Raw genomic sequence first — 72,089 nt, 5'->3', positions numbered from 1 at the left:
ATTTACACAGAAGGCCCTCCTTCTTCCCCATCCCGGCTACTACAGCACCACTCCTGCTCAGAGGAACAGGGAAAGAGAAGGCTTCCCACCTCAGGATGGATTTGACAAACTCAGGTGACTAGATCATCTCAGAATGGCTCATGTTTTTATTTAAACAGGGTCCTGCCTGCTGCTGCTGCTGGTCATGTCTAATCTGCTCCTGTGCCAAGGCAAAACATGCCCGATCTGCTGTCCTGACATGTTTGACATCCCCCTGGAATCACTTAGAAACCTGTTTCTCAACGCCACCATGCTGTCCCGTGATATCGCTAACCATTCCAATATAATGTTTAATGAGTTTGTAAGTACTTTGGTGATGGTGGTTTCATTGTTAAATTGTGTCTGATTCTTGCAACCCCATGGACTGTAGCTGGCCAGGCTCCCAAATGGAACCTTCATGTAAGAGACAGGTATACTGTCCTTTCAACAAGAAGGCTGCCATATGCCAAACTTCATATAACACAGACTCTATGTCAAAGAGACCACCAGCTCCTAAGATGTGGAAATCGAAGAAAGGATCAGTTTTGTGAAATCTCAAAGATTCCTAAGAAGTGCAATAACTTGTTCAATTTCCTTCCATTCATTTTCTTTGTAAATTTCCAAAGTAAATGATTTTGTATTTGTCAGCCAAGAATGCTATAAAAGAATACAATAGACTCAGTGGAAATAACAGAAATTTATTTTAACAGTGGAATAAATAACAGAAATAATTCTCACAGTTCTGGGGGCTAGAAGTCCCAGATAAAGGTGCCAGCAAGGTGAAGTTCTGGTGAGAATTATTTCTTCCCAGGCTGGATTCTCCATGCATCCTCACACAGGGTGGTGGGTGGGGAAGAGAGAGAGAATAAAAAACACAGAGACACAGGGAGATTTCTCTGGTGTTTTGCTTCATTAAGACACTAAACCTACTGAGTCAGTGTTCCACCCTAAGAGCTCATTTAACCTTAATGGGCTTTGCTGGTGGCTCAGATGGTAAAGAATCTGCCTGCAATGTGAGAGACTTGGGTTCTCTCCCTGGGTCTGGAAGATTCCCTGGAGAAGGGAATGGCAAGCCACTCCAGAATTCTTGCCTGAGCAATCCCATGGACAGAGGAGTCTGGTGGGCTACAGTCTATGGGATCTCAAAATGTTGGAACCCATTTCAAAACACAGTACTTTGGCAGTTAGGGCTCAAACACATGAATTTGAAGAACATGTATTCAGTCCATAATACTACCTGACATAAAGCACTTTAAGGTGGGACTGGGGAAAGGGAAGCATGTTGATTTTCTGGTGCTTCAGTGTCTCACTGGGCTTTCTTCTCCAGGCTCAGAGTAAATAGCCAATAAATGAGAACTACTCTGCAGTGAACTGAGTGGATGGAACACGTTAAACAAAGCTGAAATCCTTTCACAAAAACAAATGTTGGTAGTTTTTTTAATGCTACAAATTATTGTTTTAAGATTTGCAGTGAATAGTTTTTGAGCTACGATAGAAGGAGTGTTTAATTGAAAACAATTATTCTCATTCTGATGAAGGTATTTGAAAGCTGTATGTTAATTCTTTTAGGTCAATCAAAGAGCACACAGTAGAGAAGACAGCTAATAAAAAGCGGTGCTAAAGGGTTCTATTAACTTCACGTAGTTCTTTTATTCACTATTTTTGCTTCATCCTCCATTTTTGACTGTCCAGTTTTTTTGCAACTCTTCCAAATAATCTCTTTAAATGTTCATAGATTTCACTACAGATTAGTTTTTCTCTATCAATGTGTTAGCTAGATTCTTCTACTTTTATTATTCTCAGTCCATTGCTTAGTATTTCCTATAACTTTTTGCCATGTATTTATGACGTACCATTTTGCCACCATAAACAACATTGTACTCTGCACCTGGGAAGAACACTAAGGTTTCTGGTGTGTGGATTCAGAGATAAGTCAAAGTCATAACTGTATAACTCTTTGTAAGGGAATATATTGGCTCAAACCCAAAGAAAACAAGAGATTAAATGGTTAAAATATAGGTCCAGCATGCATTCTAATTCACTTCAGTTGTGTCCAACTCTTTGCAACCCTACTGACTGTAGCCCAAGAGGCTCCTCTGTCCATAGGATTGGCCAGGCAAGAATACTGGAGTATGCTGCTGTACTCTCTTGCCAGTGATGCTCCTCACCTAGGGATCAACCTGAGTCTTCTTATATATCCTTCATTGGCAGGAATGTTCTTTACCACTACGTCACCTGGGAAGCATCAAGTATTGGTACAAAAATACTATATTTGGGTCAAATACTAAAAAATAAAAAGAAAAGAGAATAATAAAATAGTGAAGGGAAAAGTTAGAAAAGTTAGATGTAAAATCATTTTTATAGAGACAATGTATAGAAAAATAGGAAAAGAACGACTTTCAAATTTTGTGATGCTCACCGTTAAAAAAATTGCACGAATGTCAAACATGTTAATGTTCCTGTAATGGGTTCATCTACTGAATGCCCAACAACCCTAACTAATTGCCTGATCACTTTCAGCATGAAAAATATGTCCAGGGCAAACCGTACTATATAAATATGCTCTACAGCTGCCATACCGATGTCACCCCTACTCCCAAAGAAAGAGAAATCGCCCTCATGATGACCGTGAGTCTTTCACCTGGGTTTTTCACCAGATCAAATGAAACAGTATGTAGGTTACCAGGCTTCAGATTAGTAGAGGTAATGGTAAATGTACATGCAGGAAAAGGTGGAGGAACGGTAAGAAATTGAAAATAAATTATATTGTGCATTTGATTAAGCATGAGCGAAATCAAGGGATGACTAAAGATCTGTGGTAGCAAAATAAATAACAGATCTATAAAATGTCCATGCAGACAAGTTTAGTTCAACCAATGCATCAGACACTATTCTGTACAAAAACAGGAAATGAATGGGAACTTCCATGTGTAAAATATAAGACTGAAAAATTCATGAATATGTAAGAAACACACTCCAGTTTTGAGTACTCCCTGTTACTAGTGACTCCTACGTGGGAGTCCTATACCGCACCAACTGAGCCACCGCATCTGCCTTTCAAGGCTCTCAATTCTGCTTCTACTTCTCTGACACCTGCTTCATTTGTCATTCTCAATGACTCTTCTGTCACCTTTTATTCTTAATTTGTAAGTCTCTCCTACAACAGCCTATAAACATTGGTTTGCTTCTTGTGGCCACAACAATTGCCTCTTTTCTGAGGACAACACTGTTTACATATCAAGCCTCAGTCATTTATGGAAGCTCCAAACTTTCACAGTTATAATCTCTTTTTTTCTAATTTCCTGCATTATCCTTCATCCTAACATTATTTAAAATATTTTCACATGCATCCTCCCTTAAAATACTGTCTTCTCTCTCTATAACTTTCTTAATGATACCAGCATTATTTTCCACTGTTAAGCTCATTAATAATGAGGATAGTCAAGTAAAGGAAAAGGTCAAAGAGGAAGAAGAGGAGGGATTGTTCAATAAGCTTAAATTTAAAGTTTATTGAGAGTTACTACATGGCCATACATTTTACTAAGCACTTTATGTGCATTACTATATTTAATCCTACTCAGTTCTTTGTTCTTAACCACTAAAACAGTTCATGGTTGTAAAGAAATCAAGCATATTAACTAGAGATCTTCAGCCCCTGGGATTTTCATGCTAAATTTTGGTAATAGTAGTGAGCTAGGGGGGAAACCCTCCATTGTGAATCCCACTGATGCTGTCACTAAGGACAACACTGGGCCATTTTCTGCCCGGAAACATGTCAACAAAACAGACACTTCTCATATCAGCAGGGGGCTGGTTTTGGGATCAGCTGAGGAGAGAAGCCTGTTTAGGAATGTCGTGTCTTCTTCCTTGTCTCTTTGTTGTAATATCATAAAACAATTACTGATCAAAAATCAATACGAATGACTCATCTGATTCATTAATATGAATGAATCACTGGGTGACAATGACGTGGGCACAGGTGGAATCCCTCTTTCCTGGGTCAGGCTCTGCAGGCACATACTGACTTGCTATAAATACTTAGATTCTCTCATACAAATATACAAACACAAAAGAACTCACTGAGTGGTCATAGAATTTCAGAGGAAAAAACAAAATTCTTCATGTTATAAATTAGAACGCATCAGAAGAATTAGTTCATAACAAAACCTAGAGTTTTAATAATTCAGCAAAGTGAACTAATAGCTTACATTTTATAGTTTTGCAACTTTTACTACCTTCAAATATCTCTGCATACACATAGAAAAAAACAAAAGTTTTTTAGGTCAGCTGCGCTGAGCAAAGATCACATGTTACCAAAACCACTGAATTATGATTATTTTAATGAGACTATTTCTTCTGGTTGCTTAGAATGAAGACCTTGGTCAGTTTATACTCATATTACTGTACTCCTGGAATAGACCTCTGAATCATCTACTCACAGAGCTGTGGAATATGGAAGAAGTCTCTGATACTATCCTATCAAATGCCAGAGAGAATGTGAAAAAAGTACAAGAACTTCAAGAATTCATAGAGAGGCAATTCAGCAACGTGAGTGTCCTGCAAAGGGCTTTCTTGCTTTGTTCGTGAATGAAAGAGGTGACCTTTGTAATGCGTAAGGTGTTTTGAAATACCTCATTTTGTAAGAAAAAGATTCATGACTTCTATATTCCAGACTGCTACTATATAAACCAGGAGCCTAGTCATTCATAGTGGTAGACTCTACTGTACAGGAATCAGAATTTCACTGCAATTTTTGACATGTGCAGGCTTCCCTGCATTGCACACAATTCCACCAAAAGCTTGCCTCTTCCTGGGCACAGGTGGTTGAAATACTTTCAAGAGTAAGAGAACTAGAGAACAGAATTTCCCAGATGAGCATTTTCTTCAAAGTAACCCAGGACATCTGCTATTGAAATTCCACTTGTCTTCTTTCTCTGTTCTCTTCAAATCAAAGGATGAGAGTGGGAAGGAAGAAAAGAGAAAATTAAAACTAAACTTGAGTTATGTTTCTAAATTTTAGATTTCACTTAGTTTTCTCATGGGCTGTTTCCAAATTCCATATCTAGAGAGTTTATATTCGTATGTCTTTCCAAATCTTATTTTGATAATTAGAAGCAAAAAAAGAAAAACGCAAATAATAATAAAACACACAAGAAGTCATTATCTTTTGGGTATTCAGATTATTTTTCCAGTAAGGCGGCTGACTGGGGATCGCATATTCTGGTCAGAACTTCCATTCCTGGTGTCCAGAGATGAAGAGATTCGTCATTCTGCATTTTATAAACTGTTCAAGTGCCTGCAGAGGGATTCACATAATGTTGACATTTATACCAAGATCCTGTTGTGCCGAACCAACAACTCGTGCTAAACCCACATCCATCCCATCCATCTCTGAGGTGATCATAATGATCTATCCCATGGCAAGCTTCTTTAAAATTTATAGCCTTTTAGTGCATGCTCTGTGAAATTGTTCTCCTCTTAAAAAAATAAACACAGACTCTGTAGAGACGTCAAAATCTAAGAGGGCAATTTCTTAAGATTTTTTTAATCTTCATTTAATAGAAAATCAAAAGAAAATCCACCCTTACATTGAGAGAATGAAGCTCCTATTAAAATTAGTCACAAATAGCAGAAGCTGGCATTACAAAGAAAACCATCAAGATATTACATAAGAATCACAGCAAATTATTCTGGGTCAAGTTATTAGAATCAAAGTATTAGACAATTGTTCATGGTTCTGGTCATGCTACCAAGAAGACTGAATTTTCAGAATTTTTTATGAAACGCAGCCATGACCAGTCAGCCAACTATCACAGTGTTACACTATACAATACAAATGCTTTGCACCTTTGTATAAAGCGTGAGGTTTACTGAACTGTCTAAAGATTGTTAGTATGCTGTCTCAGTCCTTCTGGGTTGCTATAACAAAATACCACAGGCTTAAAAACAACGGAAATGGATTTCTACAGAGTGGTCATGCAGAGTCCTCTCTGGTCACACACTGCTTACTGTATCCTCACACGGGAGAGGGCTCGGGAGCTCTGTGCGTGTCTTATATATAAAAGCACTCATCTCATTGAGGAGTCTCTATCATCATAACTCCATCACCTCACAAAGGCCCCACCTATGGATACCATAAGCATGGGAATCAGATTTCATCATGCGAAATTTCTGGGGGACACAAAGATTGAGACCATAGCAGAAAGAAACGTGATGTGGCTCATCCTCCTCCAGGGGTTGTCGTCACCCACACTCCACTGCATCCTTATTTCCTGCATCACCTTGCAGCCATTCCACACATTCTATCACTCTGGGTTTCACAATTCCAGGTCAGTGTCAGCTGCACCTTATATTCAGCCTGTTCAGTGTTTCCCTCTCCCCTGCTGAGGCCCAGGGGACCTATCAGGAAATGCAGATGTGTCCATTTCTGCAAATTTCCTTCTGTCTCCCTCCCTCGATCTTCATTCCTTGGGCCATGTAGGAACAGGGTAGATGGTAATGAGATGGGAAAGTTCTGACAACACTGACTTACATGGTGCTGTTTTAGCCTTCTCTTGGTCCAGATGGACTGATCTGAAATTCCCCCTGACTGACAAGTGTTTCCCTTGAGGGGTATCCTGGTGATTTTCCAGGACATTCACAAGTTGGGGATCCCCAAATTCATAGTTTCCTTTTTACAGCTCCCCACCTGCAGCAGTCACCACAGCCTCTCTGTTACCCTCACTCCGCAAGCACCATCTGGAGAAAATTAAGCAGCCCATAGTCAGCTGCCTACTAGCTGATGCACAGGAAACCCATGTATCATAAACACTCTGAACAACTGATTGGCAGGAATACTGGTGTGCATCTGTCCACCACTGTGGATTCTGGACAATTGACAAACTGGTCACATAGACACCGAGGAGATCAGAAAGCTGGATTTAAAAACACATTTATCTGAGAAGTGAGACGTCATTCTCTCTTCCTTTTAGAGTAGCTATCCTAGTCATTAATTATTTTGCCTTACAAACATGCCCTAGTCATTCCCGAATTATAAAATCCTACAAATCGACTGAGTCTCTACTGAGACTGAAGCAATGTGACTGGATTAGGGATGCTCAGCTTGTTCAACAGCCTCCAAACAACCTGAGATGAGGGCCAATCTCTTGACTGGCTCTCCTAAGAAGTCAGTGATGTTACTGGGCTGGTGTTGTAGCATCTTTAGGGCTTTAGCAGTAATTCCTCTTAAACAGAAAATGAGAAATCAAAGGTAGAAGGGAAAGGGGGATGAATAAGAGAAAAGGAAGAGAAAGGAAGAAGGAAGAGAAAGACAAAAGGAAGGAAAGGCAGCAAAGGAAAAGTGAGTCAAGGACTTGGGTAGTGAAGGATGAAATGCTGTCAGAACACTTTATTTTTAAGAACCCAAATATATATGCGTTTTTAATATCCTAAGAGCAAATATCTCATATTCCCTTTTATTTCCATTTTCCCTTCTCCCCTTTTTTTTTTCTGAAATTGTCCTTTATATTAGAAGTATTCTTTTGTTGTTACTAAAGGCCATAGTTCTAGAGATGAACAAAGCTTGACAACTCTTCAGGGCAGAATCCAGCCAAATTATCTTCCTTTAGACAAAGAAAAGTTTCACCCACATACAGGAACACTGTCCGCAAAACAAACCTCTTCCCTCATAGGCAGGGTTATTTTTGCCTGAGTCCTGCCCCTGCCTCTACCTGGGATGACCCAAACCTTTAGAATATTACGGAATACTCTCTCCCAAAGCAAACTATCAATCCCTCCTTTGGCTCCTCCATGCATGTAAACTGTCAGCTTTCTTGTACTTTCACTTTCTTCTTCCAAAGGTAAAAGACCATGAAAAAACACTGCAAGCACTTTCTTTGTCATTTACTGCCTAAAACACCTAATTCTATTTTGTTACTTGCTTAACTTTTTTTCCTTCAATGTCTCAATATTTCCAGTAGAGAGGATGGTATTTATTAGAGGGAAAATTTTGCAATAAAGGGGACAATGCAATTGGAGGAAACATACACTCACCAATAGACCACATACATCTTCATGTATTTGTCTCTTATAAAATTTATTTCAAGCATAAATTTAGGACTTTACATCAAGCACAGAGGTGGTGACATTGAGAGTCCTCTACTTGCTTGACTGTGACATATAAAGTGAATACTGTAGATTTCAGACAATATTGAACAGAGCCACAGAAACATTATAGAGTCAGTCAGGAATAGCCAAAGAGGGGATATTTGGACAGGATTTAACAATCACTCCCTTGCCATCCAGAAAGCATCGATTTCCCCCTCTTTTACAGATTTCCATGTAACATTACATTTGAAGAAATGGCCCTACTATATCAAGAATAGTAGCAGTGGTTACCGAATGGAAACAAATAAATAAAGAACCTTTTAAGTTCACTGACCTTATAGATTAGTAAGTCACATGTCACGGATACAGTGAGACTTAAACTGAGGTTTAAGAAAGTCTCTATTTTCCAGAAGCAGGCCCGCAACTTGTGGAGATGGAGAGGGTGATACAAACACACAAATTGCTGTATTGCATGGTAGAGTGAAGAATGAGATGTGATGCCAGCACGGTGCTACAGTAGACTGAACTAAAGCGAGGAGCCACCTGAGTGGGTCATAGGAATGACACAAATGGGATGGCTTTATGATGGGGTTTTGAAAGGTTGATGGGATATTGATATGGAAAAAGGGAAACAGTACATCTGTCAATTCATTTAGTATCATCTTATGAATTAAGGAACTCTGACATCCTAGATCAAGGCACCTGATATACTAATACATAAACTTATAAGGTATCAGTGAATAATCAAGTCTGACAAAAACACAAGAAATGTTCATTTTTTACTGTACATGTTGTATCTCTCATGATTATGCTCCCATGATATACTGTATATATTATTGTAGGGTTAGAATGGAGAAATACTTGTATGAATTTTTATGCATTAAGGAGAATCATATATGCCAGTTTGGACAGTTTGTCTTTATTCTACAAAGCAACAGGAAACCAAGAACATTTAATCCAAGAGACCACAATGTCCAGAATTAGAAAAGAGAAACTTTAATGTGGATTGTGGAGTTGTGGCTGTTGGGGCTGGTAGAGGAAAAGAAAGAGATCAGAAAGAGCTGGGAACATTATGACACTAAAAATCAAAGAGGGCCCTGCCAATTAAAAAGACGCAAAGGTTGTGAGAGATACAGGAAATGAAATAGACCTTGACCACATGCAAGGAATGAGGCAGACAGAAGAGTCAAAAAAGACATCCAGCAATATGTGACTAGTTGAGTCAATGAAAAGTCAGAGAGAAGAGAGGAGATAAAGATTTTAAAATTAAAAAAATAAATAAATAAAAAATAAAATTAAAAATAAATAAATAAATAAATAAATTCACATAATAAAAAAAAAATTTAAAAAAAAGGTTTTATCCAAAAGCACCTGAGCTCTCTTTTCCTGTATTTCATCATCTTAGTACCAGAAATCACAAAAAAATGTTAAGATTCTGCAGCAAATGATAGAAATTAGCATACCTGGAATGCTGGAATACCAGATCCAAAGTAGAACTACCCAGTAATAACAAGCAGTAAGTCACTAGTCGCTTTCAAGACTTAAGTAAGTCATACATTGTAAAGCATAGAGGATGAATGGAAATCAAATGGAAACAACCAATACCTTTACAGAGCCAGCCTAGACAAAACCTAAATCATAAACCAAATAGAGGTCATGGTCTCCTTAATCATGTGTCCACTTTCTCCAAGAGGTTCTCATTCTTTTGCCTGAATCCTCCCTTGTTTGCTAACCCTTCATTACCTTACTCTCAGCAGATGGTCAGCTAATCTTGAATCACATAAATAATTAAACAGTGTTCATTCCTGAGATATATTTCTATTGATGGACTCTTCAAACTGAAAAGCTTTCTAATCCCCTGAAAGTAAAACTCTAAAACTGGAAGGACTCCTTCACAGCCTCTTTCCAAAATGCCCAGTGGGCAGCAATTGCGAGTCTAGCTACTTAGATGTCTTCTGCCATAATGATAACCTGTTTGAATAGTGAAGACAGGAGACGGATGAAGCACTGAATGATGTCGAGAAAGAAATGCATGGACACGTGGAAAAGATACCATAAGCCTTAAACACCAATATCTGCCTGTACACCATACCATGTGTGATGGGAGCCTGGCAGGCCTAATCAGGGATGGATTTTTCAAGAAAGCTCTATATGAGCTGGCACTGAGAAGTTTGATTCAACTCAATTGTTTCAACATGATTCTTTGATTCTAAGACTCTAGCCAATTTCTCATTTAACTGCACCAAGTCAAAAAGGGACTATACTTATTGGCTATTTGAACACTGTTAAGAGATTTTAAAGTTCTCATTGCAAGAAGAATATTGTAACTATTTCTAGTGATGGATATTCACCAGACTTACTGCGGTGATCCTTTTACAATACATATCAAACAATAATGTTGTACACTTAAACCAAAAATAACATTATATGTCAATATTATCTATGTATAATGATACCTGAAACTAAAATAACATTATTTGTCAATGTGACCTATGTATAATGATCATATAATCATTATGTTATATACATAACACATACGCATACCTTCAGTTAAGTTCAGTAACTCAGTCATACCCAAGTCTTTGAGACCCCATGGACTGCAGTACATCAAGTTCTCCTGTCTTCCACCATCTTCTGGAGCTTGCTCAAACTCATGTCCATTGATTTATGATGCCATCCAACCATCTCATCCTCTGCCATCTTCTTCTCCTCCCGCCATCAATCTTTCCTACCATCAGGGTCTTTTCCAATGAACAGTTCTTTGTATCAGATGGCCAAAGTATTGGAACTTCAGCTTCAGTATCAGTCCTTTCAATGAATACTCAGGGCTGATTTCCTTTAGTATTGACCAGTTTGATCTCCTGCAGTCCAAGGGACTCTCAAGAGTCTTCTCCAACATCGCAGATCAAAAGCATCAATTCCTCAGTGCTTCGTTTCCTTATGGTCTAGCTCTCACATCCATACTGACTACTGGAAAAACCATAGCTTTGAAGAGGTGGAATTTGATTTATATATATAAACATATATGTAGACACACCTAGGTAAGGAAACATTTTTGAAAAGAAATAAAATTATGTTTTGGATAAAGTAAACAAAATCAACTAGTATATATATTTTTTTCAAATGTGCATTTTAGTTATCATGTTGAGTCTAAAAGCTTATCTTCAAATGTAGTTTATGTTTCTGCTGATAAAAGAAACAGAAATGTGTCTTAACCTGTAATATTAACTGCAGAATAGCTTATTTACAATAGCTAATTAAAACCACAAAATTTTGAAACTTGTAGGCCTGCCCAGTACTCTGCTATTGGTCTTTTAACCAGTTGATCAATGACTTAATTTCTTCTTGACTCAGAAACTCTTATAGGTGCTTAGTTTACATCTATTTAAAAAAGCAGGCAGACACTTGTCCTCATGGAACTGATATTGCAGCTAGTGGAAAACAGATAATCTGCAATAAACATGAATTCAAGTACATTATATGGTATGTTAACAGTGATCTGTACTATGGGAAAAGAAATAGTAAATTAGGGGATGGATTTAGGGAATAAAGGTGAAGAAAGGGGGGTGATTTAAAGAAAAACAACTTAGACCACGTTGAGGGGAGCAAACATGCCTTATTGCATTCAAGTTTTCCCCTGTCCAGACAGGTCTCTTAGTCTTCTACCCAACTCAAAAAATGTTTCCATCTCTGAGGCTCTATGCAAACTCATGCAGACATGGATGTTCTGAATATTCTGCCTCTCTTTAGTTGAGCTGGTTTCATAAAAATTTGTTGGTAAACACCCCCAAATTAAGTAACATTTTATGCAGCAAATTTCGATAATTTTCTGTTTCCTAAAGAACTAATCTCCAAACTATTTTCCATTTTACAACACACTGTCAGTGACCTAATTATATTATGTAAAAATATTTTATATGTGTTGCTATTCTAATATATTATGACACATTTTAAAAATATACACAAATATAAGTTAAATGACAGTGAGATAAAAATAAATGGAAATAGAATGCTAACATTTTCTTCCCCAGGGGATGAGGACACTCATCTTTATGGCCACTGGACTAATGGATTCTGAATGTACACACATAATCATACCAGTAGTTTAACTATCATAATAAAGTAATTTCTTTTATATATAGCTACAATCAAATTTCTCAGAATACCACAAGGGGACAAGAATAAAATTATATGTGAATAACTCTCTTCATATGCATACATAAAATTTTGTGAGCTCAATTAAGGAATCATCTTTAATTGTTTTGTTATTCCATCAATTCATCTACTGGGAAATAATCCAAACTCTACAATAGATTTCTTTTTTTCAAGGTTTAAATTGCAAATCATAATAAAAGCGGAGCAATGGCCTTGAAAAAAATGAAGCCTAGTGGAAAAGTTGGCTTAAGCTCAACATTCAGAAAACAAATCATGGCATCTGGTCCCATCACTTCATGGCAAATAGATGGGAAACAGTGGAAAGAGTGGCTGACTTTATTTTCTGGGGCTCCAAAATCACTGCAGATGGTGATTGCAGCCATGAAATTAAAAGATGCTTACTCCTTGGAAGGAAAGTTATGACCAACCTAGAAAGCATATTAAAAAGCAGAGACATTACTTTGTCGAAAAGATCCATCTAGTCAAGGCTTTTTCCAATGGTCATGTATGGGTGTGAGAGTTGGACTATAAAGAAAGCTGAGCACCGAAGAATTGATGCTCTTGAACTGTGGTTTTGGAGAAGACTCTTGAGTCCCTTGGACTGCAAGGAGATCCAACCAGTCCATCCTAAAGTAGATCAGTCCTGAGTGTTCATTGGAAGGACTGATATTGAAGCTGAAACTTCAATACTTCGGCCACCTGATGCGAAGTGCTGACTCATTTGAAAAGACTCTGATGCTGGGAAAGATCGAGGGCAGGAGGAGAAGGGGAGGACAAAGGATGCAATGGTTGGATGGCATCACCAGCTCAATGGACATGGGTTTGAGTGAAATCCAAGAGTTGGTGATAGATAGGACGGCCTGGTGTGCTGTGGTTCACGGGGTTGCAAAGAGTCAGACTAGAGTGAGCGACTGATCTGAACTGAACTGAAGTGGTCTAGAAGAATAAATTAAATGTCTTGTGGATATCATTATGTGTGTATATATATATATATATGTATTTGTAAAGAAAATTAATTAAAAAATACAGAAGTCTTGCAGTTTGCAGAAACAGAAAGTGTACTCACTCAGAGCTGAATATATATATATATATATGTATATATATATATATATATAAAACCCAGAAAAAATACTTTTTCAGCTTCTGATGACTTCTAAAGAAGGGGACTGCATGACTTTCATCTCAAGCCTGCTGTGGACTCCTTTCCACTTTCTTCCTCCACTTCCCTCCATGAAATTTCTTCCCTAAGTTATACAACACATCTTAGGTTTCTGGTTCATACAAGATGACCTTGACCTCTTTGTGCCCACTCCTCTGCTTACTCTGGAAAAAAGGAGACCACTAAAGGAGACCTTTTATAGTTGGCAAAAAGAAGATGAACTAGTTTAGGGCCTGAAGAATGGAAGAGCAACACAGCAGCACCTAAGAGAAGACAAGCCAGGCCCAGCATTCCTGGAGTTGGTGATGGACAGGGAGGTCTGGCATGCTGCAACTCATGGGGTCTCAAAATGTCGGACACGACCGAGCGACTGAACTGAACTGAACTGGGGAAACCTGTTGATGATTTTCTATTATGTTATGAACCTTTGGAGGCTGAGAAGACCAGACTTTATCCCTCTAGCTCTCCTCGCCTCTAACTTCTACTTGAATTTGGCCAGGGGTGGACAAAAGAGTTTGGTGAGTCAGTAGAGGAAGATTAGTAGATTGATTATTTCCTCTGACTCCTTTCTTGCTGGGAAGTGGCCAAGTTTCTCCACTGAAGCCCAGAATCTGGTCAGAGAACCTTGCTTTTAGCTGCAGCTATGTACAAGACTCTTTAGAGACTGCAATATCTATTCTCTTCCTTTGCCCTGTTGGCCTAAAATTGTTCATGCATCCATGTTTTGCCTGACTCAAAGAGTTTTCCTTTTCCTTTTTTTTATTTTTATTTTTTATTATTTTTTTATTGGAGGCTAATTACTTTACAATATTGTATTGGTTTTGCCATAAGCTAGCCTTAGCTCTGATACAGCTTCCAAATCCTTAAAGTTCATTGTGTGTTAGTCGCTCAGGCATGTCTGACTTTTTGTGATCCCCAGGGACTGTAGCCTATAAGGCTTCTCTGTCCAAAGGCTTCTTCAGACAAGAATCCTGGAGTGGGTAACCATTCCCTCCTGCATGGATCTTCCCTGCCTCAGGGTTGCAACCCAGGTCTCCCACATTGCAGGCCAATTCTTTACCATCTGAGCCACCAGGGAAGCCACTTTTCTTTATTTTCCTTTTCTGTGTAAATCATCTTGATTTCTTACAAGGATAGGGGTGGCTATGGAGCTGCTAGATAAAGATGGTCCCTCAAAGATCTAATGCTAAACTGCTTACAACAGGAGAGGGACATTTTTCTCTGACTCCAAAATCATAAACACAAGAACATTTCACAGGTCATGTAGAAATAAGTGTTGAGAAATTAATCATTTAAGAATGGATTTGGTCAAAGTGCACAAATTTTAAGCTGTAAGATGATGAATAATTTGTGAGGCTCTAATGTGTAACTTGGTGACTACGGTTTGTAAAGTGTTATTGACATTTGTGGGGCTTCCCAGGTGGTATTAATGATAAAGACCCCTCCTGCCAGTGCAGGATGTATAAGAGACATGGGTTGAATCCCTGGGTCAGGAAGATCTCCTAGAGGAAGGCATGGCATCCCACTCTAGTGTTCTTTCCTGGAGAATCCTCATGGACAGAGGAGCCTGGCAGGCTATATAGTCCATGGGGTCACAGAGTTGGACATGACTGAAGTCAGTTAGCACATATAAGAGATTTAAACTTAAAAATTCTCACCAAAAAAAAATCTTTAAAGGTAAATATGTGAGGTGATATTAATAGATATGTCAGTTAAATCTAGGAGGGAATCCATTAATCATGTATACCTATTTAAATTGTAATGTTTACTTTAAATATCTTCCCATTTTGTCTGGACATCATATTTTAAAAACCTTAACAAATAAAAAAAAAGAATTTCAATACTTTTTATATCATATTAAAGATATTTTGCCAGGAGTCACCACGGGAGATCCCACCCACGACAGGATCATGTGGAAGAGAACTGTTAGGCAAGGCTTCAGGACTCAAACGGTTCCCTCAGCTTTCGCGAGCATCTACCCCCAAACCAGAATCTGTCTGATTTACTATTTCATGACTTTCACCAACTCCTCTGACATTAACAGGAGGCTATCCCTGACCACCTTTCTCTGGAGAAAATCAACTTAGGGCTATAGCTAATAAGTCTCCTAGACATGAGAGAAATATTTCAAATCAAACCCCCTCTGTTAGAATTCTAGCATGCTTGGCAGGTATATCCAGACTCTTGCAGCTACACATATGATTATTTACAGCCTCCCAACTGTGAGAGGCACAAAAAGCCTAAAACATAGAGCTTTTTAAAGAGTTAAAAGTTATTAGAGTAGTGCTGGTGTAGGATTTCATTATTGGGCCAATGCTTGTTGCTAAGTTCGCATATCTCTTATCCACTGTGCACCTGGGAGTGCATTAGTTAACATGGCTGGAATGTAAGAAAACAAAATAGTAGCCTTGAAATTAACCACATCAGACTTTTGAGCTAATTGGTTCTTTCTTGTAACTCACTGCACCTTTGCTCTATGAGAAATGGAACTTGTTTAATACTTTCTGAGGCTGACATAGATTAAATATATAAAGAAAAAACATTTTAAGGGAAAATAAGTTTGCTGGTTGAGCAGCCTTTATCAAAAGAGGGTCATAACATGTCCACAGGCCTCCAAGGCCAGAAGGTAATGTACACAACATTGTCTATGGGAAAGGTTTGCAGAAAAAATCCTGGTTTTGATAAAGACAAAACAGATGTAATGTTTGGGCCGACTCTGTATGACTTGCATCTTTCATTTCCCTCTATGTACAAGTAAAGGTATAAAACACCCTTTTGAAAATAAAAATATTGGGCCTCGCTCACCGAAGCAGCTTGGTCTCCCCGTGTTGATCATTTTCTCTCTCTCCCTCTTACTCTTTTTCAGGCTGATCCCTTGGAGCATAGAGGCTCCCTGCAATGTAAACCAAGGAATATCAGCCTCTTTCTCTCCTCTGTTTTCTTTTTTTCTTTTTTCTTTTTTTAATTTTAAAATCTCCTCTGTTTTCTTATCTACAATATTCTTCCTTTATCTCTCTAAATAATCTGCCAATGCCCTTTTTCCTTCAGGTTCCCTTGGATCCTGTGGGGGCTGGACCCCAGCAATATTTCAACCATTACTCTTGGTATGTAAAAGGGTTTTTTTTTTTATTGCAGATAATAACCAGTGGGGTTCACTGGATATTCAGAAAAGGAAGAAACCTTGGAAATTATCTAGAAAATCCTCTCATATTAAGGATAGATAAGGAAATCCAAGAATGATCAATCACTTATCTAAACTTATAAAACTCAATCCAAAAGTAGCAGTAGAAACCTGTTTTCCTAGGTTTAAGTGAATCTTTACCGAATTACCAGGCAAATGAATTATCTCCTATGCTCTGCAAAACTTGATTCTTGTCTCTTTCACAGACTGATCATATTCTGCCTTGTATTCATTGTCCAGTTAGCCTAAGTTTTACCAAGTAATTTAAATTACTTGAAGATTCAATCCTGACATGTGTGTTCTTCTCACTCTATATTCTCACATATAGCTAAAGCTCTTTATCAGTGCCATTTCTTCTCCCTGGAAGACCCTCGCTGTTTTACCAAATGAATTCCCTGACATCTTTCAGATCTCAGTAAAAACCACTTCCACAAAGCAGCCTTTTTTGATTCTGACAGAGCTCAGGTCTCCTTGTTATGTGGACATATGGCATTCTGTGCTTTTCCCTCTCGACACGTGCCCCAATTGTGGTGCAACATTTAACTTTGAAATTTACCTCTTTCTGTTTTTCTATTAAAATTTAAGTCCTAATTCATAAAGTCCACATGTGTGCTCTTCACTGCTGTCCATTCTTTGCATCCAACAGGCCTTCCTTAGGTGTTTGTTCAATGAAACACTTTCATTCGGGCAGAGTAAAATTCCAATGAATTTTTGATGTCACTCTCACATACAGTGAATTAAAATGAATGAATGAATGAATGTATGAATTCAACATATAGTGAATTAAAACCATTTAGGACTTCTCTCCCCACCCAAACCCTGATACCCTGGTTATTTGGACATAATTATAGAACTAAAACTGTGGGGGCTTACCTTGTGGCTCAGCTGGTAAAAAATCCGCCTGCTATTTGGGAGGTCTGGGTTTGATCTCTGGGTTGGGAAGATTCCCTAGAGAAGGGAAAGGCTACCCACTCCAATTTTCTGGCCTGGGGAATTCCATGAACTGTATAGTCCATGGGATCACAAAGAGTCAGACACCACTGGGAAACTTTCATTTTCACAGAACTGTGGGTGCATTTGCTTTTAATTTTTACCCTATTAGATGGAAAGCACTGGATGTTTGGTCTTTTATTCCAGATACAATAGCCCTCACAGTTTCATGTCCTAAGATAATGTGATAATTGAGTCACTGACTAAATGGCTGAATAGGACAGGACTAGAGAGAGTGCTCTGAACCTGCCGCTTGAGTCTAATTTTACACAGGATTCTCAACTTCACTAGAGGAGTTCAGTTTCTTAGCTGTACTCTCTGATCATGACAGATAAAAATACTTTAAGGTGAGCCTACAAATCAAATATTCTTACATTGTACAAAAATACCTAATTTCTCTTCAAAGTTACAAAAGAAACTCACCTCCTTGATGAATGTTACCTAGTTTTCTTAGATGAAAGTGCCATCTTCCTCCTTATGGCTTCCTATTGTCATTCTCACCATTTTTATCTCACTGACCACATTCTGACTTATATTACAATTAATTATCTGAACAACACCAATTCCCACTCCTTTAATTCAGTTCCCTTGCATCTACAAGATTACGCCAACTGCCCTGAAGTTACTATTGAGTATCAAACATGGCAGAAACTGGCCAGCCATTTGTTCTTTCTGAGGTAAATATTATAATTAAAGGCAAATACCCAGCCTCTGGTATTTTGGATAAACTGACAACCGGACAAAATCTTAACTGTTATTCCAGATAAAAGTTCCTTTTGTGTTGCTTTGTTTCTTTTAGAGAGAACTTGCCTTCTAGATAGCATTCAGGTAAATAGAAACAGGACTGATATGTTAGCTGAAAAAAAAACCCACTGTTGCAGGAGACAAAAGTAGAAAAATCACACATCTTCTGTATAATTCAACATCTATTTTATTATCAATGGGCAGCTCAGACAGTAAAGAGTCGGCCTGCATACAGGAGAGCTGGGTTCCATCCCTGATCAGGAAGATACCTGGGAGAGGGCATGTCAAACCACTCCAGTATTCTTGCTGAGAGAATCCCCATGGACAGAAGAATCTGGCAGGCTGTAGTCCAAGGAGTCCATCAGTCCAGGGGGGTCATAAAGTGTTTGACACGACTGAGTAGCTATACACAGCAAACTTCCTATGTTGACATCGTGATATTTAGAAAGAGTTTCTCTCACTAGTGTCCTTAAATACAACTCCTGCTTTTCGGTGGAAGATCAAAGATAAAAGTAATATTCCATAACAGTCAAGTAATTATTTCTATCAAGGTATTTTCTGAAAGCTAAGCTAGAGAAATATACTGTGGGATAGAGCAGATAATGAGAAATATAAGAGATCCAAACTGGGAAGCTGCACAACCAAGCGATCATTTTCTTTTCGGGAAAAAGAATAAAACCTCAGTTTGGAATCATGTTTTATACTGAGATTTGCATACTCTTTGGAAATGTCAAGGATTTTCTACTCTAATTTTCCTTTTCCAGTTGAGAAAACCAAGCACTAGCGAATTGAAGACAAGTTTTCCAAGTCAAAGAGCAATTAACTTAGGATTCTGATGAGAGCCCAGTGACAGGCCTTAGGGTCCAGTTGCTTCATCTTTATGCTGACGGGCTGATGACTGGGGTATCAGTAATGGTGCTGTCTTCAGGCTGAATTGCCTTTATTTTGGGAAACCTCTGTCTTTGCTCTTAATACTCTCAACTCATTGCATAAAATCCACAACCTATTGGTTTAAATGTTAATTATATCTAAGAAAATATCTTCCCATGTGAGCATGTCAAAGAACTACAATTTGAAAGAAATGTATAATTCTATGGAGTATCTTATCACGTGCCTCAGAAATTGAATATCTATACTACTTGTTCCACATTTATGACCTTGGAAGGGAAAACAAGATTGACACTTTTTTCCCCATTTAATCACGTTCAGTGTTTTAGTGCACACAGACTGCTGTTACAAAATGCCAGAGGCTGGGTAGTTTATAAACCATGTTATTTGTCACAGTTCTTGAGCTTAGAAGTCCAAGATTGGGGTGCCAGCATGGTTGACTGAGTGAGAGCCTCTTCCAGGACATATCCCTAAATAGAAGGGATGAGCAAGTATTTCAGGCCTCTTTCATAAGAGCCCAATTCCCCTCATGTGGCCTCTCTCCTCATGACCTAATCATTTTCCAATGGCCCCACCTCCTAAAATCATCCCTTTGGTGATTAGGTTTTCAACATATGAATTATGGGAGACCACAAGCATTCAGACCTTGGCACCCAATGAGGAGACTTGTCTAAGCTAACCCAATGCCTCATCCATACTGAATGCTCTGCAGTGCTGATAGGAAGCCAAGGACTAACGAAGTTTAATAAGGACCAGCAGCTCCAGGTGGAAGGTCTGAGATGGAAAACTCCTTGATGGATTTCACAACAAAATAGGAGTATCTCCAGGATCTTCCTTGGTTATAATTTATTGAGTAATCCACCCCCATCCTATACATGTTCCTATTTGAAATATGAGTTAATCACTGAGTTCTTAGACAAAGTACCTGTTGACCAACATGGAAACATCATGGCCATGCATCTGAAGAAAAGGGCCTTTGACAGATACAAATTTCAGTGTGGAAAGTCCTCAAGACTTTATTCACTTTGGATAGCAATTACAAGTTTGGGGATCTCCCAAGACCATTCTTGGGTTCCATCATCAGCTAGGACTGCAAGAGCTCACTGAAACCTGTTATACCTGTGGTTATAGTTTATTCCAGATCTTCGATTTATTTTTAATTCTATTTTTGTTTTTAGTGCAGAAAAATTGATTTACAGTGCTGTAAATGTCAGTTTTTATTGAACAGTGAATAAGATATACGTGTATGTATATCCACTCTTTTTTTTAGTGTAACTTTATTTTTTCCCATTTATCATTTATTTATTTTTATTATTTTTACTCTACAAAATTGTATTGGTTTTACCATACATCAACATGAATCCACCACAGGTGTGCACGTGTTTCCCGTCCTGAACTACCTTCCCACCTTTCTTATTTAGAATCTTTTCTCATGGAGCAACAGATGGGTTCCAAAAAGGAAAAGGAGTATGTCAAGGTTGTATATTGTCACCCTGCTTATTTAACTTACATGCAGAGTACATCATGAGAAACTCTGGGTTGGATGAAGTACATACTGGAATCAAGATTGCCAGGAGAAACATCAATAACCACAGATATGCAGATGACACCACACTTATGGCACAAAGTGAAGAGGAACTAAAGAGCCTTTTGATGAAAGTGAAAGAAGAGAGCAAAAAGTTGGCTTAAAGCTCAACATTAAGAAAACTAAGATCATGGCATCCAGTCCCACCCATCACTTCAAGCAAATAGATGGGGAAGCAGTGGAAACAGTGGCTGACTTTATTTTTCTGGGCTCCAAAATCACTGCAGGTGGTGATTACAGCCGTGAAATTAAAAGACGCTTACTCCTTGGAAGGAAAGTTATGACCAACCTAGAAAGCATATTAAAAAGCAGAGACATTACTTTGTCAATGAAGGTTCGTCTATCCAAGGCTATGGTTTTTTCAGTAGGCATGTGTGGATGTGAGACTTGGACTATAAAGAAAACTGAGCACCGAAGAATTGATGTCTTTGAATTCTGGTGTTGGAAAAGGAGAGTTCCTTGGACTGCCAGGAGATCCAACCAGTCCATCCTAAAGGAGATCAGTCCTGGGTGTTCATTGCAGGGACTGATGTTGAAGCTGATATGCCAATATTTTGGCCACCTGATGCGAGAGCTGACTCATTTGAAAAGACCCTGATGATGGGAAAGATTGAAGGCAGGAGAAGAAGGGGACAACAGAGGACGAGATGGTTAGGTGGTATCACCGACTCAATGGACATGAGTTTGTGTAGACCCCGGGAGTGGGTGATGAACAGGGAGGCCTGGCTTGCTGCGGTTCATGGGGTTGCAAAGAGTCGGACATGACTGAGAGACTGAACTGAACTGAACTGAACTCAAGTAGCTCATTACAGAGAGTTGAGTAGTATTTCCTGTTCTATACAGTAGGTCCTTATTAGTTATCTACCTTATATATATTAGTGTGTATACGTCAATCCCAATGTCACAATTCATCCCTCCCTTCTTCCTCCTGGAACCATAAGATTATTTTCTACATTTTGACTCTCTTCCTGTTTGTAAATAAGTTCATTTGTACCATTTTTTATTATTCCACATATCAGTGATATCTTATGCATTTGTCTTTCTCTCTCTGACTTACTTCACTTGGTATGAAAATATCCAAGTCCATCCATATTGCTTCTGATAGCATCATTTTGTTCCTTCTTGTGGCTGAGTAACATTACATTGTATATCTACACTACATCTTCTTTGTCCATTTCTCTGTTGATGGACATTTAGGTTGCTTCCATGTTCTGGCTATTGTAAACAGTGCTGAAATGAACACTGCTATGCTTATTCACTCAGTCACGCCCAACTACTTGTGACCCCATGGATTGTAGGCAAGGATTGTAGGCATATACGGCAGAGTCAAAGAAAGTGTGAAACATGGAACTTTGGTTTCCTCTTCCCAGGGGGTAATGCGCAGCTTTGTGTTCCCAGCACCAATGTGCTGGCAGTGAGCAATGGCAGACACGGGAGCTCACTCCAGGCTGCGTGTCCAGAGCTTTTACTGGGGTTCCATCGCCAAGGCATGACTGACGGTCCATACAGCTGATCTCAGGCTCTAACCTCTCTAGAGGTGCAGCTGATACTGCATGACCAAAACCCCCATCCTGAATCACATGATTCTTGTGGCCCAGAGTTTTTACTCTACATCACACTGTTTACATTCTTATCAGACTGGCCCAAGACCCTCACATAAACAATAGCACTTTTCTCAGTGTCAAACTTTAACGCGTTCAGTCACCCTTTCCCAGAGGAAACAACCTAAGGGTTTGGAGAGGAGCTCCCAGGAAACAAGGGCAAAGTCCAGACTTCCCTTTGGATGAGGCTGAGCCATTCACTACACGGCCCAGTGGCTGATTTTGCTTGACAAGTCTCCCTAGTTGTAACTTCACACTAAGAAAATGTGAAGGGACAAACATTGGTCAAGCATTTATCTTCTGGTCTTTCTCTGAAATGTTTTTCTTGCATTATCTTCATTAATTCTTATGCAACTCCATGAGGTGGACACTAGTTTGAATGGCATTATGGAGAGAAGTAAATTAAGGCTGGCCTAAAGATTCAGAGCTAGTGAGTGGTGGAGTGAGAGTATGTACAAGGGCTACAGGACTCCAAGGTTCATACTTAAAGCCACTATGTGGCAAAGATCCCAACATTTCTTTTTTTAGCATTTTTATTTACTTGGTTGCACTGTGTCTTAATTGTAGCACATCTGGATCTTACAGTAGGAAAGAAAACAGCCCAAGTCAGCCTGTTTTCTTACACCAATCAGTCACTGAGCAATACAAGAAGTAACAATTTTAGGGGATGCAATTTCATTCTGCAAAATTTTGGGAGGTTCCCCTTAGTCTATAAACTGTGTCTAAGGGGATTAACTAAAAGTAAATTCAAAAGAACCTGATCAAAATCTCTGAAGCACTTTTGGAGTTTAAGTAGAAATGAAAAGCAGGTCTGGTAAACAAGACTCAGTCATAGAAGAGTCAAATCCAGAACCACTTTAGTAAAATATCTGTGTATCATATCTGTTCAATCTGGAGTCTCCCCATTTTCCAAACAAATGACTGTGTAGTATCATTTAAGATCCACAATTCAGTTTTCATCTCAGTCTACATATGAACTTTGACATGTTAGCATTGTGTTGGAAAGAGGATGCAAACAAATAGATTTATCAGAGTTTGAGAAGCAAGATAAGAGCAACTGTTGTGGAAGGAAACATATTGCCTTGCTTAACCGCTGACATAATGTCTAACGGGTTAAGGCAAAGTTAAGGAAGAGATCAGACTTCAAGATTCAATCTCTGAGTCTCATGTTTTGAGCTTTACATTCTGAACATAGACTTCCACAATATTATAGTTCACCATCATCATTTCAGGAAAGATTATGGGGAAAGAAAAAGTTGTCAGGAGAGGTAATTTTCATCACAATATGGTTAATATTTAGTTTCTAGCAAATCAGATAATGTGTGCCAGATACATATGTCAAGTAAGTACCGATATAATACACTAAAATATTTGCATGCATAGATGCGCACATAAGACTTTTTCTAATGTTATCATAAACTATGTTGAAAATGCAAAGAAAAAAATAAACAGCCCTATCCCTAAAATGTTGTGTAATCTAAGGATACAGTTATACTGTACCTAGAAGAATGACAGACATCGGTAAAATGGGTACTCAACAAATACTATAACAACAACAGTAAAACATTCTATGAATACCACTAATTTTCTGGGACTAAAGGTATCTAAAGGGCTAATCCACATTATCTCTGTTTCTCATTTTATATTCTTCCCTAAAATGCTATTCCTTTAATAAAGTGTAACTAATTTGCATTCCAAAAGTGTGAGGTGGATCAAAGTTTGTCACCCTTGTAATCTAAATGTACAAGATTATCACAGATACAAGCAATTAATAAGCAGATTGCCCTACACCCAGAGTCCTTGGAGACCTGTCATTAGCAGTAAAGGGATATTTGCTATTTCACCTCAGTTAAAAATACAATCAGGCAGAGAAAACTTATACACCCTGTTCTCATTTTCTCCATTTTCTTTTGAAATTGAGAACACACTTGAGTCACTCTGAAGTGATATTATTGACTTGCATAACATTTTTTTTTTTTTGCTCTGCAATGTGAATGTGCATTTTTCAAATATCAAGCCTTTGATCTGAGTTGTTCCACCAGAACACTCTATAAAGAATGGAAACCATTTCAATATAAGGCTTTGCTCTGCTGAGAGGAAGAATATTTTAGCTTGGAAGAGGTTGGAAATATCCCATCTGAAAACCCTTTTCAAGCCCTCCTCAGCATAAACACTTTCCTGAGAGGGGTCAAAGGTCACCGACTGCTAGAACAAAACCCAAATTACGCAGTGCTTCCATAAGGAAGCTAAGTTAAGTGGAAACTCAGAGGTCACCAACTGGAATCCTTAATGCAAAAAGGGTCAAACAGTAAAAATGTCCTTAAAAAGTAACAGGTACATTCCTCTAAATCCTACCAATTTTTACAAGTTGTCCAATAAGTTTAAAAGCCCAGAGGGATGGTATGGGGAGGGAGGTGGTAGTGGGGTTCAGGATTGGAAACACGTGTACATCTGTGGTGGATTTGTGTTGATGTATGGCAAAACCAATGCAATATTGTAAAGTAAAAAATAATAAAATTAAATTAAAAAAAAAAAAACAAGAGAGAAAAAAAAAGAGAGAAATTAAAAAACAAACAAAAGCCTAGCTTCTTAGGTATCAATGTAGAAACGAAACTGAACTATTCAAGAAGGAGGGAGTGGTAGCAGTAGTGGTGTGGTCAGTCCAGACTTTGAACTCTCAAAGCAACCAGCCTGCAAACTATGAAGCGACAGATGGTTTTATAAACCCAAAGGTCCATAAATCTTTCCTTAAAATTTCCAGTTTAAAAGAAAAAGGGTTGCTTTCTTTGTGGGATTGGGGTAAATTTTTGCCATTGGATATCTGACTCCCCCACACTCTAATAGCTTTTTAAGTTTTCTTGCTCTGCGTGCAGGAGACAAGCAGAACAGAGGCCAAGAGAACAAGCTCAGAGCACAGTTTCATCTGGCAGCTGTCTTGCTGGGGAGAGAAGGCTGAGCTTCTATTCTCAACCTTAACTGTCTCACTGTAGTCATCACAACTTAATGAAGTTCTAAGATTTTAAACATTCATGGACTGAGTTTACAGATTCCTCCTTCAATTGGAAAAGTAATATATATTTCTGATTTCCAATTACAACTCCAAATCTCCAGTTTTAAAATCATATTCAGCAGTGGTCAGAAAGAGGGAATGATGGGGGAAAGACTTCCCTGATTTTGTTATTTAGTCACTAATTTGTGCCTGATTCTTTTGCAGTCCTGTGGACTGTAACCAACCAGGCTCCTCTGTCCATGGGATTTCCCTGGCATGAATACTGGAGTGCACTGCCATTTCCTTGTCCAGGGGATCTTCGCCACTCAGGAAATCGAACCCAGGTCACCTGCATTGGCAGGTGGGTTCTTTACTGCTGAACCAGCAGTGTAACTTTAATTTGTAATGGAGTCAACTTTATCCCCACAACTTTTAATGTGTGTGCTGGAGCTACCCGTTTCCACATCCTACTCAGTAGAACATGCAGGAAGAGTACAGAAAATTGAAGGGAAAGAGGGACAGACGAAAGAGCCATTGGTAGACAGAATGCAAATTGGCTCATTTCACTTGTCAAGGTCTGTAACACACCTGTGTGCAGAGCATCTGTGAACCAACTTTGTCAGGATGGGATTCAACCAGGCAAGGGTCTGCAAAAAATATGAGGCTTTGATGTTGTTACAAAATTAGTGAATCAGAAAAGGTCAACTGTTCTTGGCAGACCCATCTATCTTACCTAGTTTGGCCATTGAAATATGTACACATCCCATTATTTCATGTTCTTACATGTTCTTTCATGTTCTTACATTTCCTGATCTACTCAACCCTTCATTACACATCACCTTAACTTCCTTCCTTGCTTCCCAGGTTTCTATCTTCCCTAAGTGTATGAAACCCTTGTCTCCTTGTTTATCACAATGAGACTAAGACCAACATGGGTATAAAAATTGCTTTGTAAATTATGAAGCTTTGAAACAATTTCAATCATGAATATTTATTCATATGCCAAAATATACAAAAGATAGAGTGCAAAGGAAGACATGAGAAATGCTAAATGCTTAAGATGGCTTACCTTTAGAAAATTATGTTCAAGATCATTTAATAATCACATCAAAGTGCATTAGGAATTATTAGACTAGAGAGGTTTCAAATTCCATGGAAAATGGAAAACAAAACATGGAATGACTTCTAGCTTCAAAGTATACATAATAGGAAATTTCAACAATCTGGGTTGTTGAGTCCTGGGGTGGATCATTAAAGGAGACTGTGGATTGACTTCCCAGGAATTGTATAAGGAGCAGAATGGTCACCAGCTGATGTGGTTCCCATTCTGTAACCAACAAAAGGACTGAGCGATATCAGGTCACCCCAAACCTATTTTATAGTTCCAAAATTTGATCAATGCATTAATTTTTTAAAACTCTTATGCAAAGTCCCTATAACTTTAATACCAACACTCACATTTAAAAAAATGTAAAATTTCCTAGAGAAAGGAAAAGTAGTCAAAAATTACAGCTATTATGGTAACGAATAATAAAAATATCTTTTCAAACGCAGCACATGTTCATTTTAACAACAGCTATTTCAGATGAGACTTCTGTTGATAAGACACCCACATAGGTTCAAAAATCAGAGGTGGTGATAGCAAAACAAGAGCACGTTTCTCGGGTTTTGTTGTAGCCCCACAAAGGCTTTATGATCTGCAGTGTCCAAAAGGAAAACCATATTCAGCCACATGAAAAATGTCAAACCTTTCAGTGACTGGTCATCGTAACACTGTCAGAGACCTTCCACACCAAAGTTAATGGCATCCTGGTTAGAAGATCCTTCAGCTACCCTGTATGTATATCTGTATGAATATATTGAGGTCTATGTATTTATATTATTTTGAATATTTTTATTTTAAGAAAATGAAGGAGGAACTTTAAAATTCTCTTCTGATTTGAAGGTTTAGTGTGGGATTTTCACTGTTTTCACTAACGATTTACTTTGAAAAGAAGAGAATTAGGGCAACAAGATCAGTCTAAATTTTCTGTCTTCAGTCACTGGAAAATGGGAACCTGAGTTTCCTTTGTATGCCAGTCTTTTATTATGTGGGGAGTGTGTGTGTGTGGTGTGTGTGTGTATGTGTGTGTGTCTGTGTGATGGGCATATGTGTGCAAGCATAAGACAGCCACTGCTGCTCAAGCAGCCTGAAAAATTTCGTACACCACCGATCTAGTCCTGACAATAGGATCCAGCTTGGAAAACAAAACCTCTCTCTCAGTGCTACCCTCAGCTTTTTGGATCTCCTTAAAAACACAAATGATACAGGGGGAGGCTTTTATTTCACACAAGCAGTTTCAACTGATAAGATTCTTTGTCACCTCTGAGGACTAAGCACCCAGTTATAACATTTGTATGGAAGCTGACTTGTTAAGTTTGCCCTCAAAGATAAAAAACCTACCAAACACTAGAAAGAGGAGAAGCAGGGTGTCGTTAAAAGTGAGGCCAGAGGCTGAGGGGCTATTCATCCATTGATAACTACTTAATTATTAATGCTTTTGCTTAAGTGATATTTAAACATTGAAAAAGTCTCCATTTTGCCTTTCTCAGTAGATACTGCAGTTCTTTTCTTTTTAATTTTTCTATGTAGACACAAGCATATATAAATCAAATGTCATGAATAGTGACTAGCAAGCAGAGCATTTTTTGAGACAGAATTGGTAGAGAAAACTGTAAGATATTTAAAATATCAGTTCAGTCACTCAGTGATGTCCAACTCTTTGTAACCGCATGAATTGCAGCACGCCAGGGATCTCTGTCCATCACCAACTTCTGGAGTTCACTCAAACTCGTGTTCATCGAGTCAGTGATGTCATCCAGCCATCTCAACCTCTGCCGTCCCCTTTTCCTCCTGCCCCCAATTCCTCCTAGCATCAAAGTCTTTTCCAGTGAGTCAACTCTTCCCTTGAGGTGGCCAGGTATTGGAGTTTCAGCTTTAGCATCAGTCTTTCCAATGAACACCCAGGACTGATCTCCTTTAGAATGGACTGGATGGATCTCCTTGCAGTCCAAGGGACTCTCAAGAATCTTTCCAACACCACAGTTCAAAAGCATCAATTCTTTGGCACTCAGCTTTCTTCACAGTCCAACTCTTACAACCATACATGACCACTGGGAAAAACATAGCCTTGACCAGATGGAACTTTGTTGACAAAGTAATGTCTCCGCTTCTTAATATGCTATCTAGATTGGTCATAACCTTCCTTCCAAGGACAGGATAGTTTGATATATGTATACATTAATTTTTAAATTTATTTTAATTGGAGTATAATTGCTTTACATGTGTTGGTTTTTGCTGTACAATGACGTGAATCAGCCATAAGTATACATGTATCCCCTCCCTCTTGAATCCCCCCACCACGTACCCCATCCCACTTCTCCAGGTAGTCACAGAGTACTGGGTAAGCTTTCTGTGTCACACAGCCACTTCCCACTAGCTATCTATTAATATTTTACATATGGTAATGTACTATGTGTCAAAGCTACTCTCTCAATTCATCTTGCCCTCTCCTTCCCCTGTTGTGTCCACAAACATGTTCTCTGTCTGTGTCTTTCTTCCTGCCCTGAAAATAGGTTAACCGGTGCCATTTTTCTAGATTCCATATATACGCATTAATATACAAAATTTGGTTTTCTCTTTTGGACTTATTTCACTCTATATAACAGGCTGTAGGTTCATCCACCTCAGCTCAAGTGACTCAAATTCACTTCTTTTTAAGATTAGTTAAAATTCCCTTGTATAGATGAACCACAACTTCTTTATCCATTCCTCTCTCAATGCACATCTAGATTGCTTCCATGTCCTTGCTATTGTAAACACTGTTGGAATGAATTTTGGGGTACATGTGTCTTTTTTGGATTATGGTTTTCTCAGGGTATATGCCCAATAATAGAATTTCTAGGACATATGGTAGTTTTGTTAGAACTTCCCTGATGTCTCACCAGGTAAAGAATCTGCCTGCAAAGCAGGCGACACAGGAGATGCTTCAATTCCTGGGTCGTGAAGCTTCTCTGGAGGAGCAAGTGGCAACCCACTTCAGTATACTTGTCATTTCCACCTACCTCTCTGCTGTAGTGCTGACCCTCATTTACATATACATTAGAAAAGATTTTCCCTTTCTATTAACTTAAGTAACATATGAAAGCTGAGCATGGAACAAATTGATGCTTTGGAACTGTGGTGTTGGAGAAGACTCTTGAGAGTCCCTTGGACTGCAAGGAATCCAACCAGTCCATTCTAAAGGAGATCAGTCCTGGGTGCTCTTTGGAAGGACTTATGTTAAAGCTGAAACTCCAATACTTTGGCCAACTCATGCAAAGACTTGACTCATTGGAAAAGACTCTGATGCTGGGAGAGATTGAGGGCAGAAGGAGAAGGGGAAGACAGAGGATAAGATGGAGGAATGGCATCACGGACTTGATGGACGTGAATCTGAGTGAACTCCGGGAGTTGGTGATGGACAGGGAGGCCTGGCGTGCTGCAGTTCATGGGGTTGCAAAGAGTCAGACGTGACTGAGCGACTGTGCTACTGAACTGAACTGAACTGAACTGAACTAAACTGAACGTAGCTATCATGTGACATGTTTACCTTTAATTTTTTTAATAGAATACAGGTAAGTTTCACTCTATTAGACAGTATGAATTATACAACACAATTTTATCCATTATAATCATCAGGCTATATATTAGATCCTCAAACTTATAATTTTCATATGTTAAAATGTGTAACCTTTTGCAAACCCATCCTTATTTCTCCCACTGTCCAAGCTTTGGCAATCACTTTCCTACTCTGTTTCTGAGTAACACTTTTTTTTTTTTTTTTTTAAGATTACTTACAATTGAGATCATCCAGTATCTGTCTTTCTCTAACTTATTTTACTAAGCATAAGGCCCTCCAAATTCATCCATGCTGCCACCAATGGAAGAATTTATTTCTTTTTTAATGACTAAATAAATTCACACACATATATATATCACATCACTTTGCTTTGATCTCTTCACCTCATAACAGATACTTAGATTGTTCCTATAATAAGTTTCTAGGCTACTGTGAATATTGATGCAATGAACATGGCAGTACAGATTTCTCTTTGAGATGACTATTTCATTTCCTTTGAATATATATGCAGAAATGAATATATATCCAGAAGTGGGATTAATGGGTGCATAACAGTTCTTTGTGAAATTTTGTGAGAAACTTCCTGAAGGTATTCCATGGGAGTTGCACTAATATAGATTCCTACAAATAATCCATTAGATCTCCATTTCATACACATCCTCAATCACGCTTATTTCTTACTTTTTGGTAAAAGCCATTTAAACAGGAATGAGGTAGTGTATATCATACTTTTGATTTGCGCTTCCCTGATAGTGATGTTGAACATCTTGTCATATACTTCTCGGGCATTCTGTATTTCTTATTTGGGGGGAAAGTTGTCTATTCTGTAAAACATAGCATGCATTTTGCATACTGTATTTGAATATATAAAACTCAGTTACCTATCCATACCCCAAAACAAATTACAGAAATATAAATAATCCCATTTACAATTGCATCCAAAAAATACTTAGAAATAAATTTAAGCTGGGTGTTGAAAGATTTATGTATGAAAACAAGCAAGACAATCATGAAAGAAATATTTAAAGACACAAGGGAAACATACTTCATATTTATTGACTGGAAGAATTAATATTGTTAATACATCCATACTACCCAAAGCTATCTACATATTCTCTGCAGTTTCTTTCAAAATCCCAAGGCATTTTTCACAAAACAGAAATAAAAAAATTCTACAACTTGTATCAAACTGTTGTTGTTCAGTTGCCAGGTCCTGTCTGTCTCTTTGTGACTTCACAGACAGCAACACGCCAGACTTCCCTGTCACTTACCATCTCCTAGAATTTGCCCAAGTTCATACCCATTGAATTGGTGATGCAATCCAACCCTCTCATCCTCTGTCACCCTCTTTTTCTTCTGCCTTCAATCTTTCCCAGTATCAGGGTCTTTTCCAGTGAGTCAGCTGTTCACATTAGGTGGCCAAAGTATTGGACCTTCAGCTTCAGTATCAGTCCTTCTGCAGAGTTAATGGAGTTGATTTCCTTTAAGGTTGACTGGTTTTGATCTCCGTGGTGCCTAAGGGACTCTCAAGAGTCTTCTACAGCACCACAGTTCAAAAACATCAGTTCTTCAGCATTCTGCCTTCTTTATTGTCTATCCAGCTCATACATGTTTACATGACTACTGGAAAGAGCATAGCCTTGACCATACAGACCTCTGTCGGCAAAGTGATGTTTTTGCTTTTAACACACTGTCTAGGTTTGTCAAAGCTTTCTTTCCAAGAAGCAATCGTCTTGTAATTTCATGGCTGCAGTCACCATCCACAGTGATTTTAGAGCCCAAGAAGAGGAAATCTGTCACTGCTTCCACCTTTTCCCCTTCTATTTGTCATGTAAGTGATGGGACCAGATGCCATGATCTTAGCTTTTTTGATATTGAGTTTTAAGCCAGCTTTTTCACTCTCCTCTTTCACCCTCATCGGAGACTCCTTAGTTCCTCTTTGCTTTCTGCCATTAGACTGGTATCATTCATATATCTGAGGTTGTTGATATTTCTCCCAGCAATCTTGATTCTAGCCTTTAGGACTCATCCAGTCCAAATTTCGCATGACATGCTCTGCATATACGTTAAATCATCAGGGTGACAATATTTAGCCTTGACGGACTCCTTCACCAATTTTGAATCAGTTTATTGTTCCTTGGGAGAAGGCAATGGCACCCCATTCCAGTACTCTTGCCTGGAAAATCCCGTGGACGGAGGAGTCTAGTGGGCTGCATTCCAGGGGATCGCTACAAGTTTGACACGACTGAGCGACTTCACTTTCACTTTTCACTTTCATGCATTGGAGGAGGAAATGGCAACCCACTCCAGTGTTTTTGCCTGGAGAATCCCAGGGACGGCGGAGCCTGGTGGGCTGCCGTCTATGGGGTCACACAGAGTCAGACACGACTGAAGCGACTTAGCAGCAGCAGCAGCAGCAGCAGCATTGTTCCTTGTCTGCTTATAACTGTTGCTTTTTGAACTGCATACAGGGTTCTCAGAAGATGTGTAAGGTTGGTCTGGTATGCCCATCTCCTTAACAATTTTTCACTTTGTTGTGGTCCACATAGTTTATTAAGGTCAATGAAGCAAATGTTTTTCTGGAATTCCCTTGATTTCTCTATGTTCCAACATATGTTGCCAATTTGATCTCTGGTTCTTCTGCCTTTTCTAAACCAAACTTGAACATCTGGAAATTCTAGGTTCACATAATGCTGAAGCCTAACCTGGAGGATTTTGAGCATAATCTTACTAGCACTGGAGATGATTGCAATGGTTCAGTGGCTTGAACATTCTTTAATACTGCCCTTTTGGGAAATGGGACAAGGTTTGATCTCTTCCTGTCTTTTGGCCCCTTCTGGCTTTTCCAAATTTCCTGACATATTGAGTGGAGCACTTTAATAGCATCATGCTTTAGGATTTTAAATAGCTTTGCTGGAATTCTATCTCCTCCACTAGCTTTATGGCAGCAGTACTTTTTAAGACCCACTTGACTTCACATTCTAGAATGTCTGGCTCTGAGTGAGAAACTACACCATCGTGATTATCTAGGTCATTACGATATTTATTTGTATAGTTCTTCTGTGTACTTTTCTCCATCTCTTTTGGTCTATTCTGCTGCATTAAATCACAAAACACCAAAGATAGAAGTGATCTTGAGAAAAAAGAACAAATTTTGAGACTAGGGTTGCTGATTTCAAATTGTGCTAGAAAGCTATAGCAATCAAGAGAGAATGATTTGCTTCTGGCACAAAAATAAACACATAGATCAACAGATCAACGAAGATAGAAAGGGAAATACCCATTTATTGTCAGTTAGCTTATGAAAAAGGAGCCAGAATATCCAGTGGGGAAGGACATCTTTTCAAAAGTGGCACTGGGAAAAGTCTATAGTCCTATGAAAAAACGAAACTGTGCCTCTGTGTTTTGCCATACAAAAAAATCTACTAAAAATGGGATAAAAGTTGAACATAAGACTTTAAGAGATTAAACCCCCAGAAGAAAACATTGAAGTAATCTTCTTGCCATTGGTTTTTGCAACGAGTTCTTGGGTTTCACACCAAAAGCAAAGGCAACAATTGCAAAAGCATACAAATGGGATGACATCAAACTCCAAACAAAGAAACATCAACAAAATCAAATGGCAATTTACAGATTGATAGAAGATATTTCCAAATCATATATTTGATAAGGGCTTATATCCAAAAATACATGAGACATACAACTCAAGGGCAAAAAATCCCAAATAATCCAAATTTTTAATGGATTATGGGAAAGTAAATCCAAGCCAGGCTTCAGCAATACGTGAACTGTGAACTCCCTGATGTTCAAGCTGGTTTTAGAAAAGGCAGAGGAACCAGAGATCAAATTGCCAACACCCGCTGGATCATGGAAAAAGCAAGAGAGTTCCAGAAAAACATCTATTTCTGCTTTATTGACTATGCCAAAGCCTTTGACTATGTGGGTCACAATAAACTGTGGAAAATTCTGAAAGAGATGGGAATACCAGACCACCTAATCTGCCTCTTGAGAAATTGTATGCAGGTCAGGAAGCAACAGTTAGAACTGGATATGGAACAACAGACTGGTTCCAAATAGGAAAAGAAGGATGTCAAGGCTGTATATTGTCACCGTGCTTATTTAACTTATATGCAAAGTACATCATGAGAAACGCTGGACTGGAAGAAACACAAGCTGGAATCAAGATTGCCGAGAGAAATACCAGTCACCTCAGATATGCAGATGACACCACCCTTATGGCAGAAAGTGAAGAGGAGCTAAAAAGCCTCTTGATGAAAGTGAAAGAGGAGAGCGAAAATGTTGGCTTAAAGCTCAGTATTTAGAAAACGAAGATCATGGCATCTGGTCCCATCACTTAATGGGAAATAGATGGGGAAACAGTAGAAACAGTGTCAGACTTTATTTTTTTGGGCTCCAAAATGACTGCAGATGGTGACTGCAGCCATGAAATTAAAAGACACTTACTCCTTGGAAGAAAAGTTATGACCAACCTAGATAGTATATTCAAAAGCAGAGACATTACTTTGCCGACTAAAGTCCATCTAGTCAAGGCTATGGTTTTTCCTGTGGTCATGTATGGATGTGAGAGTTGGACTGTGAAGAAGGCTGAGCACCGAAGAATTGATGCTTTTGAACTGTGGTGTTGGAGAAGACTCTTGAGGGTCCCTTGGACTGCAAAGAGATCCAACCAGTCCATTCTGAAGGAGATCAACCTTGGGATTTCTTTGGAAGGAATGATGCTAAAGCTGAAGCTCCAGTACCTTGGCCACCTCATGCGAAGAGTTGACTCATTGGAAAAGACCCTGATGCTGGGAGAGATTGGGGGCAGGAGGAGAAGGGGATGACCGAGGATGAGCTGGCTGGATGGCATCACGGACTCGATGGACATGAGACTGAATGAACTCTGGGAGATGGTGATGGACAGAGAGGCCTGGTGTGCTGTGATTCATGGGGTCGCAAAGAGTCAGACACGACTGAGTGACTGAACTGAACTGAGGGAAAGTAAGAGTTTTAATACATTTGAAGATTAGACTGTAGATGAGAGACATAGCAAGGTTTTCCTTCTAGAACAACAAAAGCCTGCCCCTTCCTGGCATTAATTTCTTCATCTCCACTCACATGTTTGACAATTACAGTTCAATGTGTACATTCTTCAGTGAATAGCAATCACCCCACAGTGAGCTATGATATTTACTAATAACAGCCCCACTGGGGAAAAAACCCCTAATATATGCATACTTACTAATGAGGCATATCAAAAGGAAGGTAATTTCCTGAGTTTACCACTCCATTGTTTTCTATATTTCATTTCAAAATTGAGCTACCTAGGAAGGAAAATGAGTTAAGAGACCTGAATAATATATAGATAGAAAATCAGTTTTAAATGGGAGCATTAATGGATTATAATTTGGGGGTAATTTATTACTACTGTTGTAACTGTAGTCCCTTTGGTTCTCAACTGCATCAGGTTAAAATTTTTTATAAATATTAATATTAACACAGGGACCCATACTACTAAAGTTATAGTGAATAGAGAAAGACATATTAGTCAAGAATGAAAGTATGGAAGTCAGCAATGTTAGTAAAGTAAAGGGCAATATTGCCTTGAGAGGAAGGAAGGTTCTCAAAGTTTCTTGAAACACCAAGATCAAGCCAGATGTGAAGAAATAGCTTTATTTGTAAACCAGAAACTCTGCCAGAAGAAATTTAAGTTCAAAAAACATTACAATGTTAAAACCCAAAATTTGGCCAGAGAATAGGGTAGGGGCAGGTATATAGACATTCAAAATTCTCCATTGCTTGGTGTATCAGGCACTCAAGGACCACCCTCACTGATGTCTTTCTCTATTGCTCACCCTACAGGTACCAGCATGGAGAAAGAGATAGCTCTACTCCACAGGCAGTAGAACACTACTTTAGTGGTCTCATGGCTTTCCTTAAGAAGCATTCCATGCAGCAGATTTCCTCCATCACATCCCATCCCATCCCATCCCATCAGGCTGACTCCCCACAATCAACAGGAGTCCTCACCCTGGGATCATTCTGCAATCCTCATGGCTCCAGCTCCCAGCTTCCGTGGACACCAGTGGACTTACAACCCTGTCTGAGGTATGAAAGGCTGCAGCATGGCTTGTCTGTGTGGTTCTCACTCTGTTCAGACTGTCCCAGATAATTAGTTCACTCCCCAACAGCTTCAAATGCCTCTCCCATCCCAGTGGACGGCCATGGATGCAGGGATCTTTTCCCTGAGCTTCAGCTCCTTCTCCCCCAGGTGCAGGCTGGTCCCACTTGCTCTCCTCCTTCTTTCCCCTTCCTCCTTGTCCCTTCTTTCCTTTGTCCTACTGAGTTCTTTATGGATCCAGATATTCCTTCTCATTATTCAGGGAGTCCTGCCAGCGTTCCCCTGGTCTTCTGTGAGAACTGCTGTATTTTTGAATGTTCTTGATGCATCGGTGGAGAGAGGTGTACCCCACTTCCACCTACCCCTCCGTCATCTTGTCCACCCCCATTTGTACATGTGTTAGAAACGAGTTTCCCTTTCTATTAAGTAACACTGCCATCACCACACATGTTTATCTTTTGCTTTTTGAGGAGAACACAGGTAAGTTCCACTCTCTTCAGTTCAGTCAGTCATTCAGCGGTGTCCAACTCTTTGTGACCCATAGACTGTGGCAACACAGGCTTCCCTGTCCATAACAACCTCCCAGAGCTTTTTCAATCTCACAATTAGATCATGAAGCTCAAACTTAGATCCTCAGACCTTATTAATTTTTTATACATGAAAATATGTAACCTTTAAAAATCCAACATAGAGACACGTAGAACTCAAGTTACAGTAGATTGAGAAAGACAAAGCTGATGGGGCAGGAAGGGAAATCACAGAAAATTAGCAATGGTATCCAAACAAGGGGCAGTATTGCCTAGAAAGAAAGCAGAGTTCTCTAATTTTTGGAGACAACATGAACAAGCCAGATGGGAGCCAACCAGCTTAAGCTGTATACCGGAAACTGCACCAGAAGGAAAATGAAGTTCATAAAATTATGCTGATGCTAAACCCCAACATCCAGACATCAGAGAATGGGGTAGGGTTTATGTAGATGCTGAAAACTACTCAGAGAGGTAGGCATGGAAGCAAATACACTAATGAGCATCAGAAAAATCAAAGCACAAAAGAGTCTGAAAAATAAATTGTAAAGGGAGTTGGTAGTCTGATCAAAACAATAAGAGAATCAAATTAAAAATCAAAATATAAAAACTTGTGCACATGATAGAACCAGAAAATGCTCAGGAGAGAAAATTTCAGCCTTAGTGACCAGTGAACAGAAGCCTCCAGCATCAAGAACAAACACCCTGGGTAGGACTCATGACTGTGCTTCTGGGAACAGGCTCTGTTTCAAAGTTTGGGCACTATACCACCTAAAAGTGAACGCAGACAAGGATTATAGCTTGCTATGGCACTGAATCACAGACAGTAGTGTTTGTTAGTTTACTTTTCTCATTCAACTATAAAGTTAATGAATCACTCATTGCAGTTCAGTCACTCAGTCGTGTCCTGCTCTTTGCGACCCCATAAATGGCAGCACACCAGGCCTCCCTGTCCATCAACAACTCCCAGAGTTCAAATGAATCATTAACCAATGATAATTGATGTCATCAGTTTCCAGTCAGATCCTCTTTAGTCATACAATGGATATGTGAACCTGTTATATGATCCCCAATAACAGTTTTAATGATTGAATTACTTGATATTTAATTGAAGTGTAATTGCTTTACAATACTGTACTGCTTTTGGCCAAATATCAACTTGAATTAGCCATTGGTATACCTATGTCCCCTCTTTCTTTAACCTCCTTGCCACCTTCCTTCCAATCTCAACCCTCGAAGTTGTTACAGAAAAATATGGACGACTTCACAAATGTGTGTGTCATCCTTGGGCCGGGGCCATGCTGATCTTCTCAGTATTATTCCAATTATTTAATATATGTGATACCAAAGCAAACACACGAATAACATTTTAACAGAAAAAAAAAATCAAATAGTTATCTACCAATAAATGATCAATTACATTAGGAATTAGGGTATTCTGCTATATTTACTTGGAGGAGGCAATGGCACCCCATTCCAGTACTCTTGCCTGGAAAATCCCATGGTTAGAGGAGCCAGGTAGGCTGCAGTCCATGGGGTCGCGAAGAGTCGGACACGACTGAACAACTTTACTTTCACTTTCATGCTTTGGAGAAGGAAATGGCAACCCACTCCAGTGTTCTTGCCTGGAGAATCCCAGGGACGGGGGAGCCTGATGGGCTGCCATCTATGGGGTCGCACAGAGTTGGACACGACTGAAGAAACTTAGCAGCAGAAGCAGCAGCTATGTTTACTGCCTCTTATAAACTCGAATTTTATAAAGTCTAAAGTTCCATGAAGGAATTAAGCATATATTTAGGCATAAAACATGTATACTTACACAGAAATATATGCACACAATTATGTCTATGTATACAAGCTATTATTCTCCTTGCCTGTCACAGTAAACTCTTTAGTTGATGAGAGATAAAGTCCCAAATTTCTCCAACTTATATGTCTTCCTTTTGAGAACCACTTCTTTTATTTCCATCACCTAATTTTATTTTATTATTTTTTTTGCATCTAATTCTCAGGGTTTTCTTAATTTTTATTTTTACTTCATTTTACTTTACAATACTGTATTGGTTTTGGCATACATTGCCATGAATTCGCCACGGGTGTACATGAGCTCCCAAACATGAACCCCTCTCCCACCTCCCACCCCACATCATCCCTCCGACTCATCCCCATGCATCAGCCCCAAGCATCCTGCATCCTGCATCAAACATAGACTGGCGATTCATTTCTTACATGATAGTATACATTTCGATGCCATTCTCCCAAGTCATCCCACCCTCTCCCTCTCCCTCAGAGTCCAAAAGTCCACTCTACACATCTGTGTCTTTTGCTGTCTTGCATACAGGGTTATCATTACCATCTTTCTAAATTTCATATATATGTGTTAGTATACTGTATTGGTGATTTTCTTTCTGGCTTACTTCACTCTGTATAATCGGCTCTAGTTTCATCCATCTCATTAGAACTGATTCAAATATATTCTTTTTAATAGCTGAGTAATACTCCATTGTTTTAAATGAACTTTTTATTCTTATATACCTTCCCCCTTTAAACTAACTAAGAGCAGAGAAAACCTAGTAAATGCTGATATCTTATCCTTAAGTAAATTACCACTCTTCTGGTAAATTGGAAAATGAATCATTTTCCCATCTCATTCACGAGGATAAAATCTCTACTTTATCAGTTCTCTTGTCCAAACTCAGTTCTTGCTCACTTCAGTCTTAAATTCTGCTTACTTAAAAAGGACGCACAAGAAAAGTAATATTAAAATCACGCTTGCAAGAGTCTACGATTTTATGCTTCTGTTGGCCAAATGTAGGGCCAGGAATAATTACTGAAATATTATAATACATCATGGAAGCATGAAGGTCTAGTTCTCCTATCAAAGAGGAGATGTTTGGAAATAGTTACACAAACTAAGCCCCATGGTTTCTCAGGATGTACTCCTGACCAGACAGATAAATTTTGTCCCTAAAAAGTCTAAGTCAGTAAAGGGCAGGCTTTGTTCACAGAGCCAATGACGTTATCCTGGGTACTGACCAGGTAATATTCTTCTATTAAATTTGGAGATTTATTTGCTGTTTTATTGAAGAAACAAATGTAACAAGAAGATTAAAGATGAATAAAAGTAGAAGAGCTGTCAAGGTGCCTAGAAGAAAAGCTAGCCAGGAGAACCAGTCCCCACCCTGATAATTGTCAGAGACTGTAACAGTGAGTGTTTTATAGACAGAGCAGAACAAGTGGATAAAACCTATGTTCTAGGGTCACGTTGTTTTGCAGTCAAAGACAAAATATTTTTCTCCTAAGCACAGTCATCAAGCTCCTGATGTGTTCCTGTTACACACATGCAGACCGAGAGCCACAGGCATGTGTGATGTGACATCAGGAAGTGAACAGATGAGTGTATTGGTGCCCAGTAACCTGCATCTGCTAATAATGGGACCTGTGGAAAATTACTTGCCCTCTCCAATTCATCACATCTTCATTAACATAACTTGATGATCATAGTGAAGATTAAGGCTACCTCACAGGGTTCTTGTGAAACACAAATTTTAAGATGTTTTAAGCTTATGGGAAAGTATCAAAGACATGCATGAGGTTACTAAGGTGAATGAGCAGATCCAAAGTAAAGTATCCTTTTTCTCTTAGTATTCTCTTCCTAGTCAATAGTAGCGATCAGTCAGTCATGTGTTTACTGTTAACCCAGTGTGATGGTAAACCACACAGATCAATTGGACTTTTCTTGTCATTTCAGTGTCTAAAATGCAAGCATTAGTCAACGTAGAGTCTAAAAATTAGGAACTTCTAGTTGGCCTCGCTGCTCAGATTTGCAGAATCCCAACATTAAACTGTCTTAAAAGAATGGCCTAAACACTCTGGCTCAGAATTAAGTTCCAAATGTTTGCAGAACACAGAAGTACTTCTGGGAGCAATACAAAAATACAGGGAGTATCCTGCTTCTCCAACTATCTATCTGTGCAAATATCATCATCCATGTAAATTTACACGGAAGGTCCTCCTTTTTCCCTATCCCAGCTTCTACAGCACCACTCCTGCTCAGAGGAACAGGGAAAGAGAAGGCTTCCCACCACAGGATGGATTTGATAACCTCAGGTGACTAGATTAACTCAGAATGGCTCATGTTTTATTTAAACAGGGTCCTGCCTGCTGCTGCTGCTGGTCATATCTAATCTGCTCCTGTGCCAAGGCAAAACATGCCCGATCTGCTGTCCTGACATGTTTGACATTCCCCTGGAATCCCTTAGAGATCTGTTTCTCAACACCACCATGCTGTCCTGCGACATCGCCACCCATTCCAACATAATGTTCAATGAGTTTGTAAGTACTGTGGTGATGGTGGTTTAGTTGCTAAGTCATGTCTGACTCTTGTGACCCCATGGACTGTAGCCAGCCAGGCTCCCAGTTGGAACCTTCACGTAAGTGACTGAGCTATATTGTCCTTTCAACAAGAAGGCTACATCAGCCAAACTTCATATAACACAGGCTCTAGTTCAAAGAAGTCATCAGATCCTAAGATGTGGAAATAGAAGAAAGGATCAGTTTCATGAAATCTCAAAGATTCCTAAGAAGTGCAATAACTTTTTCAATTTCCTTTCATTCCTTTTCTTTTGTAAATTTCCAAAATAAATGATTTTGTATTTGTCAGCCAAGAATGCCAAAAAGAATACAATAGACTCAGTGAAATAAACAACAGAAATTTATTTTAACAGTCGGATAAACAACAGAAATAATTCTCACAGTTCTGAGGGCTAGAAGTCCCAGATAAAGGTGCCAGCAAGGTGAAGTTCCGGTAAGAATTATTTCTTCCCAGGCTGGATTCTCCATGCATCCTCACACAGGGTGGTGGGTGGGGAAGAGAGAGAAAATAAAAGACACAGAGACACAGAGAGAATTCTCTGGTGTTTCGCTTCATGAAGACACTAAATCTATTGAGTCAGTGTTCCACCCTAAGAGCTCATTTAACCTTAATGGGCTTTGCTGGTGGCTCAGATGGTAAAGAATCTGCCTGCAATGTGAGAGACTTGGGTTCTCTCCCTGGGTCTGGAAGACTCGCTGGAGAAGGGAACAGCAAGTCACTCCAGTATTCTTGCCTGAGCAATCTCATGGACAGAGGAGTCTGGTGGGCTAAGTCTATGGGATCCCAGTATGTTGGAACCCTTTTCAAAACACAGTACTTTGGAACTTAGGGCTCAAACACATGAATTTGAAGAACACATATTCAGTCCATAATACTACCTGACATAAAGCACTTTAAGGTGGGACTGGGGAAAGGGAAGCATGTTGATTTTCTGGTGCTTCAGGGTCTCTCTGGGCTTTCTTCTCCAGGCTCAGAGTAAATAACCAATAAATAGGAACTGCTCTGCAGTGAACTGAGTGGATGGAACACGTTAAACAAAGCTAAAATCCGGTCACAAAAATGAATAATGGTAGTTTTTTTAATGCTAAAAATTATTGTTTTAAGATTTGTAAGTGAACAGTTTTAGATCTATAATAGGAATGTTTACAACTGGAAACAATTATTCTCTTTCTGATGAAGGCATTTGAAAGTTGTATGATAATTCTTTTAGGTCAATCAAAGAGTACACAGTAGAGCAGACAGGTAATAAAAGGCAGTGCTAAAGGTTTCTATTAAATTCGCATAGTTCTTTTACTCACTAGTTTTTGTTTCATCCTCCATTGTTGACTGTCCATCTTTTTTCCAACTCTTCCAAGTAATCTCTTTAAATGTTCATAGCTTTCACTACACATTAGCTTTTCTCTATCAATGTGTTAGCTAGATTTTTCTACTTTTATTATTCTCAGTCCATTGCTTAGTATTTCCTATAACTTTTTGCCATGTTTTTATGACCTACCATTTTGTCACCATAAACAATATTGTATTCTGCACCTGGGAAGAACACTAAGGTTTTTGGTGTGTGGATTCAGAGATAAGTCAAAGTCATAACTGTATAACTCTCTGTAAGGGGATATGTTGGCTCAAACCCACAGTAAACAAGAGATTAAATGGTTAAATATAGGTACATGCATGCATTCTAATTCACTTCAGTTGTGTCCAACTCTTTGCAACGCTACTGACTATAGCCCAGGAGGCTCCTTTGTCCATAGGATTGGCCAGGTAAGAATACTGGAGTGTGCTCCTGTACGCTCTTGCAAGGGATGCTTCTCACCTAGGGGTCAAACCTGAGTCTTGTTATATCTCGTGCATTGGCAGGAATGTTCTTTACCACTACGTCACCTGGGAAGCATCAAGTATTGGTACCAAAGTACTATATTAGGGTCAAATACTAAAAAATAAAAAGAAAAGAGAATAATAAAATAGTGAAGGGAAAATTTTGAACATAGAAAAGTTAGATGTAAAATCATTTTTAAGAGACAATGTATAGAAAAATAGGAAAAGAATGACTTTCAAATTTTGTAATGCACTCTGTTAAAAAAAATTACACAAATGTCAAACATGTTAATGTTCCTGTAATGGGTTTATCTACTGAATGCCCAACAACCCTAACTAATTGCCTGATCACTTTCAGCATGAAAAATATGCCCAGGGCAAACAGTACTATATCAATGCCACCAAGTGCTGCCGTACCAATATCATCCCTATTCCCGAAGAAAGAGAAAAAGCCCTCAAGATGACCATGAGTCTTTCACCTAGGTTTTTCACCAGATCAAATGAAACAGTATGTAGGTTACCAGGCTTCAGGTTAGTAGAGGTAATGGTAAATGTACATGCAGGAAAAGGTGGAGGAACGGTAAGAAATTGAAAAGAAATTATATTGTGCATTTGATTAAGCATGAGCGAAATCAAGGGATGACTAAAGATCTGTAGTAGCAAAATAAATAACAGATCTATAAAATGTCCATGCAGACAAGTTTAGTTCAACCAATGCATCAGACACTATTCTGTACAAAAACAGGAAATGAATGGGAACTTCCATGTGTAAAATATAAGACTGAAAAATTCATGAATATGTAAGAAACACACTCCAGTTTTGAGTACTCCCTGTTACTAGTGACTCCTACGTGGGAATCCTATACTGCATCACCGGAGCCACCGCATCTGCCTGTCAAGGCTCTTGATTCTGCTTCTACTTCTCTGACACCTCCTTCATTTGTCATTCTCAATGACTCTTCTGTCACCTTTTATTCTTAAATTGTAAGTCTCTCCCACAACAGCCTATAAACATTGGTTTGCTTCTCATGGCCACAATTGCCTCTTTTCTGAGGACAACACTGTTTACGTATCAAGCCTCATTCATTTATGGAAGCTCCAAATTTTCACAGTTATAATCTCTTTTTTCTGATTTCCTGCATTATCCTTCTTCCTAACATTATTTAAAATATTTTCACATGCATCCTCCCTTAATACTATCTTCTCTCTCTACAACTTTCTTAATGATACCAGCATTATTTTCTACTAAGTTCATTAATAATGAGGATAGTCAAGTAAAGGAAAAGGTCAAAGAGGAAAAAGAGGAGGAGTTTTTCAATAAGCTTAAATTTAAAGTTTATTGAGAGTTACTACATGGCCTCACATTTTACTGAGCACTTTAGGTGCATTACTGTATTTAATCCTACTCAGTTCTCTGTTCTTTACCACTAAAACAGTTCATGGTTGTAAATAAATCAGGCATATTAACTAGAGAACGTCAGGCCCTGGGATTTTCAGGCTCAATTCTGCTAGTAGTAGTGAACTGGGGCAGGGGGATCCCTCCATTGTGAATCCCACTGATGCTGTTACTAAAGACAATGCTGTGCCATTTTCTGCCGGGACACATGTCAACAAAACAGACTCTTCTGATATCAGCAGGGGACTGGTGTTGGGATCAGCTGAGGAGAGAAGCCTGTTTAGGAATGTCAAGTCTTCATCATTGTCTCTTTGTTGTAATATCATAAAACAATTACTGATCAAAAATCAATACGAATGACTCATCTGATTCATTAATATGAATGAATCACTGGGTGACAGTGATGTGGGCACAGGCGGAATCCCTCTTTCCTGGGTCAGGCACTGCAGGCACGTACTGACTTGCCATAAATACTTAGATTTCTCTCATGAAAATACACAACATAAAAGAACTCACAGAGTGGTCATAGAATTTCAGAGGAAAAAACAAAATTCTTCATGTTATAAATTAGACCTCATCAGAAGAATTAGTTCCTAACATAACCTAGAGTTTTAATAATTCACAAAGTGTGAACTAATAGCTTATATTTTATAGTTTTGCAACTTTTACTACCTTCAAATATCTCTGCATACACATAGAGAGCAAAGATCACGTGTTACCAAAACCACTGAATTATGATTATTTTAATGAGATTGTTTCTTCTGGTTTCTTAGAATGAAGACCTTAGTAAGTGGATATTCATGTCACTGTACTTCTGGATAGACCTCTGTATTATCTAGTCACAGACCTGCAAAGAATGAAAGAAGTCTCAGATACTATCCTATCAAATGCCAGAGAGAATGTGAAAAAAGTTAAAGAACTTCAAGAACTCAGAGAGGCAATTCAGCCAAGTGAGCATCCTGCAGAGGGCTTTCTCACTTTGTTCATGAAAGAGGTGACCTCTGTAATGCATAAGGAGTTTGGAAATACCTCATTTTGTAAAAATATTAATGACTTCTATATACTAGACTGCTACTACATAAAGCAAGAGCCTAGTCATTCATAGTGATAGACTCTACTGTAAAGGAATCAGAATTTCACTGCAATTTTTGACATGTGCAGCCTTCCCTGCATTGCACACAATTCCACCAAAAGCTTGCCTCTTCCTGGGCACAAGTGGTTGAAACATTTTCGAGAGTAAGAGAACTAGAAAACAGAATTTCCCAGATGAGAAAAGATGGCGGAGGAATAGGACGGGAAGACCACTTTCTCCCTCACAAATTCCTCAAAAGAACATTTCAACGCTGAGCAAACTCCACAAAACAGCTTCTGCAGGCTGGCAGAGGACATCAGGCAACCAGAAAAGCAGACCATTGTCCTCAAAAACAGGTAGGAAAAAATATAAAAGAAGAGAAAGGAGACAAAGGAGGTGGGGAGGGAGCTCTGTCCCGGGAAGGGAAGCCCGTCCCGGGAAGGGAATTTTAAAAAGAGAGCTTTCCAAACACCAGGAAACACTCTCCCTGCCGAGTCTGTGGCGAGCCTTGGAAACACAGAGGGCAACATATCAGGAAGGAAAAATAAATAAATAATAAAAACCAAGAGATTACAAGCCCAACAGTAACTCCCCCAGTGGAAAAAGCAGCACAGACGCCTGCATCCACCATTGGGAAGTGGGGGCAGGGCAGGGAAGAGCGGGAGGCGCGGGCTGCAGTGCTTTGTAACAATCGGGCAGGAACACCCCACGCGCAACCAGAACGATCTAACTTGGGCTAGCAAACCAGACTGTGGGATAGCTACCACGCGAAAAGCTTGAACATAAGACACCGCCAGGACCGAGCACAGAACAAAGGACGGAACGGAAAAAGCCGGCTGCAGACCATCCCCCACCGGGGACAGGCAGCCAGAGCCGTAAGGACTGGAAAGGGGCAATTGCAGACCCGGAGAGACTTTACTTACCTAACTGCAAGCAGGCTCCTTTGCTAAGACTTCAGGGGGTGCTGGACAGTCACACTCAGCCTCACGGGGGGTGCCAGTGGTCCACACAGAAAGCTGAGCAGCAGTGGCAGAAAATGTGACAAGCTGCGGCGATCGCACTCACCAAACTCCTGAGCTACTCGGACCTGGGAAGGGCACAAAGCGCAGTCCCAGCCGAATCTGTGCCTCTGAGGGCTGCCTGAGCGCCGAACCTGAGCGGCTTGGACCGGGGAAGTGCACGCAGCCTAGGGCCGGCCCCAGACGGTTCCTGGCTGAGCATCGTAGAGCCGGAGCGGTTTGTGCACAGCGAGAAGGGACAGGTCAAGCGGGGCTGAGACACTGTGAGCACACGACAGTGCTATTTGTTTGCAGCATCCCCCGTCCCCACAGCGCGACTGAACTAGTGAGCCTAAAAAACCAGCAAAAAGAAGAAGTTAAACAGAGGGAACCACCTTGGAAGTGACCCCACACTGCCCACAACATCAGAGAAGGGCCAGATATATTTTTACTATTTTTAAAATCATTCCTTTCTTTGTTGCTGTTCTGTTTTTTGTTTTTTGTTTTTTTTTTCTTTTTTCTTTTTTTTTCTTTCTAACATTTTTTTTAATAGTTAAGTCTTCTATTTCTCCTCTAATTTTTATTTCTATAACCCACTATTACTATTTTTTTAAAAAAAGCCTTTTTTTTTTTTAAGGCAAACACCATATATAGTCTTTGGATGATTGTTGGTGGTTTTTTGTGTTTTTGTTTGTTTGTTTGTTTTTGTTTTTTAAATAATTCTTGTTTGTTTCTTTTTTTCTTTCTTCCTTTTTCCTTCTGCTTTACTTTAATATTGTATCTTTGAAAATCCAACCTCTACTCTAGATTTTTAATCTTTGCTCTTAGGTTTTTGTTGTCAATTTTGTACATTTAAAAACCCAAACTTCACTACCCAAGTTTACCTGAGAGTGAGATTACTGGCTTGACCACTCTCTCCTCCTTTGGACTCTCCTTTTTCTCCACCAGGTGACCTCTGTCTCTTTCCCCCCCCCCCCCCATCTCTTCTCTATCCAACTCTGTGAATCTCTGTGTGTTCCAGACAGTGGAGAACACCTAAGGAACTGGTTACTGGCAGGATTTGTCTCTCTCCTTCTCATTCCTCTCTCTTATCCTCCTTGTCACCTCTGTCTACTTCCTCCCTCTCCTCTTCCCCGTATAAGTCTGTAAATACCTCTGAGCGGTCCAGACTATAGAGTGCACATAAGGAAGTGACTACTGGCTAGCTTGCTCTCTCCTCTTTTGATCTCACCACATCTCATTCCAGTTACCTCTAACTACCCCCTCCATCTTCTCTTCTCCTTGTAACTCAGTGAACCTCTCTGAGTGTCCCTCAATGTGGAGAAAATTTTCATCTTTAACCTAGATGTTTTATCATCGGTGCAGTATAGGTGGAGAAGTCTAGAGGCTACTGTAAAAATAAAACTGAAAACCAGGAGCAGGAGGCTTAAATTCAAAGCCTGAAAACATTAGAGAACTCTTGAAATCAGGGAACATTAAGCAATAGGAGCTCATCAAATGCTTTCATACCTACACCGAAACCAAGCTCCACCCAAGGGCCAACAAGTTCCCAAACAAGACATACCATGCAAATTCTCCAGCAACACAGGAACACTCCCCTGAGCTTCAATATACAAGCAGCTCAAAATTATCCCAAAACCTTTGATGTCTCATAACCCATTATGGGTCACTCCACTGCACTCCAGAGAGAAGAAACCCAGCTCCACCCACCAGAACTCCAACACAAGCCTCCCTAACCAGGAAACCTTGACAAGCCACTGATACAACCCACCCACAGTGAGGAAGCTCCATAATAAAGAGAACTCCACAAATTACCAGAATATAAGAAGGTCAACCCAAACACAGCAATATAACCAAGATGAAGAGACAGAGGAATACTCAGCAGGTAAAGGAACAGAAGAGTTGCCCACCAAACCAAACAAAAGAGGAAGAAGTAGGGAATCTACCTGAGAAGGAATTCCGAATATTGATAGTGAAAATGATCCAAAATCTTGAAATCAAAATGGAATCACAGATAAATAGCCTAGAGACAAGGATTGAGAAGATGCAAGAAAGGTTTAACAAGGACCTAGAAGAAATAAAAAAGAGTCAAAATATAATGAATAACGCAAAAATGAGATCAGAAACACTCTGGAGGCAACAAATAGTAGAATAACAGAGGCAGAAGATAGGATTAGTGAAATAGAAGATAGAATGGTAGAAATAAATGAATGAGAGAGGAAACTAGAAAAACGAATTCAAAGAAACAAGGACAATCTCAGAGACCTCCAGGACAATATGAAACGCTCCAACATTCGAATTATAGGAGTCCCAGAAGAAGAAGACAGAAGGAAAGATCATGAGAAAATCTTTGAGGAGATAATAGCTGAAAACTTCCCTAAAATGGGGAAGGAAATAATCACCCAAGTCCAAGAAACACAGAGTTCCAAATAGGATAAACCCAAAGCGAAACTGCGGGGGACTGCCCATGAAGGGTCAAGTCTTGGGAGCTGCTCGGCAGGTTATGCAGAGCCTTAGGCATGTTCCTAAGCTCCCTGTCCCGCCCCCCTGAAGAATTTTTATAGCCCTTAAGGCTCCAGGATGTCTAGTTCCTGCAACACTTCATAGAAGATAGATTATCTTATTATGTTCTGTACACAATGGTAAGGGTCTGGTGATTGTATCCTGAGATTAAAAACAACCTTGTAAATGTCATAAGTCACGTACTTTATCCTATATATACTGCAGCACAATAAAGAAAGGCATCAGCCATTTTGGTCTGATCCTCTCAACCCCATCTTTTGTCTCTCTCTTATTTTCTTAGCGGGGACGCTCTGTTCTCTCCCTGTGCAGGTGCGACTCTTGTTTGTGCTGGCCGTGGCACGAAACACCCCAAGACACATATTAATCAAATTAACAAAGATCAAACACAAAGAACAAATATTAAAAGCAGCAAGGGAAAAACAACAAACACACAAGGGGATTCCCATAAGGATAACAGCTGATCTTTCAATAGAAACTCTTCAGGCCAGGAGGGAATAGCAAGACATACTTAAAGTGATGAAAGAAAATAACCTACAGCCCAGATGACTACACAGCAAGGATCTCATTCAAATACGAAGGAGAAATCAAAAGCTTTACAGACAAGCAAAAGCTGAGAGAATTCAGCACCACCAAACCAGCTCTCCAACAAATTCTAAAGGATATTCTCTAGACAGGAAACACGAAAAGGGTGTATAAACCCGAACCCAAAACAATAAAGTAAATGGTGACAGGATCATACTTATCAATAATTACCTTAAACGTAAATGGGTTGAACGCCCCAACCAAAAGACAAGGACTGGCTGAATGGATACAAAAACAAGACCCCTCTATATGCTGCTTACAAGAGACCCACCTCAAAACAAGGGACACATACAGACTGAAAGTGAAGGTCTGGAAAAAGATATACCACGCAAATAGAGACCAAAAGAAAGCAGGAGTGGCAATACTCATATCCGATAAAATAGACTTTAAAACAAAGGCTGTGAAAAGAGACAAAGAAGGCCACTACATAATGATCAAAGGAACAATCCAAGAAGAAGATATAACAATTATAAATATATATGCACCCAATATAGGAGCACCGTAATATGTAAGACAAATGCTAACAAGTATGAAAGGGGAAATCAACAATAACACAATAATAGTGGGAGACTTTAATACCCCACTCACACCTATGGACAGATCAACTAAACAGAAAATTAACAAAGAAACGCAAACTTTAAATGATACATTAGATCAGTTAGACCTAATTGATATCTATAGGACATTTCACCCCAAAACAATGAATTTCACCTTTTTTACAAGTGCTCATGGAACCTTGTCCAGGATAGATCACATCCTGGGCAATAAATCTAGCCTTGGTAAATTCAAAAAAATTGAAATCATCCCAAGCATCTTTTCTGACCATAATGCATTAAGATTAAATCTCAATTACACGAGAAAAACTATTAAAAATTCCAACATATGGAGGTTGAACAACACACTTCTGAATAACCAACAAATCACAGAAGAAATCAAAAAAGAAATCAAAATATGCATAGAAACGAATGAAAATGAAAACACAACAACCCAAAACCTGTGGGACACTATAAAAGCAGTGCTAAGAGGAAAGTTCATAGCAATACAGGCATACCTCAAGAAACAAGAAAAAAGTCAAATAAATAACCTAACTCTACACCTAAAGCAACTAGAAAAGGAAGAATTGGAGAACCCCAGAGTTAGTAGAAGGAAAGAAATCTTAAAAATTAGGGCAGAAATAAATGCAAAAGAAACAAGAGACCATAGCAAAAATCAACAAAGCCAAAAGCTGGTTCTTTGAAAGGATAAATAAAATTGACAAACCATTAGCCAGACTCATCAAGAAGCAAAGAGAGAAAAATCAAATCAATAAAATTAGAAATGAAAATGGAGAGATCACAACAGACAACACAGACATACAAAGGATCATAAGAGACTGCTATCAGCAGTTGTATGCCAATAAAATGGACAACGTGGAAGAAATGGACAAATTCTTAGAAAAGTACAATTTTCCAAAACTGAACCAGGAAGAAATAGAAAATCTTAACAGACCCATCACAAGCACGGAAATTGAAACTGTAATCAGAAATCTTCCAGCAAACAAAAGCCCAGGTCCAGACGGCTTCACAGCTGAATTCTACCAAAAATTTCGAGAAGAGCTAACACCTATCCTACTCAAACTCTTCCAGAAAATTTCAGAGGAAGGTAAACTTCCAAACTCATTCTATGAGGCCACCATCACGCTAATACCAAAACCTGACAAAGATACTACAAAAAAAAGAAAACTGCAGGCCAATATCACTGATGAACATAGATGCAAAAATCCTCAACAAAATTCTAGCAATCAGAATCCAACAACACATTAAAAAGATCATACACCATGACCAAGTGGGCTTTATCCCAGGGATGCAAGGATTCTTCAATATCCACAAATCAATCAATGTAATTCACCATATTAACAAATTGAAAAATAAAAACCATATGATTATCTCAATAGATGCAGAGAAGGCCTTTGACAAAATTCAACATCCATTTATGATAAAAACTCTCCAGAAAGCAGGAATAGAAGGAACATACCTCAACATAATAAAAGCTATATATGACAAACCCACAGCAAACTTTATCCTCAATGGTGAAAAATTGAAAGCATTTCCCCTAAAGTCAGGAACAAGACAAGGGTGTCCACTTTCACTGCTACTATTCAACATAGTTCTGGAAGTTTTGGCCACAGCAATCAGAACAGAAAAAGAAATAAAAGGAATCCAAATTGGAAAAGAAGTAAAACTCACACTGTTTGCAGATGACACGATCCTCTACATGGAAAACCCTAAAGACTCCACCAGAAAATTACTAGAGCTCATCAATGAATATAGTAAAGTTGCAGGATATAAAATCAACACACAGAAATCCTTTGCATTCCTATACACTAATAATGAGAAAGTAGAAAAAGAAATTAAGGAAACAATTCCATTCACCATTTCAACAAAAAGAATAAAATACTTAGGAATATATCTACCTAAAGAAACTAAAGACCTGTATATAGAAAACTTTAAAACACTGATGAAAGAAATCAAAGAGGACACTAATAGATGGAGAAATATACCATGTTCATGGATTGGAAGAATCAATATAGTGAAAATTGAGTATACTACCCAAAGCAATTTACAAATTCAATGCAATCCCTATCAAGCTACCAGCCATATTTTTCACAGAACTAGAACAAATAATTTCAAGATTTGTATGGAAATACAAAAAACCTCGAATAGCCAAAGCAATCTTGAGAAAGAAGAATGGAACTGGAGGAATCAACTTGCCTGAGTTCAGGCTCTACTACAAAGCCACAGTCATCAAGATAGTATGGTACTGGCACAAAGAAAGAAATATAGATCAATGGAACAAAATAGAAAGCCCAGAGATAAATCCACACACATATGGACACCTTATCTTTGACAAAGGAGGCAAGAATATACAATGGAGTAAAGACAATCTCTTTAACAAGTGGTGCTGGGAAAACTGGTCAACCACTTGTAAAAGAATGAAACTAGATCACTTTCTTACACCGCACACAAAAATAAACTCAAAATGGATTAAAGATCTAAATGTAAGATCAGAAACTATAAAACTCCTAGAGGAGAACATAGGCAAAACACTCTCTGACATAAATCACAGCAGGATCCTCTATGATCCACCTCCCAGAATTCTGGAAATAAAAGCAAAAATAAACAAATGGGATCTAATTAAAATTAAAAGCTTCTGCACAACAAAGGAAAATAGAAGCAAGGTGAAAAGACAGCCTTCTGAATGGGAGAAAATAATAACAAATGAAGCAACTGACAAACAACTAATCTCAAAAATATACAAGCAACTTATGCAGCTCAATTCTAGAAAAATAAACGACCCAATCAAAAAATGGGCCAAAGAACTAAATAGACATTTCTCCCAAGAAGACATACGGATGGCTAACAAACACATGAAAAGATGCTCAACATCACTCATTATTAGAGAAATGCAAATCAGGACCACAATGAGGTACCACTACACACCAGTCAGAATGGCTGTGGTGCAAAAGTCTGCAAGCAATAAATGCTGGAGAGGGTGTGGAGAAAAGGGAACCCTCCTACACTGTTGGTGGGAATGCAAACTAGTACAGCCACTATGGAGAACAGTGTGGGGATTCCTTAAAAAATTGCAAATAGAACTACCTTATGACCCAGCAATCCCCCTTCTGGGCATACACACCAAGGAAACCAGAATTGAAAGAGACACATGTATCCCAATGTTCATCGCAGCACTATTTATAATAGCCAGGACATGGAAACAACCTAGATGTCCATCAGCAGATGAATGGATAAGAAAGCTGTGGTACATACACACAATGGAGTATTACTCAGCCATTAAAAAGAATTCGTTTGAATCAGTTCTGATGAGATGGATGAAACTGGAGCCGATTATACAGAGTGAAGTAAGCCAGAAAGAAAAACACCAATACAGTATACTAACACATATATATGGAATTTAGAAAGATGGCAATGACGACCCTGTATGCAAGACAGGAAAAAAGACACAGATGTGAATAATGGACTTTTGGACTCAGAGGGAGAGGGAGAGGATGGGATGATTTGGGAGAATGGCATTCTAACATGTATACTATCATGTAAGAATTGAATCGCCAGTCTATGTCTGACGCAGGATACAGCATGCTTGGGGCTGGTGCATGGGGATGACCCAGAGAGATGTTATGGGGAGGGAGGTGGGAGGGGGGTTCATGTTTGGGAATGCATGTAAGAATTAAAGATTTTAAAATTAAAAAAATTAAAAAATAAAAAATAAAAAAAATAAAAAAATAAAAGTGAAAGGTCTTTAAAAAAAAAAAGAAGAAGAAGAAGAAGTTACCAGATGAGCATTTTCTTCAAAGTAACCCAGGACATCTGCTATTGAAATTCCACTTGTCTTCTTTCTCTGTTCTCTTCAAATCAAAGGATGAGAGTGAGAAGGAAGAAAAGAGAAAATTAAAACTAAACTTGAGTTACGTTTCTAAATTTTAGATTTCTCTTAGTTTTCTCATAGGCTGGTTCCAAAATCCATATCTAGAGAGTTTTATATTCGTATGTCTTCCCCAAATCTTATTTTGATAATTAGAAGTAAAAAAAAAAAAATTAGCAAATACTAATTAAAAACACATAAGAAGTCATTATCCCTTGGGTATGCAGATTATTTTTCCAATAAGGCGGCTGACCGAGGATCTCATATTCTGGTCAGAACTCCCATCCCTGGTGTCCCGCGATGAAGATATTCTTCATTCTGCCTTTTATGACCTGTTCAAGTGCCTGCAGAGGGATTCATGGAAAGTTGACATTTATACTGAGATCCTATTGTGTCGAATCAACAACACGTGCTAAATCCACATCCATCCCATCCAGCTCTGAGGTGGTCATAATGATCTATCCCAGAGCAAGCTTTCCTTTTCTTCTTTCCTTAGATTTTTTTTTCTTTTTGCTCTTTATTTTTTATTTATTTTTTTTAACTTTACAATATGTATTGGTTTTGCCATACGTTGACATGAATCCGCCATGGGTGTACACGAATTCCCAATCCTGAACCCCCGTCCTACCACTCTCCGTATAACTCATGCTCTGTGAAATTGGTCTCCTCTTAAAAAAATAAACACAGACTCTGTAGAGATGTCAAAGTCTAAGAGGGCAATTTCTTAAGATTTTTTATCATTTAATAGAAAATCAAAAGAAAATCCACCCCTACATTGAGAGAATGAAGCTCCTATTAAAATTAGTCACAAATAGCAGAAGCTGGCTTTACAACGAAGACCTTTAAGAGGTTATGTAAGAATCACAGCCAAGTATTTGGGGTCAAGTTATTAGAATCAAAGTATTAGACAATTGTTCATGGTTCTGGTCATGCTACCAAGAAGACTGAATTCTCAGAATTTTTTATGAAACCCAGCCACGATCTGTCAGCCAACTATCACAGTGTTACACCAGACAATACAAATGCTTTGCACCTTTGTATAAATAGCATGAGGTTTACTGAACTCTCTAAAGATTGTTAGAATGCTGTCTTAGTCCTTCTGGGTTGCTATAACAAAATATCACAGGCTTAAAAACAACAGAAATCGATTTCCATACCATGGACATGCAGGGTCTATTCTGGTCACATAATGGGGGAGGGCTCAGAGCTCTGTGCGTCTCTTATATATAAAAGCACTCATCTCATTGAGGAGTCTCCATCCTTAAAACTCCATCACCTCACAAAGGCCCCACCTATGGATACCATAAGCATGGGAATCAGGATTTCATCATATGAAATTTCTGGGGGACACAAAGGCTGAGTCTATAGCAGATACAAAGATGAACTGGCTCATCCTCCACCAGGGGCTGTTGTCACCCACACTCCGCTGCACCCTCATTTCCTACATTAGGGCCTCCCTGGTGGCTCAGATGGTGAAAGCGTCAGCCTGCAATGCAGGAGACCCAGGTTTGATACCTGAGTTGGGAAGATCCCCTGGAGAAGGAAATGGCAATCCATTCCAATACCCTTGCCTGGAAAATCCCATGGATGGAGGAGCCTGGTAGGCTACAGTTCATGTGGTTGCAACGATTTGGATACCGTAAACATGGGAATCAGGATTTCATCATATGAAATTCCAGGGGACACAAAGTTTGAGTGTATAGCACATACACACGTGAACTGGCTCATCCTCCTCCAGGGGCTGTCGTCACCCACTCTCCACTGCATCCTCATTTCCTGCATCACCTTGCAGCCATTCCACACATTCTATCACTCTGGGTTTCCCAAGTCCAGGTCAGTCAAGTGTCAGCTCCACCTCATATTCAGCCTATTCAATGTTTCCCTCTCCCCTGCTGAGGCCCAGGGGACCTACCAGGAAGTGCAGATGTGTCCATTTCTGCAAATGTCCTTCTCTCTCCCTCTCTGGATCTTCATTCCTTAGGCCATGTTGGAACAGGGTAGATGGTAACAAGAGGGAAAGTTCTGACATCACTGACTTACATGTTGCTGTTGTAACCCTTTTGTGGCCCAGATGGACTGATCTGAAATTCCCCCTGATGGACAAGTGTTTCCCTTGAGGGGTATCCTTGTGATTTTCCATGACATTCACAAGTTGGGGATTCCCAACATCATAGTTTCCTTTTTAATCAGGGGAAATATTCTGGAACCCACAGCTTGCCACCTGCAGTAGTTACCACAGCCTCTCTGTTTCCCTCAATCTGCAAGCACCATCTGGAGAAAATTAAGCAGCCCACAGGACCCCCATGTATCATAAACACTCTGAACAATTGAATGGCAGAATACTGGTGTGCATCTATCTACCACTATGGATTCTGGACAATTGACTAACTGGTCATATAGATACTGAGTAGATCAGAAAGCTGGATTTAAAAACACATTTATCTGAGAAGTGAGACGCCATTCTCTCTTCCTGTTAGAGTAACTATCCTAGTCATTAATTATCTTGCCTTACAAACATGCCCTAGTCATTCCTGAATTGTAAAATCATCCAAATCGACTTAGTCTCTACTGAGACTGGAGCAATGTGACTGGATTAGGGATGCTCAGCTTGTTCAACAGCCTCCGAACAACCTGACATGAGGGCCAATCTCTTGACTGGCTCTCCTAAGAAGTCAGTGATGTTACTGGGCTGGTGTTGCAGCATCTTTAGGGCCATAGCAGTAATTCTTCTTAAACAGAAAATGGGAAATCAAAAGGTAGAAGGAAAAGTGGGATGAATAAGAGAAAGGAAGAGAAGGAAGAAGGAAGAGAAAGACAAAAGGAAGAAAGGCAGCAAAGGAAAAGTGAGTCTAGGACTTGGGTGGTGAGGATGAAATGCTGTCAGAACACTTTATTTTTAAGGACCCAAATACATATGCGTTTTTAATATCCTACAAGCAAATATCTCATATTCCCTTTTATTTCCATTTTCCCTTCTCCCCTCTTTTTTTTGAAATTGTCCTTTATATTAGAAGTATTGTTTTGTTGTTACTAAAGGCCATAGTTCTAGAGATGAACAAAGCTTGGCAACTCTTCAGGGCAGAATCCAGCCAAATTATCTTCCTTTAGACAAAGAAAAGTGTCACCCACATACAGGAACACTGTCCGCAAAACAAACCTCTTCCCTCATAGGCAGGGTTATTCTTGCCTGAGTCCTGCCCCTGCCTCTACATGGGATGACCCAAACCTTTCAAACATGACAAAATACTCTCTCCCAAAGCAAACTATCAATCCCTCCTTTGGCTCCTCCATGCATGTAAAGTGTCAGCTTTCTTGTACTTTCACTTTCTTCTTCCAAAGGTAAAAGACCATGAAAAAACCCTGCAAACACTTTCTATGTCATTTACTGCCTAAAACACCTAATTCTATTTTGTTACTTGCTTAACTTTCTTTCCTTCAATGTCTCCATGTTTCCAGCAGAGAGGATGATATTTATTAGAGGGAAAATTTGGCAATAAATGGGACAATGGGAAGAAACATACACTCACCAATAGACCACATGCATCTTCATGTATTTGTCTCTTATAAAATTTATTTCAAGCATAAATTTAGGACTTTGCATCAAGCACAGAGGTGGTGACATTGAGAGTCCTCTACTTGCTTGACTGTGACATATAAAGTGAATACTGTAGATTTCAGACAATATTGAACAGAGCTATAGATCTATTACAGAGTCAGTCAGGAATAGCCAAAGAGGGGATATTTGGACAGGATTTAACAATCACTCCCTTGCCATCCAGAAAGCATCGATTTCCCCCTCTTTTACAGATTTCCATGTAACATTACATTTGAAGAAATGGCCCTACTATATCAAGAATAGTAGCAGCGGTTACCGAATGGAAACAAATAAATAAAGAACCTTTTAAGTCCACTGACCTTATAGATTAGTAAGTCACATGTCATGGATACAGTGAGACTTAAACTGAGGTTTAAGAAAGTCTCTATTTTCCAGAAGCAGGCCCGCAACTTGTGGAGATGGAGAGGGTGATACAAACACACAAATTGCTGTATTGCATGGTAGAGTGAAGAATGAGATGTGATGCCAGCACGGTGCTACAGTAGACTGAACTAAAGCGAGGAGCCACCTGAGTGTGTCATAGGAATGACACAAATGGGATGGCTTTATGATGGAGGTTTGAAAGGTTGATTGGATATTGATATGGAAAAAGGGAAACAGTACATCTGTCAATTCATTTAGGATCATCTTATGAATTAAGGAACTCTGACATCCCAGATCAAAGCAATTGAGATATTAATACATAAAGCTTATAAGGTATCAGTGAATAATCAAGTCTGACAAAAACACAAGAATTGTTCATTTTTTACTGTACGTGTTTGTATCTCTCATGATTATGCTCCCATGATATACTGTATATATTATTGTAGGGTTAGAATGGAGAAATACTTGTATGGATTTTTTTGCATTAAGGAGAATCATATATGCCAATTTGGACAGTTTGTCTTTATTCTACAAAGCGACAGGAAACCAAGAACATTTAGTCCAAGAGACCACAATGTCCAGAATTAGAAAAGAGAAACTTTAATGTGGATTGTGGAGTTGTGGCTGTTGGGGCTGGTAGAGGAAAAGAAAGAGATCAGAAAGAGCTGGGAACATTATGACACTAAAAATCAAAGAGGGCCCTGCCAATTAAAAAGATGCAAAGGAATCTGCAAGCAATAAATGCTGGAGAGGGTGTGGAGAAAAGGGAACCTTCCTACACTGTTGGTGGGAATGCAAACTAGTACAGCCACTATGGAGAACAGTGTGGAGATTCCTTAAAAAATTGCAAATAGAACTACCTTATGACCCAGCAATCCCACTTCTGGGCATACACACCGAGGAAACCAGAATTGAAAGAGACACATGTACCCCAATGTTCATCGCAGCACTGTTTATAATAGCCAGGACATGGAAACAACCTAGATGTCCATCAGCAGATGAATGGATAAGAAAGCTGTGGTACATATACACAATGGAGTATTACTCAGCCATTAAAAAGAATTCATTTGAATCAGTTCTGATGAGATGGATGAAACTGGAGCCGATTATACAGAGTGAAGTAAGCCAGAAAGAAAAACACCAATACAGTATACTAACACATATATATGGAATTTAGGAAGATGGCAATGATGACCCTGTATGCAAGACAGGGAAAGAGACACAGATGTGTATAATGGACTTTTGGACTCAGAGGGAGAGGGAGAGGGTGGGATGATTTGGGAGAATGACATTCTAACATGTATACTATCATGTGAATTGAATCGCCAGTCTATGTCTGACGCAGGATGCAACATGCTTGGGGCTGGTGCATGGGGATGACCCAGAAAGATGTTCTGGGGAGGGAGGTGGGAGGGGGGTTCATGTTTGGGAATGCATGTAAGAATTAAAGATTTTAAAATTTAAAAAATAAAAAACTAAAAATTAAAAAAAAAATAAAATTAAATTAAAAAAAAAAGATGCAAAGGATATGAGAGATACAGGAAATGAAATAGACCTTGACCACATGCAAGGAATGAGGCAGACATGAGTCAAAAATGGCATCCAACAATATGGGACTAGTTGAGTCAATCAATGAAAAGTCAGAGAGAAGGGAGGAGATAAATTAATGTTTTATCCAAAAGCACCTGAGCTCTCTTTTCCTGTATTTCATCAACTTAGTACCAGAAATCACCAAAAAAATGTTAAGGTTCTGCCGCAAATGATAGAAATAAGCATGCTATGAATTCTCTGCTAGGCACTCTGGAATACCAGATCCAAAGCAGAACTACCCACTAATAACAAGCAGTAAGTCACTAGTCACTTTCAGCACTTAAATAAGACATACGTTGTAAAGTATAGAGGATGAATGGAAATCAAATGGAAACAACCCATACTTTTACAGAGCCAGCCTAGACAAAATCTAAAACCTAAACCAAATAGAGGTCATGGTCTCTTTAATCATGTGTACACTTTCTCCAAGAGGTTCTCATCCTTTTGCCTGAATCCTCCCTTGTTTGCTAACCCTTCATTACCTTACTCTCAGCAGATGGTCAGCTAATCTCTAATCAAATAAATAATTAAACAGTGTTCAATCCTGAGATATATTCCTATTGATGGACTCTTCAAACTGAAAGGCTTTCTAATCCCCTGAAAGTAAAACTCTAAAACTGGAAGGACTCCTTCACAGCCTCTTTCCTAAATGCCCAGTGGGCAGCAATTATGAGTCTAGCTACTTAGATGTCTTCTGCCATAATTATAACCTGTTTGGATAGTGAAGACAGGAGATGGATAAAGCACTGAAAGATGTCGAGAAAGAAATGCGTGGACAAGTGGAAAAGAGAGCATAAGCCTTAAACACCAATATATGCCTGCACACCAAACCATGTGGTTTGGGAGCCTGGCGGGCCTAATCAGAGATGAATTTTTAAATAAAGCTCTATATGAGTTGGCACTGAGAAGTTTGATTCAACTCAACTGTTTCAACATGATTCTTTGATTCTAAGACTCTAGGCAATTTCTCATTTAACTGCACTAAGTCATAAAGGGACTATTCTTATTGGCTATTTGAACACTGTTAAGAGATCTTAAAGTTCTCATTGCAAGAAGAAAAGTATAACGATTTCTAGTGATGGATGTTCACCTGACTTACTGTGGTGATCCTTTTGATATATATATATATATATATATATATATATATATATATATATATATATATATAATAATTATGTTGTACACCTGAACTGAAAATAACATTATATGTCCATATTATCTATGTATAATGATACCTGAAACTAAAATAACATTATTTGTCAATGTGACCTATGTGTAGTGATCATTATGTTATATACATAACACATATGCATACCTTCATTTAAGTTCAGTCACTCAGTCATGGTCAAATCTTTGAGACCTCATGGACTGCAGCACATCAAGTTCTACTGTCTTTCACCATCTCCTGGAGCCTGCTCAAACTCATGTCCATTGACTCAGTGATGCCATCCAACCATCTCATCCTCTGCCATCTTCTTCTCCTCCTGCCATCAGTTTTTCCTGGCATCAGGGTCTTTTCCAATGAATCAGTTCTTTGTATCAGGTGGAAAAAGTATTGGAGCTTTAGCTTCAGTATAAGTCCTTTCAATGAATATTCAGGACTGATTTCCTTTAGTATTGACTGGTTTGATCTCCTTGCAGTCCAAGGGACACTCAAGAGTCTTCTCCAACATCGTAGTTCAAAAGCATTAATTCCTCAGTGCTCAGTTTCCTTATGGTTCAGCTCTCACATCCATACTGACTACTGGAAAAACCATAGCTTTGAAGAGATGGAATTTGATTTATATATAAAAACATATATGTAGACACACCTAGGTAAGAAAAAAATTATATTTTGGATAAAGAAAACAACTAGTATATATATTTTTTCAAACATGCATTTTACTTATCATGTTGGGTCTAAAAACTTATCTTCAAATGTAGTTTATGTTTCTGCTGATAAAAGAAACAGAAACATGTCTTAACCTGTAATATTAACTGCAGAATAGTTTATTTACAATAGCTAATTTAAACCACAAAATTTTGAAACCTGTAGGCCTGCCCAGTACTCTGCTATTGGTCTTTTAACCAGTTGATCAATGACTTAATTTCTCCTTGACTCAAAAACTCTTATAGGTGCTTAGTTAACATCTATAAAAAAAGCAGGCAGACACTTGTCCTCATGGAACTGATATAGCAGCTAGTGGAAAACAGATAATCTGCAATAAACATGTATCCAAGTACATTATATGGTATGTTAACAGGTGATCTGTATTATTGGAAACTAATAGTAAAGCAGAGGATAGGGTTTAGGGAATAAAGGTGAAAAAAGGGAGGTGATTTAAAGAAAAACAACTTAGACCACACAGAGGGGAGCAAACATACTTTCTTGCATTTGAGATTCAAGTTTTCTCCTGTCCAGGTAGGTCTCTTGGTCTTCTACCCAACTTCAAAAATATTTCCATCTCTGAGGCTCTATGCAAACTCACGCAAACATGGATGTTCTGAACATTGTGCCTCTCTTCAGTTGAACTGGTTTTGTAAAAAATTGTTGGTAAAATTAGTAATATTTTATGCAACAAATTTTGATAATTTTCTGTTTCCTGAAAAACTAATCTCCAAATTATTTTCCATTTTTCAACACACTGTCAGTGACCTAATTATATTATGTTAAAAATTGTATATGTGTTGCTATTCTAATATATTATGACATTTAAAAAATATACACAAAATATAAATTAAATGACAGTGAGATAAAAATAAATGGAAAAGGTAACATTTTCTTCCCCAGGGGATGAGGACACTCATCTTTATGGCCACTGGACTAATGGATTCTGAATGTACACACATAATCATACCAGTAGTTTAACTATCATAATAAAGTAATTTCTTTCATATATCGCTTCAATCAAAGTTCGCAGAATAACACAAGGGGACAAGAATAAAATTATATGTGAATAACTCTCTTCATATGCATACATAAAATTTTGTGAGCTCAATTAAGGAATCATCTTTAATTGTTTTGTTATTCCATCAATCCATCTACTGGGAGATAATCCAAACTCTACAATAGATTTCTTTTTTTCAGGATTTCAGTCGCAAATCGTAATAAATGCAGAGCTATGACTCTGAAAAAAATGGCCTAGTGAAAAAGTTGGCTTGAAGGTCAACATTCAGAAAACTAAGATCACGGCATCCGGTCCCATCACTTTATGGCAAAGAGATGGGAAACAGTGGAAACAGTGGCTGACTTTATTTTGGGGGGCTCCAAAATCACTGCAGATAGTGATTGCAGCCATGAAATTAAAAGACGCTTACTCCTTGGAAAGAAAGTTATGACCAACCTAGAAAGCATATTAAAAAACAGAGACATTACTTTGTCAAAAAGGTCTATCTAATCAAGGCTATGCTTTTTCCAATGGTCATATATGGGTGTGAGAGTTGGACTATAAAGAAAGCTGAGCACCAAAGAATTGATGCTCCTGAATTGTGGTTTTGGAGAAGACTCGAGTCCCTTGGACTGCAAGGAGATCCAACCAGTCCATCCTAAAGTAGATCAGTCCTGGGTGTTCATTGGAAGGACTGATGTTGAAGCTGAAACTTCAATACTTTGGCCACCTGATGTGAAGAGCTTACTCATTTGCAAAGACCCTGATGCTGGGAAAGATTGAGAGCTAGAGGAGAAGGGGATGACAGAGGATGTGATAGTTGGATGGCATCACCAGTTCAATGGACATGGTTTTGGGTGAACTCCAAGAGGTGGTGATAGACAGGAAGGCCTGGCGTGCTGCAGTTCATGGCGTCGCAAAGAGTCAGACTAGACTGAGCAAATGATCTGAACTGAACAGAAATGGTCTAGAAGAATAAATAAAATGTCATATGGATATCATTATGTGTGTATATATATGTATATATATATATGCATTTGTAAAGAAAATTAATGAAAAAATACAGAAGACTTACAGTTTGCAGAAACAGAAAGTGTACTTACTCAGAGCTGAATATATATATATATATATATATATATATATATATATATATATCTCCTAGAAAAAATACTTTCTCAGCTTCTAATGACTTCTTTTTTTTTTGATTTCTAAGCACTTTTATTTAAGAAAATTTGAATGATATATGTATATATATATACACACACAAATAACCTACAAGAACATATTAAATACTGCTTTGTTATGACAGCTGAGCGAACTTTACAACTCTTGACCCTGTTCTATACGGAATACAAAATACCCTAATCAGAATGAACACGCATTAAAACAAGTATTTGAGAACAGAGGAATCATAAACAGGCAGGAAACCAGCTAAGGTGGAAGCACCATCAATCAGCCCAGTAGATAAGCTGACTGTCTCCTAAGCCAACTGTTCATTTTGCCCCGATGCTGTTACTCACAATCTCTCAAGATAATTGATCCTAAGCCTCAATTTCCATTTGCAATGAAACACTTATTTTTCTACCATTTATAATTAATGGACCTAGAATTTTCATTCAAGTTTTAAAAAAGTTTTATCTTCATCAAAAGAGTAAAAATGATTTTCAAAACCTTAATCCTACTCTTAAGCTTAGTGCATGTAATAAAAAGTTACTGTGAAAGAATAATATTTGTAAACATTTGGGTAACTTCCAAAGTGAACTTTAAAGCCAAAGGTATAAGAATCTTGAATTTCCGTGCTAGAAGGGTTTTTTCCTCACAGATTCCTTTTAGGCTTACTTTGGTGTTCAGGATCTCCAGTAATAAATGTAGTCACTCATTTCCACATGCCGTAAGGACAGTTTTCCCAGGATTGGTGTTTGACAAAGGTGGTCCAAAGTTTTAGGGTGCAATCCACAGTTGGCAAGCTCCTCATGAACAGCCTCCTTATCCACTACTTTATCCTTTGGTGGGCAGATATTAAATACAGCAGTTGGCTCATGTGTATACAGTCCTGCAGAAAACGACCCATTCTGTGAAGACTGGAGTAGCATCGTCACAGAGTGTAGAGCGTGAGGCATAATGGGGCCTATAATCTCCAAACTAAACTGATTTCTGTAGCCAGAAAGACCTTGTGTCTTCACATTCACACTTCGAGCCTTAAGCATTTGCATTGTGGCACCTCGGAAAGCTACTGGGGATAAGAGGGTTGGTGGAAGTCCTGCCTGTGGACCTGAGGTAGCAATTAAACTCTTACAGTTGATCAAAAAATTTAGCAGTGTAAAGGTATTCATTCCCTTCACCAACACAACAGACTCTGGTCTGTGATCCATTTGTACTTCATGTATCTCTTTACGCAGCTTGATAGAAAGTACGTCTGGTTTTTTAATTTTATCTTGCACACCCATCTCTTCCAGCCAGGAAAAACCTTCTTCATCCTCATCACTGACGGCTTGCTCCTCCCCATGTTGCAAGCCTGTTCCAGACGCTTTCCTCTTCTCAGGGCCATTTTCTTTTATTAAAGGCAGAGAAAACTCAATATCTTCGTTTTTCATAGCTTCTCTTATACCTCTAGTTGTAGGAGATATGAGAGCTGTGATGACATCATCTCCTGCTAATCCTGCTGCACGGAACAGGATAGTAAACTGATAGGTACAAACGTAGAAATAAGGGCAAAGTTTTGTCTTCAGCAGGTTATATAGAGAAGTAAAGCTCACAGACCAGTCACTCGTTAACACGTGTTGCAAGGTGTCATCATTTGACCATGGAGTTGTCTTTCCAGCCATTTTTCTGTCAGCTCCGATACGAGGGAACAATGGCAGCCAAGACAAGGCAGGGTGGAGCCAATAGATGAGGCTCTGCTGGAAAGCACAGCGGAGCTCCGTGGAGAGTTTGGGATCCTGGTGTAATTCTGTAATGGCTCTTCTTTCAGGAACCTTCTCTTCCCAAAGCAAATCATTTTCTTGATTAGAATCTAAAAACGGGCTCGGCGCCTCCTGCTGGCCGCGGGGAGGGCCCTCGGGAGGCTCGGAGGCGGCCTGTGGCCGGTTGTCCAGGCGGGCGAAGGGGTTCCTTCGGGCCCCTGCCGGGCCGCCGCCGCCTCTACCCGCCGCCGGGAACGGGCGGAGGGGCAGCCCGGCCGCTCGGGCGGCGCGGCGGGTCGCCGGCTCGGGCCCCTCCGCGGGCGACGAGGCGGCGCCGAGGCTCCGACCCCTTTTCCGTCGCAGCCGCAGTGTCTCGGGAGGCCTTTTGAAACTGGGCGAATAGCCGGGCACAGACACGGCCATCTAATGACTTCTAAAGAAAGGGACTGCATGACTGTCAACTCCAGCCTGCTGTGGACTCCTTTCCACTTTCTTCCTCAACTTCCTTCCATTAAATCTCTTCCCTAAGTTATAAAACACATCTCAGGTTTCTGGTTCAGACAAGATGATCTTGACCTCTTTGTGCCCACTCCTATGTTTGTTCTGGAAAAAAGAAGAGACCACTAAAGGGGACCTTGTATAGTTGGCAAGAAGAAGGTGAACTAGTTTAGGGCCTGAAGAATGGAAGAGCAACACAGCAGCACCTAAGAGAAGACAAGCCAGGCCCAGCATTCCTGACCTCTAACCTAGATCAGAAGGCAGCCTGAGTAGGGCTGTTCCTCCCAAGGAATAAACATGAAGGAACACCAGGTGGTGGGTTAGTTGCTAAGCTGTGCCTGACTCTTTGTGACCCATGGAATATAGCCCACCAGGTTCCTCTGTCCATGGAATTCTCCAGGTAAGAAAAGGATTCCCATGACCTCCTCCAAGGGATCTTCCCAACCCAGGGATTGAATCCAGGTCTTCATAAGGAAAGTGGATTCCTTATTGTCTGAGCCACCTGGAAAGCCCAAGAAACTCAATAATGGCATGGATATTTGGAAACTAAAAGGATAAAAACATATGTTAATATTAGATAAAGTAGACTTTAGAGCAAAGAAAATATCTATAAGCAAAGGAATACAAGCATTATATAAGGAAAAAAGAGTCAATTCAGCAGGATATATGCATATTAAATATGTATATATCAAACAACATAATCTCAAAATACTTGAAGCAAAAATATGTACATCATCTGAATACTCCTATAAACTTTAATGATACTGAAAATGTGATATAAAACTTTTGAAAAAGAAATCATCAATCCAAGATAGTTTGACCAGAGAATTCTAACAAATATTTTAAAAATTAAGATCAGTTTGACATAATCTCTTCAAGAAAATAAAAGAGTAGGAAACCATTCCCAACTAATTAGATATGGCCAGTATCACTCTGTATCAAAATCAGACAAAGACAGTACAAAAAGGAAATTTCAGACTAATGTCTCTCACCAATTTGGAATTAAGTTTTCACTCTCGCACATGCAAATCAACCAAATAAATTCAACAATGTATAAAAACATATCTTGAAAGTTTCTGGTTCCTTCCTAAATCTGGTCACATTACCTATCTCTTCAAGGAGTTTAACTGAACCAAGGATACAGTCAGTTAGGGTCCCAGTAATAATATTTTGATACCAGAAACGCAGTGACAAATACTTGAATCTAGGTCAAATCAGAAACTGAATTCTCCCATTAAAGTTAATCCTACTCAGTCATCCTAAATGTCTAGCAAACATAACTACAACTAGATTCATAAGATAAAGAAATCATAGCTACTACATAGAAATGGTGGGTGTGTTTGATATTCTTTATATGCCCCTGGGGAACCTTGGCTAATACAGTTTTGCCAAGAGAGTGCACTGGTCATAGCAAATACCCTCTTCCAACAACACAAGAGAAGACTCTTCACATGGACATCACCATATCATCAACACTGAAATCAGTTTGATTATATTCTTTGCAGCCAAAGGTAGAGAAGCTCTATACAATCAGCAAAAACAAGACTGGGAGCTGATTGTGGCTCAGATCATGAACTCCTCATTGCCAAATTCAAACATAAATAGAAGAAAGTAGGGAAAACAACTAGACCATTCAGGTATGACCTAAATCAAAACCCTTATGAGTATACAGTAGAAGTCAGAAATAGATTTAAGGGACTAGATCTGATAGAGTGCCTGATGAACTATGGACGGAGGTTCGTGACGTTGTACAGGAGACAGGGATCAAGACCATCCTCATGGAAAAGAAATGCAAAAAAGCAAAATGACTGTCTGGGGAGGCCTTACAAACAGCTGTGAAGAGAAGATAAGTAAAAAGCAAAGGAGAAAAGGAAAGATATAAGCATCTGAATGCAGAGTTCCAAAGAATAGCAAGGAGACATAAAGCCTTCCTCAGTGAGCAATGAAAAGAAATAGAGGAAAAGAACAGAAAGGGAAAGACTAGAGATCTCTTCAAGAAAATTAGAGATACCGAGGGAACATTACATGCAAAGATGGGCTCGATAAAGGACAGAAATGGTCTGGACCTAACAGAAGCAGAAGATATTAAGAAGAGGTGGCAAGAATACATGGAAGAACTGTATAAAAAATATCTTCACGACTCAGATAATCATGATGGTGTGATCACTAATCTAGAGCCAGACATCCTGGAATGTGAAGTCAAGTGGGCCTTGGAAAGCATCACTATGAACAAAGCTAGTGGAGGTGATGGAATTCCAGTGGAGCTATTTCAAATCCTGAAAGATGATGCTGTGACAGTGCTGCACTCAATTTCCAGCAAATTTGGAAAACTCAGCAGTGGCCACAGGACTGGAACAGGTCAGTTTTCATTCCAATCCCAAAGAGGGGCAATGCCAAAGAATGCTCAAAGTACTGCACAATTGCTCTCATCTCGCATGCTAGTAAAGTAATGCTCAAAATTCACCAAGCCAGGTTTCAGCAATACGTGAACCGTGAAATTTCAGATGTTCAAGCTGGTTTTAGAAAAGGCAGAGGAACCAGAAATCAAATTGCTGACATCCACTGGATCATGGAAAAAAGAAGAGAGCGCCAGAAAAACATCAATTTCTGCTTTATTGACTATGCCAAAGCCTTTGACTGTGTGGGTCACAATAAATTGTGGAAAATTTTGATAGAGATGGGAACATCAGACCACCTGACCTGCCTCTTGAGAAATCTGTATGCAGGTCAGGAAGCAACAGTTAGAACTGGACATGGAACAACAAACTGGTTCCAAATGGGAAAAAGAGTACGTCAAAGCTGTTTATTGTCACCCTGCTTAATTAACTTATATGCAGAGTACATCATGAGAAACGCTGGACTGGAAGAAACACAAGCTGGAATCAAGATTGCTGAGAGAAATATCAATAACCTCAGATATGCAGATGACACCACCCTTATGGCAGAAAGTGAAGAGGAACTAAAAGGCCTCTTGATGAAAGTGAAAGTGAAGAGTGAAAAAGTTGGTTTAAAGCTCAACATTCAGAAAACGAAGATCATGGCATCTGGTCCTATCACTTCATGGCAAATAGATGGTGAAACAGTAGAAACAGTGTCAGACTTAAATTTTGGGGGCTCCAAAATCGCTGCAGATGGTGATTGCAGCCATGAAATTAAAAGATGCTTACTCCTTGGAAGGAAAGTTATGACCAACCTGGATAGCATATTGAAAAGCAGAGACATTACTTTGCCAACAAATGTCCATCTAGTCAGTGTTATGGTTTTTCCAGTGGTCATGTATGGATGTGAGAATTGGACTGTGAAGAAAGCTGAGCACCGAAGAAATGATGCTTTTGAACTGTGGTGTTAGAGAAGTCTCTTGTAAGTCCCTTGGACTCACAATCAGTCCATTATAAAGGAGATCAGTCCTGGGTGTTCTTTGGATGGACTGATGCTAAAGCTGATATTCCAATACTTTGGCCACCTCATGCGAAGAGCTGACTCATTGGAAAATACTCTGATTCTTGGAGGGACTGGAGGCAGGAGGAGAAGGGGACGACAGAGGATGAGATGGCGGGATTGCATCACTGACTTGATGGACGTGAGTTTGAGTGGACTCCGGGAGTTGGTGATGGACAGGGAAGCCTGGCGTGCTGAGATTCATGGGGTTGCAAAAAGTCGGACATGACGGAGCGACTGAACTGAACTGGGGAACCCTGTAGATCATTTTCTATTATGTTATGAATCTTTGGAGGCTGAGGACAACCAGACTTTATCCCTCTAGCTCTCCTCGCCTTTAACTTCTACTTGAATTTGGCCAAGGTGGACAAAAGAGTTTGGTGAGTTAGTGGAGAAAGATTAGTGGATTGATTATTTCCTCTGACTCCTTTCTTGCTGGGAAGTGGCCAAGTTTCTCCACTGAAGCCCAGAGCTCTGGTCAGAGGCCCTCACTTTTAGCTGCAGCTATGTACAAGACTCTTTAGAGACTGCAATATCCATTCTCTTCCTTTGCCCTGTTGGCCTAAAAGTGTTCGTGCATCCATATTCTTGCCTGACTCAAAGAGTTTTGCTTTCCCTTTTTTTTTAAATTTTTATTTTTTATTATTTTTTTTTATTGGAGGCTAATTGCTTTACAATATTGTATTGGTTTTTCCATAAGCTAGCCTTAGCTCTAATACAGCTTCCAAATCCTCAAAGTTCATTGTGTGTTAGTTGCTCAGGCATGTCTGACTTTTTGTGATCCCCAGGGACTGTAGCCTACAAGGCTTCTCTATCCAAAGGATTCTTCAGACAAGAATGCTAGATTGGGTAACCGTTCCTTTCTGCATGGATCTTCCCTGCCCCAGGGGTGCAACCCAGGTCTCCCACATTGCAGTCAGATTCTATACCATCTGAGCCACCAGGGAAGCGAGACTTCTTTATTTTCCTTATCTGTGTAAATCATCTTCATTTCTGACAAGGATGGGGTGGCTATGGAGCTGCTAGACAAAGATGGTCCCTCAAAGATCTAATGCTAAACTGCTTACAACTCCTCCTGCCCCCAATCCCTCCCAACATCAGAGTATTTTCCAGTGAGTCGACTCTTTGCACGAGGTGGCCATGTATTGGAGTTTCAGCTTCAGCATCAGTCCTTCCAATGAACACCCAGGACTGATCTCCTTGAATAGACTGGTTGGATCTCCTTGCAGTCCAAAGGACTCTCAAGAGTCTTCTCCAACACCACAGTTCAAAAGCAACATTTCTTCGGTGCTCAGCTTTCTTCACAGTCCAACTCTCACACATACATGACCACTGGGAAAGCCATAGCCTTGACTAGACAGACTTTTGTTGGCAAAGTAATGTCTCTGCTTTTTAATATGCTATCTAGGTTGGTCATAACTTTCCTTCCAAGGACAGGATAATTTGATATATGTATATTATTTTTTAATTTTACTTTTAATTGAAGTATAATTGCTTTACAATGTGTTGGTTTCTGCTGTACAATGACATGAATCAGCCATAAGTATACATGTATCCCCTCCCTCTTGAATCCCCCACTACACACCCCATCCCACTTCTCTAGGTTGTCACAGAGCACTGGGTAAGCTTCCTGGTTCACACAGCCTCTTCCCACTGGCTATCCATAAATATTTTACATACGGTAATGTACTATGTTTGAATGCTACTCTCTCAATTCAACTTGCCCTTCCTTCCCCTGTTGTGTCCACAAACATGTTCTCTGTCTGTGTCTCTCTTCCTGCCCTGAAAATAGTTTAACTAGTGCTATTTTTCTAGATTCCATATATACGCATTAGTATATAATATTTGGTTTTCTCTTTTTGACTTACTTCACTCTACATAACAGGCTGCAGGTTCATCCATCTCAGCTCAAGTGACCCAAATTCACTTCTTTTTAAGGTTAATTAAAATTCCCTTGTATAGATGTACCACAATTTCTTTATCCATTCCTCTCTCAATTCATATCTAGATTGCTTCTGTGTCCTGGCTATTGTAAACACTGTTGGAATGAATTTTGGGGTTCACATGTCTTTTTGAATTATGGTTTTCTCAGGGTATATGTCCAATAGTGGAATTTCTAGGACATATTGTAGTTTTGTTAGGACTTCCCTGATGGATCAGCAGGTAAAGAATCTGCCTGAAATGCAGATGACACAGGAGATGGTTCAATCCCTAGGTTGGGAAGCTCCTCTGGAGGAGGAAGTGGCAACCCATTCCAGTATACTTGCCATTTCCACCTACCCTTCTGCCATAATGCATTAGAAAAGATTTTCCCTTTCTATTAAATTAAGTATCTTAGCTGGCATGTGACATGTTTACCTCTTATTTTTTAAAGAGAACACAGGTAAGTTCCACTCTCTTAGACAGCATCAATTATACAACACAATTTTATCAGTTATAGTAATAATGCTATACATTAGATACTCAGACCTTAAAATTTTCATATGCTAAAATGTATAACCTTTTATAAACCCGTCCCTATTTCCTCCACTCTCCAAGCTATGGCAATCACTCTCCTACTCTGTTTCTGATTTCCAATTTCTTTTTTAGATTCCTTACAACTGAGATCATACAGCATCTGTCTTTCTCTAACTTATTTTACTTAACATAAGGCCCTCCAAATTCATCCATGCTGCAACAAATGGAAAAATTTCTTTCTTTTTTAATGGCTAAATAAAATTCACAAACACACACACACACACACACACACATATCTATATATCTCACATCACATTGTTTTAATCTCTTCACTACTGACAGATACTTAGATTGTTCCCATAATAGGTTGTTTCTAGGCTACTGTGAATTTTGATGCAATGAACATGGGAGTACAGATTTCTCTTTGAGATGATTATTTCATTTCCATTGAATATATATGCAGAAATGAATATATATCC

The 72,089-nt window shown here is 39.1% G+C and overlaps 1 protein-coding gene, 1 non-coding gene and 2 pseudogenes across 2 annotated transcripts in view; 2 read left to right on the top strand and 2 right to left on the bottom strand.

Moving 5' to 3' along the window:
• The window catches only part of LOC138425121 (placental prolactin-related protein 3-like), an 11,663-nt gene extending 6,277 nt beyond the window's left edge, over nucleotides 1-5,386 (top strand). Inside the window, exons 2-5 of the mRNA XM_069562745.2 lie at nucleotides 159-340; nucleotides 2,539-2,646; nucleotides 4,387-4,566; nucleotides 5,198-5,386. Of these exons, the coding sequence (XP_069418846.2) occupies nucleotides 159-340; nucleotides 2,539-2,646; nucleotides 4,387-4,566; nucleotides 5,198-5,386 (659 nt within the window). The remainder of the gene's footprint in view (nucleotides 1-158; nucleotides 341-2,538; nucleotides 2,647-4,386; nucleotides 4,567-5,197) is intronic.
• Nucleotides 5,387-36,109: 30,723 nt separating this feature from the next.
• On the top strand, nucleotides 36,110-54,294 carry LOC138425105 (placental prolactin-related protein 3-like; annotated as a pseudogene).
• On the bottom strand, nucleotides 37,950-38,058 carry LOC138426121 (U6 spliceosomal RNA). The gene has a single exon (XR_011251545.1). It is a non-coding gene; the product is annotated as a U6 spliceosomal RNA (small nuclear RNA).
• A 9,213-nt stretch (nucleotides 54,295-63,507) lies between the features above and the next one.
• On the bottom strand, nucleotides 63,508-65,640 carry LOC138425196 (protein downstream neighbor of Son pseudogene; annotated as a pseudogene).
• Between the last annotated feature and the right edge of the window lie 6,449 nt (nucleotides 65,641-72,089).

The sequence above is a fragment of the Ovis canadensis genome, chromosome 20 (genome assembly GCF_042477335.2).
Source record: "Ovis canadensis isolate MfBH-ARS-UI-01 breed Bighorn chromosome 20, ARS-UI_OviCan_v2, whole genome shotgun sequence".
NCBI classification, from domain to species: Eukaryota; Metazoa; Chordata; class Mammalia; order Artiodactyla; family Bovidae; genus Ovis; species Ovis canadensis.
Note: the sequence above shows the minus strand (reverse complement) of the source record. Positions and strands in the feature narration are given on the sequence as shown.